Source organism: Nicotiana tabacum, chromosome 20, assembly GCF_000715075.1.
Source record: "Nicotiana tabacum cultivar K326 chromosome 20, ASM71507v2, whole genome shotgun sequence".
Taxonomy (NCBI): domain Eukaryota; kingdom Viridiplantae; phylum Streptophyta; class Magnoliopsida; order Solanales; family Solanaceae; genus Nicotiana; species Nicotiana tabacum.
In genome coordinates this window covers 141,571,615-141,643,703 of record NC_134099.1, presented here as the reverse complement: position 1 = coordinate 141,643,703, position 72,089 = coordinate 141,571,615, and the positions used below count along the sequence as shown (strand labels likewise).

Sequence of the window (72,089 nt, the reverse complement as noted above, 5' to 3'; positions counted from 1 at the left end):
ATTAGACCTATTAAACCAACATGCTAATTTCCATAAACTATTTGAACTTGTTTTGTGACATAAACTATTTGAAACTATTTCACGACTACTAAAAAAAAATTAAATACAGTATATTTCATAACTAGTAATCACCAACTAAGATTAATTACAATTGATATCCCATGTTTGTAGAAATAGATTCAATCAGTCCATTTTATGCATTCCAAAGTCATTCCAATACATACTATGAAATATCAAGTGAACTACTGCTTATACATCAAATTAAACACAAAGAAACAGGGGAAATTCAGAAATCCATTCCAACAACTCTTTACTTCCTTTCCTTTAAATTTTGAGAGCTTTAGAACGTGTACCTGGATAACGGAAATACAAGAAGATGAAGGAGCAGTCAGCAACAGTAATAACACAGCAACATAGTGACAGAACAACCCAGTGACAGATTAAAAAGGAAAGAACCAATAGAGTTCCAGCAACACCCAATGAAAACGGTAGCCAATAACCAATAGCAAACTCAGGAAGAACCAATTGAAACTCCAGAAATACCAAACATCAACACCAATGAAATCAGCCACTGCACTAGCTCTGATATTCAGCAGTAAAAGAAAAGACTCACTTTTCAGTTTCTTAGCTCTCCAAACACTGAACCTTTTGGGATTAAAAACCAGCATGTTTTTTACTCTCAAATTACTGAACTTTTAAATGTTAAAAATCCAGCCTAAACTCTCTGGAAAAAAAAGATTGAAAAAGAACTGATTTTTTCCTCTAAAAAAAACAGCCTTTTTTCTCTCTTGAAATGACCCTATTTATAACCCAAAAACAGGTATGAGCAACATATTTTAATCAATCCTTTTTAAGCTTTTCATACCATTATGTATTGTTCCCCACACTTACATGCCTTGTTCCCCACACTTGCATGCCTTGTTCCTCACTAGCAAATGTCTTGTCTCCCACTAGCAAATGTCTTGTCCCCCACCATGTATTAAATAATGCCTTATTTTAATATTATTAGTGCTTAGTGGACAGAACACTCAAATTAATCATTTTTAAAACTTTAAATCCCAAAATACCCCTGAAACTATTGAAATTACCATTCTACCCCTATCAGCTATATCCAATCCTCCTAATCAATTAACCAAACTATAGCAGCTATAACCAATCTTAATTGAGAAATCCTAACAATTGACTAATTAGACACATGAAACTAACTCCCAATCAACGAACACTGTCAACGTACTGAATGAAAACAAACTGACTTCATATGCAAGAAATGATGAACAACGACAAGAAAAGAAACAACATAACATAACTAAGAAAAGATAGAAACTAGAACGAGGCAAGATAATTAAAACAAGCAAGAAGAACGACAGATTCATGAACTTGTACTGCTGCTCACTACGTTCGATCATGGAAACACGCAGCTCATTGATATCAGTTTAACCAAAAGACAAGATGAAAAAGAAAAAGGAAATGGACCTTCATTGTTGCCAAAAAATGGATTTCCCAAGTGATTGAATACAGAAAACTCTTTGAGCAGAGCTGTACAGCAAAGGCAAATAACGAACAAAAGCTTCAAGCTAATGTTCCAAGAAACTCGAGCAAATCTGGAACCAAGACCCCGTCCGAAACTTGAACTCGCCGACTGAAAATGGGTCGCTTTTTAATGGAGGGTTTTGAAGGCTTTGAGCCAGAGTTCCATGGCTGCTCGAGCATGATGACTGTGGAGCTGGAATGGCAGACTGGCTGGAGCTCGCGACTGGAGGGTCGTTGGGCTGTAGGTTGTCGACGGGTTGATGGTAGTAAGGCTGGCGTGAAGGGAGGTGGTCGTTCAGACGAAGCTGGTGGTCGGGAGGTGGTGGACGTGGGGCGGGCTGTTTCAGGTGGCCGACGAGTGACGACGTTAGGTCTGATGGAATTGGACGTCGATGGAGAAGGCTGGAGCTCGCGACTGGTGGACTGGCTGGAGAAGGTGAGGCGGGCTGTTTCAGGTGGTCGTTTGGCAGTGGGGTGGTCGTTGGTTCGAAGAAGAAGAAGGAGGGCAGCCATGGACGTGGGAGCTGGAGGGGTCTTTTGGAGAAGGAGAAGAAGAGGGGGCGGGTGGTTTAGGGTTTTTTGTTAGGGGTTTGGAAATGAAATGAAGAAAGGGGGGGGGTGGTTGTTTGGACTATGGGGAAGACCGGGTCGGGGATGGGGTATGGGCTAGGTATCCGGGTTTCAATTTCAAATGGGAAGAAAAATTGTTTGGACTTTAAATTGATTTGGCCCAAATATGACTTAACACTCTTTTATTTTGCCTTTCTTTTCTTAAACTAATAAAACAAAAAATTCCAAAAATCCTAAATTAACTTATAGGACTAGATTAATTTACAAAAGTACTACTAACTTTTAATAACACACACACAATCAAATAAAATCACATAACTTGGACATGAAATGCTAAACATGCAAAAATACATTATTTTGTGATTTTCTTTCTCTTAAAAGCAAAACATGGTTCGATTAATTCCTAAGTGCACAATTAAATCTTAAATGTGTATGCAATATATATTTTTGTATTTTTAATTAATTAAAACAAACTAAATATTCACAGACAAAAATAATTATCCAAAATGTCACGCAAAGTTCTCAAAATTGTACCTAAAGGTAATTTGTTTTATTTTTCGATTTCTTTGGGAGTAGTTTTCGTGAAGCAAAAAATCACGTGATCACAGCCCCTACCTCTTATGTGGTTTTGCCTTATTTATTTCACCAAAGTTTCTGATTCTTCACTTCTCCTACCAGTATCATGCTTAGCTTACTGATTCAGACTATGCTCTACATGAATCCCTGATTTTATGTGATTCTTGTCCTACTCGACCTCTTAGGGTTCTGATTTTTGCTTACCATGTGCTTGTTCTTATAGAGTGGTGCTAAATCGGTACTATTTTCTATTTTTGTTTCCTTGAATCTTTGTGATTGATTTTTAACTAATTCCGCATGATATACCTACTGAGTTTTACCTTGTAGAATATTTTCTGACCTTATTCTATGGTCAATTATGCTATTAATTGATTTCTTAAGACTTTCCTTGATTGAAATATGTTGAATCTAGCCTCTATTACCTATTGTGTACTTGTGCTATGCAGAAAATACTTCCGTATTTACCATGTTCAGCCTTATACGATTTCCTTCCTTACTTGTCATATGTCTATGACCGTTTGAAGTTAACTCCTCAATTAAAGGAGTACTTACCTTGATTTCCTAACTGATTGATTTTGAGTTCCTTATTTACTAGGGACTTTGATTTTTACCCTATTTACTACCTGCTTTCAAACTATAAATACCCTAGTCTTTCATTAGCACAACACATGAACTCTTGGTTCAAAAACTATCTCTCACACTCAAACTTTCTGCTCTCTCTTTTGTACTACTTCCTACTGCTCTAAGTTAGCCGGTTGCAAGCCAAGGCTTAATCATTGTGTTCTCTTGTTCTTTCACTCTACTTACTATCCTCTTTACTGGTATGTTTTAGTTTCATTTCAAAGTCCCAACAACAATATGATTTTCTTATTGCTTCAGTTTATTTTGTTTCTAGTTTGCTTTTATTTTTGGTTTTGTTGTGTAACTTGTAGTTGATGGTTGCATTATTAGCATGTTATTATGTCTTCCCCTTCCTTGAGATTAGTATATTCCCCCTTATGTGTGTTTCTGAGCATGTCTTACCAATCATCTCTTATTTGTTATGTGTTAACCACCATGAATCTCAAATCCCTATCACCCCCTGTAAGTGATCTTGTTCTTTGTGTCTGGTTTTGTGACTATGCCTGGTCAATTGTTTCTGAGCATGTCTATACCAACTCCTAGACCTTTGCTTGATTATGTGCTTGCAATCAAATGTTCTATGTATCCCAAACCCCTTGACTCCTATTTGTGACTACTGAATTTACTTTTGGTTCTATGACTACTAGCTGTGTATAAACCTGTCCTAAGGTGTTTGGACTTCTGTTCATTTCTTCAATCTCTTTCCAAACAGTCTTTGTTGTTTTACTACATTGCTTTCAAACAGACTTCCTCTTTTAATACATTTTTTACTGAAACCTCTCAACTTGTGTCAATTACTTTCACTCTACTCTTAGTCAATAAGTTCTGCCCCCTCCAGTATGTGTACTGCCTTGGGATCCTCTTGAGAACCCTTTGAACTCTGGCATGTTAAGGCTGGCCTTTCCATACTGCACTTGTTTAAATTTGGTTACTAAGTCTAGGTGTAAGAACTGCCCGGGATCCTTGAGTTCCTTAGGGAACTTTGATGCACCTAGACTCTGACATTGTCTATGGAATTGAGGCATTTGAGGCCATTGGAGGCTTTGGAAATCTGTGCCTAAATGAAGGCTCCCTATAGAATAGCTTCTTATTTTTCTTATTTACTTATGTAATTCATTCATCTAGTTTGTAATAATTTGTAAATGAATATTGTGGTATTTAGTGAAAGGGATGGGTAGATGCATATTTGTGGGGGGTAATATGGGTAGAAATTATGCTCCTAGGGCCTTATGTTTATATCTGATTGTTTTCCAGTAGAAATCATGCTCCTAGGACTTTATGTTTAAATTCGATTGCCTAACCAAGTAGAAATCATGTTTATAAGGCTTTACAGTTTGGTCATGTTTTAGAAACCATGCCTATAGATTCCAAATAATCATGCCTTCGATGTCCTAAAATCGGATTAACTAATAGATGTCATGCCTATAGGACTTAATTCAAATTCTGTTACAACGAGTGTTATGTATGTTTCCATGCCTGCAAGTCTTTAAAATCAGTATCAAACGTAGATATCATGCCTATAGGAAATCATACTCGAATTCCTGCCTTTTAATCTAAGCTAGTTTGAATAATTTAACTTAGTTCATGCTTAGTTCACTTCTGAATTGGTTTAACTAAGTATTCCATATTTCCTGAAATGAGTCTTTTAAAACTGCCTCAATCTCATTAGATATCATGCCTATGAGTATTACAGAAAATCTATTTCAAAACCTGCTTTGTTTTGTTAAACAAATATGCTAATCAATGCTCCACATATAGGCAAGCCCTTAGGGCGTTTTCAAAATTGCATTCCTGAAAACTGTTTCTATTGCTTAACGTTTTCCTGATCCTATCAGGCTTTTAATAATCCATAGACAACTGCTAGGATCACTACTCCTGAGTGTCTAAAAATAAGTTGCTTGTTTCTGCATATTCACCTAGATATACTGCCTTAGGATACCGTCTGATAAAAGACCTTAATTGTGCTTGAGTCGTGCTGTTATGTGCTTATTTGAGGAGGAAACTTAGAGCCTCTAATTGCTTCTTTCTATGTGCTGAAAGTCCTAAGTGTTTTGCTTGTCGCCTTAGAATTTTCACCTTTTAAAACCTTAGAGGTCCATCTAGAATCACCTATAGGTAGAGGTCCTAACTCCCTTTAGGACCATTAAGACGGGACGGGTAGCAGCACGCAATAGAGATTGCTTACCAAACACTTGCTTTGCATGACCAATAAGCGGATGGGAATGGTAGATATGAGATATGATGACTACGCGCTAATGTCACGTGTAGCCCCTCATTGAGGAGTGTTTACCGGATATTTTGTGGGGTGATCCTATAGGATAACCAACCTAGGACCCCTCCTTTACCAAAATTCCCTTTTTATTCAAATCTTTGTTTTACAACTTGTCTAAATCTTATTACTTGAGTTATCCAACGTGCTTTACTTGCAACCTATTTGATTCGATTATTTACTTGTAATGGACTAATTTGTGAATATAAGTTCGGTCGGGACCCACAGTCGTGGACCAAGAGGGGTGCCTAACACCTTCCCCTCGAGGTTACTTCGAGCCCTTACCATAATCTCTGGTAATTCAAACCAATCCAAAAGTTAATCAGTCTAAGTGCCCTAACGCACCGTAATTCGTTAGGTGGCGACTCTTTAAATACCCAATTCTCAAAAGAAAATGAGTCATTACACCCCATGGAATGTCGAAACCCGGACTTCCCCATCAAAAGGGAAAAAAGGGGGCGCGATAGCATGACGACTCTACTGGGGATTTTTTTCTAGGCTCTTACCATAATGAAATTGTCTTTTACAAAATTAGTCCAAGCATGCTTATCCTGTACCCTTCTCCCTTATTTGAATTTAATTGTCTATTTTTCAAGCATTTATGATTTCTTTATTGCCTTGAAACTGACTTGTCTCTTTGTTTTCTTTTTCCTGTAACTGTCTTTCAATTATTTAAATGCCGTATTTACTTTTCGTACGTGAAAATACTTGGCTACACATGTTATTTAATTGCTGCATAAATCATGCTCCGCATCATATTCCACTTATGCGTATCAAATCCTATAGCAACGCTTTAATGAGTGGTTGCGCTCTTCCTATTTACTACCTTTAAATTCGGAAAGGCTTATTGTGATAAAACTAGTCGATCAGCGGTGTAGTTGACGGTTCCGTGCCTTCCCCCTCGAGTTGTCCGCTTGAGGGTACAAGTCTAAAACACCATAGAAACCTTACTCTGATTAAAATTGTGCATGCATTATGGTCAAACCTAGCCGGATAAGTTATGTTGTCCACATAATGCTCATTTAAGATAAGCCTTATCCAAAGTCCACCGGATTTTCCATAATCCCAACGGATACAACCACGTTCTGTGCATTAATTTGGAGAACTATATTTCGATATGTTGATCATAAATGTATAAATAATCGAGTCCGGTGGGGGTAAGGTATAACCTTTTTGTTTTGCAGAAATTGAGGCACGAGGTCCCCAACTTCGGTATGGTTAGCATCCCTCACTCTTGCTGGACTGGTGGAGGAACACACCCTCACTCTTGCTGGACTAGTGGAGGAATCTTCCATCAAGTGACCAAATCAATGAATGGAAAGAGAGGGCCGTCAAATCTAGCAAAAAGCTGGAATATCTGGAATACAGTTTGTTGGAATTGGAAGGAAAAGTGAGAAAGAGAGTCACCGACTGCCAGAACGCCGAGAGAAACGAAGGAGGACATTTAGCAAAGGCATTCTTACTGATGAACCTACGCGAACTGGAGGATTTGATCAAAGAGAACATTCAACCTGAGGAAGGTCTTTCCGAGACCAAGTAGATTAGGTTTACTCGCTTTCCAAATGTAATAAGGCCAAGTGCCAGTAATGATTTATTTTTATTATCATCTTAGTGTCGTTTTGGGATTCATCTATTTTTATATTATAAAATGAAGCATTTATTGGCATTAAAAGTTCTCCAAATTTATTTGTCGCTAGGCCTACCTCGGGCACAATGAGGTTCCCAAAGTAGGACACAAATTTACATTTTCGTAATATGTGTTTAAATACTGCAAACATTTCAGAATCCTCACTAACTTGTTACCTTTTGTTTTTCTTTATTTTTGATTATTCTCATCCCCTTAGGTTGATTCACTCATACTGGCCTCATCATCGTATCATACTAGATCTAGGGACCCTCTACCTCCTCCTCCTCCAAGCAACACAAAGAGCAAAGGAATTACAAAGATGGACGACTTAAGTGGAATCCGAAAGGAAAGTGTTGAGAACACAAAGACTTCAGATGGCCGTAGTACTCCGGCCCCAAATGATCTAGTTTTGAGACTGGAACAAAAGATACTACAACTACAAGGAGAACTTGAGCAGGTTCGTAACTTGGCAAACCTGTCACTTACCCTCAATGTCCCCGATGTCCACCAAAAAACACAAAGAACCGACACCTCCTCAGAACGCACAAAACCAACAACCACAAAATCCTCCTGTGCCAAATCAATACGCAACTCCACCCCAAGTCATCAATCCACTACCAATACCAACTCCACCACCACCACATCATCATCAACCAATTCCGTACCCACCGACCACCACTTACCACACTCCCCAAAATACACCACCACTCATTCTCGATCCACAAAACTCCACCAATGACCATCACAATACCCAAGTTCCTGGCACCCATCAGAGCAACCCCATATATGTGGAAACGATGCCTCATTCTGCCCAACCAATCTCCTGTGCACCGGAATCCTCTGAGAAGGACCTGCTCATTAAGAACATGGCTGAAGAACTCAAGAAGTTGATAAGCCGAGTTCAAGGTGTTGAAGGCGACAGAGGAATAGAGGGTTTGAATTATGAGGATCTGTGCATACAGCCGGATGTCGAACTGCCAGAGGGGTACAAACCTCCTAAGTTCGAAATGTTCGATGGTACAGGTGATCCCAAGGTTCATCTGAGGACCTACTATGACAAGCTTGTCAGGGTCGGAAAAGATGAAAAGATCCGGATGAAGCTCTTTATGAGGAGCCTTACTGGGGATGCTTTGTCTTGGTATATCAGCCAGAATCCCAAGAAATGGGCTAATTGGGTAAGCATGGCATCGGAGTTCATGGACCGATTCAAGTTTAACACAGAGAATGCACCAGATGTCTTTTACATTCAGAATCTCAAAAAGAAACCTACTGAAACTTTTCGTGAGTATGCTACTCATTGGAGGTCGGAAGCAGCCAAGGTCAGACCATCTTTAGACGAGGAACAGATGAATAAATTCTTCGTCAGGGCACATGATCCACAATATTATGAGAGGTTGATGGTCATAAAAAATCACAAATTCTCTGATATCATCAAGCTCGGGGAAAGGATCGAGGAAGGAATCAAGATCAGGATGGTAACGAACTTCGAGGCCTTGCAAGCCACGAATAAGGCACTACAATCAGGTGGCATATCGAAGAAGAGAGATGTTGGGGCAGTATTAGTGGCCCAGGGCCCAAAATCTCCACTTACTTATCAGACACCTCCACCTACATATCAAACACATCCGCCTACATACCAAGCATCACCGCCTACATATCAACCTTCATCTCCTAGATATTCCCAACCAGCCACTGTCCATCACACTTATAACTCCCAACCATCCCACTTCCAATCACCACTAGCTCGCCAATATTATCCAAGACCAAGACCCAACTTCAACCGCAAGCCACCCAGACAATACACCGCAATTGCTGAGCCCATCGACCAATTGTAGGAAAGGTTGAAAGCCACCGACTATGTCACTCTTGTTTCTACTGTGGCATTGGAAAATCCATTCCAATGGGTCAATCCGAACAAAACCTATGCATACCGGTATGAAAGGGCACACCACCGCTGAGTGCCGAACATTAAAGGATAAGATCCAGACACTCATTGACAACAAGGTCATACAAGCAAAGGAAGTCGCACCTAATGTCCGCAACAATCCCCTCCCTGATCACAGATGTGATTGTGTACATGTGATAGAGACAAATGAAGAATGGGATCCTGAGGGGTCGATCGGGCTTATTCGAGAAGGCGATGACTTCAAGGTTGCAGTCACACTTACTCCTATTGTGGTTTAAACTCAGGCACCAATCGATGTTGAGGTAACCGCATCAGTTCCATTCGAAGTACAAGTGGCTCCGCCCGCAGCCACCCCCGCTCCATTTTAGGTAGAAGTGGTCACACCTTTCACTGTGACAGTATCAACCACACCCCCATTCAACTCAAAGGCAATACCTTGGGATTATGTTGCCAAGGCTCAGCGGAAAGGGAAGACCAGGGTAGGGGAATCTGACACTGCACATGGAATGACTAGAACCGGAAGAGTCTATACACTTGAACACTTGGGAGGTTCAAGTAAGGAGGCCACTACTAGGCAGCCTATCATTGAGATCGGGTCGGATGACCGGTGGAGGAAAGTGCAGGCAAAGGAGTACTCTGTTGTTGACCATCTGAACAAAGTTCCTACTCAGATATCTATCCTGTCACTATTGCAGAATTCAGAGGCACACAAGAACGCTTTAATGAAAGTGTTGAGTGAGGTTTATGTACCCAATAACATCACCGGTGGAGAAATGGCCAACATGATCGGTCAAGTGTTGGAGAGCCATAAGATTATCTTCCACGAAGATGAGCTACCATCTGAGGGGCCAAATCACAATCGAGCATTGCATATTACGGTGCAATTTGAAGACAAGTTCATTGTCAGGGTCTTGTTAGATGGAGTTTCAAGACTAAATATTTGTCCATTGGACACCCTGAAAAGGTTGGACAAAGGTTTCCATGAAATACGGACAGGAAGCATGAATGTGAAGGCTTTTAATGGGTCCCAGAGGGCCACGATCGGGGAATCAACCTTTGATTGCAGATGGGGCCAACTTGGTTCGACGTTGAATTCTAAGTGCTTGACATACCAGCCTCATATAATCTTTTGTTGGGCCGCCCATGGATCCATGCTGCTAGAGCCGTACCTTCCACACTACATCAAGCCGTGAAGTTTGAATGGAACCGCCATCTACACTAGCCAAATCATCTCAGCCATGGGACATAGAAGAAGGCTAGGAGGGGAAACCTATCATCACATCGAACGGGTCAATGCCGTCGAGAAGGATAAGTGGTGGAGTAACAAGATAGAAAGCATACTAGCATGGTCCGGATATGAACCCGGTAAAGGGTTGGAAAAGAACCTCCAAGGTATCACCAAGCCAATACAGCTGAAAAATCATAGTATCACCTTTGGGCTCAGATACCAATATACATAGCAAGAGTACAGGGATTGGTCGCCTCCATGGCGTGGACCATATTACCCTCTTGAGCAATCGGTGCCAAGTTTGGAACATGCTTTTCATCAGGCTGACACAATATGGGGAACTGCAGAAGAAGAAGTACTAGATGGGCTGAAGGATCTATTCTTGAAAGACGAGGACATGGATTGTTGTGCCATAATTGAGGAGGAGGAGGAAGAAGGTCTCACCATTCAGACCGTGACAAAGGGAGCTGTTCTCAGAAACAGGACCGCCACACCATCCCGAGCCCGCCGAGTCCTTGGGTAGCTAGGCAGAATTTATAGCCGTTCTAGGCATTTAAAATTTTCGGCAATTTTGTTTTAAGATTTCTTTGTTTCAAAATAAATGCTCGATTCATCGAGCCGTGCTTTGTCTGAACAATTTCTCAAAGTTTTAATCAAATGCATTTGCTCTTTATTATTCACTACTATCTTTACACTTTTTCTTTCCACAACACTATTATTACTTTTCCTGATGAACCAGTGACTGTGACATGTAATGAGGCAACGTAACATAAGAATAGTGATTCAGTGGAGGAAGATGAGATACCCGAGGAAATTGTCAGGGAGGTTGAGAATTTTGAGAACAAGCCTAAGTCCAATCTAGACGAAACCGAAGCAGTAAATTTGGGAGACACCGAGATCGTTAAGGAGACTCACATCAACATTCATTTGTCGCCAACAGAGAAGGAAGAACACATCATTTTTCTAAAGGAATATGAGGACATATTCGCACGGTCGTATGACGATATGACCGGTTTGAGCAAATCTATAGTGGCTCACAAGTTACCTACTAATCCCATGTATCCGCCAGTCAAGCAGAAACTCAGAAAATTCAAACGAGACATGAGTTTGAAAATCAAGGAGGAAGTTACCAAACAGATCAAAGCCAAAGTTCTTAGGGTGGTTGAGTACCCAACCTGGTTGGCTAACATTGTGCTAGTTCTGAAGAAAGACAGGAAGGTCAGGGTATATGTTGACTACCGGGATTTAAACAGAGCAAGTTCCAAGGACGACTTCTCACTACCAAATATACACATCCTGATCGATAATTATGCCAAGCATGAACTCCAATCCTTTGTAGATTGCTTCGTGGGTTATCATCAAATTTGGATGGGTGAAGAAGACGCAGAGAAGACAGCTTTTATTATACCATGGGGTGTATATTATTACAAGATGATGTCATTCGGTCTGAAGAATTCTAGGGCCACTTACATGAGAGCTATGACAACCATCTTCCATGATATGATACACAAAGAAATAGAGGTGTATGTGGATGATGTCATTATTAAATCCAAGAGTGTCGCAGATCACATAGCGGACCTGAGAAAGTTCTTCGACAGGGTAAGGAGGTACAATTTGAAGTTGAACCCCACAAAGTGTGTATTCGGGGTTCCCGCAGGAAAGTAGCTAGGATTCATCTTGGGGGATCGAGCTGGATCCGTCTAAAGTCAAAGCTATTCAGGAGTTACCACCACCTAAGAGCAAAAAGGATGTGATGAGCTTTCTAGGACGACTCAACTACATCAGTCGATTCATAGCACAGTCCACATTCATATGTGAACCCATCTTCAAGATGCTGAGGAAAGATGCCGAGACAAGTTGGACCGAGGATTGTCAGAAAGCTTTTGACAAGATCAAGGAGTACCTGTCCACACCACCAGTTCTGGTCCCACCAGAACCAGGACGACCTTTGCTACTCTATCTATCTGTATTGGATGGAGCTTTCGGATGTGTTTTGGGACAACATGATGAGACAGGATGAAAGGAGCAAGCCATATATTACTTGAGTAAGAAGTTTACGCCTTATGAAGCACGATATTCTCTGCTCGAACGCACTTGATGTGCTTTGACCTGGACAACCTAGAAGTTGAGGCATTACTTCTATGCCTACGATACATACCTCATATCCAAGATGGATCCTTTAAAGTACATATTTCAGAAACTCATGCCGACTGGAAAGTTGGCCAAATGGCTGATATTGCTAAGTGAGTTCGATATCATCTAAGTAACTCAGAAGGCAGTCAAGGGACAAGCATTGGTAGATCACCTTGCTGAAAATCCGGTGGGAGGAGAATATGAACCCTTGAAAACGTATTTTCTTGATGAAGAAGTATCATTTGTAGGAGAAGACATTATCGAAGCATATGAAGGTTGGAGGATGTTCTTTGACGGAGCCGCAAATTTCAAAGGAGTGGGCATTAGAGCAGTTTTGGTATCAGAAACGGGTCAGCATTATCCGGTATATGCTAAACTCAGATTTCCCTAAACCAACAACATGGCAGAATATGAAGCCTGCATACTAGGGCTCAACATGGCAGTCGACATGAACATTCAGGAGTTGTTGGTAATCCGTGATTCAGATTTGCTTGTGTACCAGGTACAAGGAGAGTGGGCCACCAAGAATTCCAAGATATTGCCATATCTGCACCACGTGCAGGAATTGAGAAAGAGGTTTGCAAAAATAGAATTCCGACATGTGCCTAGAGTTCAGAATGAGTTTGCCGACGCATTGGCCACTTTGTCATCTATGATACAACATCCAGACAAGAACTACATTGATCCCATTCCAGTAAGGATCCATAATCAGCCGGCATTGTGCCCATGTCTAGGAAGAAGTCGATGGAAGGCCTTGGTTCCATGACATCAAAGAGTACTTATCAAAAGAAGAATACCCAGAGCATGCAAACCATGCTCAGAAACGCACACTCCGGAGATTGTCCAATCACTTATTCCACAGTGGAGGAAACCTGTATAGAAGAACCCCCGATCTGGGATTGCTAAGATGTGTCAACGCGAAGGAAGCTTCTAAGCTACTTGAGGATGTGCATGCTGGGACCTGTGGTCCGCACATGAATGGTTTCGCCTTGGCAAAGAAGATACTCAAGGCAGGTTACTTTTGGATGAACATGGAGACGGATTGCATTCAGTATGTCCGCAAATGCTTTCAATGTCAAGTACACGCCGATATGATAAAAGTGCCGCCAAACGAGCTCAATGCAACAAGCTCACCTTGGCCATTCGCCGCTTGGGGAATGGATGTTATTGGTCCAATTGAGCCCAGTGCTTCAAACGGACACAGGTTCATCCTAGTAGCCATTGATTACTTCACAAAATGGGTAGAGGCTACATCTTACAAAGCTGCGACAAAGAAAGTCGTCACAGATTTTGTCAAGGATTGTATTGTTTGCCGATTTGGAGTTCCCGAGTCCATTATTACTGCTAATGCCGCCAATCTCAACAGTGATATGATAAAAGCTATGTGTGAAGCTTTCAAAATCAAGCACAAGAATTCCACAAACTACAGACCGCAGATAAATGGAGCCGTAGAAGCCGCCAACAAAAACATCAAGAAGATACTAAGGAAAATGGTAGAAAACCACAAACAATGGCATGAAAAGCTACCTTTTGCTCTATTGGGGTACCACACCACGGTTCGCATATCAACCGGGGCAATTCCCTACATGTTGTTTTATGGTACCGAGGCTGTCATTCCAGCCGAGGTAGAGATTCCTTCTTTAAGAGTCATACATGAATCTAAACTCAGCGATGCAGAGTGGATAAGGAGTCGCTATGAGCAATTGGCCCTTATCGATGGAAAGAGGATGAATGCAGTGTGTCACAGCCAACTTTATCAAAACAGGATGTCCAAAGCTTTCAATAAAAGGGTCAAACCAAGGCAATTTACACCAGGACAGCTGGTGTTGAAGAAGATCTTCCTGTATCAAGATTAAGCCAAAGGGAAATTCTATCCAAACTGGCAAGGTCCCTACATGGTTCACAGGGTGCTGACAGGAGGAGCACTCATACTTGTAGAGATGGATAGAGAATTCTGGCCAAAACCAATCAATTCAGACGCGGTCAAGAGATACTATGCTTAGACTATTTTACTCATCTGATTGTAACTGAACTATACTTGACCTGATTCCCATTTAAGAGGGGATACGTAGGCAGCCTTATGGGTTCGGTCATATCATAATAAAATTTCATTCCCCCCAAGATAAAAAACTAGGGCAGAATTTTGAGAAGGGTCCTCAAATATCCGAAGCAAGTCCGGCCAACGCCAACATGCGTCAGACGGTCAGTAATCAGTTAAGAAACTGGGGCAGAATTTTGAGAAGGATTCTCAAAATTCTGAAAAAGGTTCAGCAAGGCCTATTATCCGCAAACAGCCGAAGGCATCTACCAAACTGGGGCAGAATTTTGAGGAGGACTCTCAAAATTCCATAAGAGAATTGCAATGTCTTTGAGATGTGTTACAGTCACTCATTCATCAAAATTACTTGATATATCAATACATTTCTAAAACAACTCTATTTTTCAAATATTGCATATTTTCAAAAACTCTACTTCCATAATAGTCAAGTGTCACCCAGGGGAACTCGAAAGGCTTTCAGAATTAAGCAGAGCAAGGCCGGCAGACGAAGCAAGAACCAACCTCCCCTCACCAAACTTACAACTTTTCTTTGAACGCAAGTGCATTTGACATAACGATAGAACTCGCAAAACATGTATACACAAAGATAATTCACTATCAATCAGGCCATCAGACATCAGATACATCTCTAGATAAGACATACCCTACTCTTATTCACTGCTCGCTCTTTGCATGGGACTAATCCCTGTCCCCCTATCTGCATGAGTCTAAGCCTTGACTCCATCCTGCATGAGGCTAATCCTTGCCTCCCCATTTGCATGAGTCTAATCCCTGACTCCACATTTGCATGAGGCTAATCTTTGTCTCCCTACCTGCATGAGTCTAATCCCTGACTCCATGTAATTCCTGACTCTGCATTTGCATGGGGCCATTCCTTGCCTCCGTATTTGCATGAGTCTAATCCTTGACTCCATATTTTCATGAGGATAATCCTTGCCTCCATATTTGCATGAGGCTAATCCCTGCCTCCCCACTTGCATGAGGCTAATCCTTGCCTCCATATTTGCATGAGTCTAATCATTGACTCCATATTTGCATGAGTCTAATCCTTGACTCCATATTTGCATGAGGCTAATCCTTGCCTCCATATTTGCATGAGTCTAATCCTTGACTCCATACCTGCATGAGGCTAATCCTTACCTCCATACTTGCATGAGGGTAATCCTTGCCTCCATATTTGCATGAGGCTAATCCCCGCCTCCCCACTTGCATGAGGCTAATCCCCGCCTCCCCACTTGCATGAGGCTAATCCTTTCCTCCATATTTGCATGAGTCTAATCCTTGACTACATATTTGTATGAGTCTAATCCTTGACTCCATATTTGTATGAGGCTAATCCTTGCCTCCATATTTGCATGAGTCTAATCCTTGACTCCATACTTGCATGAGGCTAATCCTTGCCTCCATACTTGCATGAGGCTAATCCCTGCCTCCCTATTTGCATGAGTCTAATCCTTGACTCCATAAGGATAATCCTTGCTTTCCTGTTTGCATGAGGCTAATCCTTGCCTCCACATTCTCATGGGACTAAGCACTGTCCCTTTTGCACAAGATATTGCTCTATTTTTGCTATCTATTCGTTTTTCAATCGGGCGAAGCTCTGCCCTCCATTTCAGAAGACTAAGCCTTGTCTTGTTAACATCTTATTATTGCATCTCATGGGCTGAAATATCGCCAATTTATCCGAAGGCATCATAGTCTAAAGGCATCATCCTCATAGCCGGAAGACACCATGCCATGGCCTGAGGATCTCTCAAAATTGCATATCATTATTCAAAGGCGTCAAGGTTTGGAGGCACCATTGTCATAGCCCGAGAACATCATTTCATGGCCTGGGAATCCCTCACTAAATAATTCATGGCCCGGGACATCATGGTCTAAGGACATCATCTTTAACCGTCCAAAGACAACCTTCATGGTCCAAAGGGAATCTGCATCATGTTTAAATTTTCGCAAATACGTTTGTAGCATCTTTTATCTGCAGGTAACTAGTAAGCAACCACTATCCTAGTAGGAGCGATCTCGCTCCAGTTCTCCCAACCGCCCCGAGCTTCAACCGCTCACCGTAGCCGCTTCCGCATCGCGTGTCCGTTCTTGTAGTAATTTTGTCGGCATACTCCGCGGATATCCAGAACTACACATGGCCTGACTCCTATAAAACAAGGGATATGTAGGCAACTCGAAAATTGGAGTCCGACCTCCGTCATTCAAAACATCCCGTCTGGTCAAAATTGGCCATCATTTCTTTACCCGAAAACTCTTTCATCCTTCCCATGTAAAGAGGGGCGGCTGTTGATACCCAATTTTTCCCTATATATTTTAAACATGCGTAAATACCTTCAAAATAGCATATACAATATATATAAGCATGCACAAGGCTTTTATAATTTTTTCCATAATTTTAAGGATTTAAATTGATTTATTTCCTTCCCTTTTATTCATAAAATCTCCAGTAATTTTTTTCCAAATTATTGTTATGATGCTTTAGTCATTAACTTCTATACTTATGCCAAAATATGATTAATATATTTTTTATGTATTTTTATAATTACATTTGGTATTTTTAAGCTAAATTGCATATAATTGCAATATTAGCCCCTTTTAATGTATAATTACATTTTATATGTGTAAAATTTGTCCTTATATTTTTAAAATGATAAATATATATTTTAAATCATTTTGGTACATAAAATTATTTTCTAGAAATTGTGTATTATAAATTAAATATGGGAAAATTGGCTATTTAAATTATAGCCAGATTTGACTTTCAATTGTAGCCTAAATTGAACCCAACCCCAGCCCAATTTCCTACTAAATTACCTGACCCAAACCTTATATACACTTACCCAAACCTGAAACCCATCTACCCGATCCAACCTAAATCAAAATCCTGGTCGTTGATCTCCCAGATCAACGACCCATATGATTCCTTTCCTTTTTTAATCCCTAAGACCCCCTACCCTACCTCATTTCTAAAAGACCGCCGCCCTTAGATTCTCTCATCTCCTCTATTCTCTCAACCTAACCCTAAACCCCTTTCAACCGCCTCCCTTCTCCGGTCTTCTCCGGTGACCACCCTTCAACCCCAAGCCTCCAATGGCTCCTCCTTTGCCATGCTCATCTTCTCTGAGGCCTTCAAGGGCCCTGGGTCACACCGACTTGCATCTAGGGTTTGCCATCTGGTCCGTTCTTAGCTATTTCAGTATGATATCAAGTGAAATCCTGCTATACTTGTTGCGATCCTTGAGGTTTTGACAGGTTCTTTCATCTATACTTGGGTTTCTTCTGAAACCCTACTTTTTTTGCTTACATCTCTTAGATCTATACGACTTTTAAATGATTCAAGTCTTTTCTTTTGATGTTTTATACTGTTCTTGAATCTCTTTTATAAAAATCATCGATTTCAAGTCATTTTCATCTTCTTCTAAACCTAGGGTTTTCGGAACTTCTTCTACACTTTGTTTAAACTGATTCGTTATGATTGAAACTTCTATCTCATGCATATTTTGACTAATTCTATGATTTTACTCCTTTTTCAACTCGCCTATGTTGAAAACCCTAATTTCTTAGTTCCAATCTTGGATTTCTGGGTTTTGTTTGATAACGTGTTCAGTAAATATGTATGTTTCTATGATTCTGTGATTTTTGCTCTATGTTTGCTTGATTATGGTTCCTAATTGTGGTTGCCCCTACATATTGTGTGATTTTGCCTTTTTTGTTTCACCAACATTTCTGATTCTTCACTTCTCCTGCCAGTATCATGCTTAGCTTACTAATTCAGACTATGCTCTACATGAATCCCTGATTTTATATGTGATTCTTGTCCTACTCGACCTCTTAAGGTTCTGATTTTTGCTTACCATGTGCTTGTTCTTATATAGTGGTGCTAAATTGGTACTATCTTCTATTTTTGAATCCTTGAATCTTTGTGATTGATTTTTCACTAATTCCGCACGATATCCCTACGGAGTTTTACCTTGTAGAATGTTTTCTGACCTTATTCTATGGTCAATTATGCTATTAATTGATTTCTTAAAACTTTTCTTGATTGAAATATGTTGAATCTAGCCTATGTGTACTTGTACTATGTAGAAAATACTTCCTTATTTACCATGTTCAGCCTTATACGATTTTCTTCCTTGTCATATGTCTATGACTGTTTGAAGTTAACTCCCCAATTAAAGGGAGTACTTACCTTGATATCCAAACTGATTGATTCTGAGTTCCTTAATTACTAATTGACTTTGATTTTTACCCTATTTACTACCTGCTTTCAAACTATAAATACCCTAGACTTTCATTAGCACAACACACGAACTCTTGGTTCAAAAACTATCTCTCACACTCAAACTTTCTGCTCTCTCTTTTGTACTACTTCCTACTGCTCTAAGTTAGCCGGCTGCAAGCCAAGGCTCACCATTGTGTTCTCTTGTTCTTTCACTCTGCTTACTATCCTCTTTACTGGTATGTTCTAGTTTCAATTCAAAGTCCCAACAACAATATGATTTTCTTATTGCTTCAGTTCAATTTGTTTCTAGTTTGCTTCTATTTGTGGTTTTGTTGTGAAACTTGTGGTTGATGGTTACATTATTTGCATGTTATTATGTCTTCCCCTTCCCTGAGATCAGTATATTCCCCCTTATGTGTGTTTCTGAGCTTGTCTTACCAATATCTCTTACTTGTTATGTGTTTACCACCATGAATTCCCAAATCCCTATCACCCCTTGTAAGTGATCTAGTTCTTTGTGTCTGGTTTTGTGACTATGCCTGGTCAGCTGTTTCTGAGCATATGTATACCAACTCCTAGACCTTTGCTTGATTATGTGCTTGCAATCAAGTGTTCTATGTATCCCAAACCCCTTGACCCATGTTTGTGACTACTGAATTTACTTTGGTTTTGTGACTATTAGCTGTGTATAAACCTGTCCTAAGGTTTTTGGACATCTGTTCATTTCTTCAATCTCTTTCCAAATAGTCTCTGTTGTTTTACTACATTGCTTTCAAACAGACTTCCTCTTTTAATACAGTTTTTACTGAAACCTCTCAACTTGTGTCAATCACTTTCATTCTACTCTTAGTCAAAAAGTTCTGCCCCCTCCAGTATGTGTACTGCCTTGGGATCCTCTTGAGAACCCTTTGAACTCTGGCATACTGAGGCTGGCCTTTCCACACTACACTTGTTTAAATTTGGTTACTAAGTCTAGTGTAAGCACTGCCAGAGATCCTTGAGATCCTTAGGGAACTTTGATGCACCTAGACTCAAACATTGTCTATGGAATTGAAGCATTTGAGGTCATTGGAGGCTTTGGAAACCCGGGCCTAAATGAAGGCTCCCTATAGAATAGCTTCTTATTTTTCTTATTTACTTATGTAATTCATTCATCTAGTTTGTAATAATTTGTAAACGAATATTGTGGAATTTAGTGAAAGGGATGGGTATATGTATGTTTGTGGGGGTAATACGGGTAGAAATCATGCTCCTAGGGCCTTATGTTTAAATCAGATTGTTTTCCAGTAGAAATCATGCTCCTAGGACTTTATGTTTAAATTCGATTGCCTTACTAGGTAGAAATCATGTTTATAAGGCTTTACATTTTGGTCATGTTTTAGAAACCATGCCTATATAATCCAAATAATCATGCCTTCAATGTCCTAAAATCGGATTAACTATTAGATGCCATACCTATTTGAGGAGGAAACTTTGAGCCTCTAATTGCTTCTTTCTATGTGTTGAAAGTCCTAAGTGTTTTGCTTGTCGCCTTATAATTTTCACCTTTTAAAACCTTAGGGGTCCGTCTAGAACCACTTATAGGTAGATGCCCTAACTCCCTCTAGGACCATTAAGACGGGATGGGTAGCAGCACACAATAGAGATTGCTGACCAAACACTCGTTTTGCATGACTAATAAGGGAATGGGAAGGGTAGATATGGGATATGATGACTACGCACTAATGTCACGTGTAGCCCCTCATTGAGGAGTATTTACCGGACATTGTATGGGGTGATCCTATAGGATAACAAACCTAGGACCCCTCCTTTACCAAAACTCCCTTTTTATTCAAACCTTTGTTTTACAACTTGTCCAAATCTTATTACATGAGTTATCCAACGTGCTTTACTTGCAACCTATTTGATTCAATTGTTTACTTGTAATGGAATAATTTGTGAATATAAGTTCGGTCGGGACCCACAATTGTGGACCAAGAAGAGTGCCTAACACCTTCCATTTGAGGTTACTTCGAGCCCTTACCCTAATTTCTGGTAATGCAAACCAATCCAAGAGTTAATCAGTCTAGGTTCCCTAACGCACCGTAATCCGTTAGGTGGTGACTCTTCAAATACCCAATTCCCAAAAGGAAATGAGTTATTACACCCGATGGAATGTAGGAACCCGGACTTCCCCGTAAAAAGGGAAAAAAGGGGCGCGACAGTAGGCTGCAGATCTGGTAGGATACATTTGGATATAAGTGATTACACCTCCCTTAAGCACTGATAGCAACTAGGTCGGGAATCCAAACTATAGTAAGAATTTGAGAAGTAAATGTGGAAGCAATAACAACAAATTATTGAACAACTAGAATTAAAGAGATGAATATAAAGGATATGGGAAAATTAAAGGAAAGAATTTCCAAGAACTTCCAAGAACGCAAGTTCTATAGCCATAACAAGATTAAAGTAACAACGTCTTGATTTATGGAAGAAATCAAATGCCTTTACTTAAAAGCAAATCAAAACAATAGATTCGGATCTTGACCGCTTTACGAGTAACTTGAGACAACAATTTATAACTAGTATTAATCGCCTTCTAAGACTACCACAAAGGAGTTAAAGATATCACAAAAGAGAAGTAATCTTACTACCTTGAACTATGAACTAGTAAAGGTTGAAAGATAAATCTCAAAGCATAAGTAACAAAGGTTCAAAAGAACTCTCAAAGTATGATATACTTAATAAATAATGTAGTGTATTATGAATGAGAAGAACTCCCTATTTATAGGAGTACTAAGGCATAAAAGTCCTTAAAATTAGGTAGGGTGGTTGCTAAGGCATACAAAGTCATTACAATTAGGTAGGGTGGTTGCTAAAGAGTAAGAAAAGTCATTAAAATTAGGTGGGGGGCGGCCAAGACACTTTGGGGCAGATTTGGGCCTTAAAACAACTAGTTTGGGCCGTTGGTTTGGACTCCAATTGGGCTCCTTTTGAAACACCCCCTTTTGGACCTCTTTTAAACTTATTTTGAGCCCTTTTTGATGGACTTCAAGGGCTGATTTGGTGACCCAATCTTCCTCCTCTTGGACTTCAATTTGGACCACCATATAATTGTAAAATTTGGACAATTCTCTCCTTTGGTCTTGATCTCTTCATCTATAATTAAAAGCTTCTTTATTTGCCATTGAAGTCTAGCAACCTTAGTTTGCAACTCTTTAGCTTGAGATCTTGTATATGGCCTTGGAGCTTCCAATTCACATCCTTTATCCTTGAGCTCTTCCTCCCAATTAATAACTTCTTCATTTGCACTTGAAGTCTAATGATCTTGTTTTGTAATTCTTTAGCTTGACATCTTATTAAAGGCCATCTTTGAGATTAGAAAGCTTCATCCTTGTCCTTGAATAGAGTTGAGCTTCCTAGGATTCTATCATTCCCCTCTTCTTGAAGAAAATTCGTCCTCGAATTTCGACCTTGCAAGAAAAAGAAAACACGCACTAGTAAATGGTATCTATTAATCTGAAAAAATAGTAGGAATAAAATAAGATAGTGACAATGTGTCCATTTAACCCAATCAATCCTAATAGGTATAAATACTCCCTTATAAAGCATATGGACATCATCATCCCAATAAAATTTATGTCTACCTAGATTAATACAATAAAAACCTCTCTTAGATGCACCATGCAATGGAACTTGCAATTCGATCTTGTCGGTACGGCAATCCATGAGTAAACATGACAAAAAAATTATAAAAGAGTGACTACACATCCATTTAATATAAGTACCTTTACCACATGTATCAAACAAGATACATTCATGATATAGACTACTATCTACAATTACAAATCTCATGGATTCCTCTACATGAAAGAGTATTTGATCACCAGTGTTACAACAATCATGCATATCCTCTTTACTAGAAACAAATACTTTTACAAGCTTACAATGAACATGACTTGAAGAATGACTCCCCATCACACAACAAAGATCACATTCTAGCACTTTAGCACATGAAAACTCATTATCCACTTGAATAAGATAAGAAGAAATATTTAACTCATTCGCAAGCCTCTTCTCATAAATTCCATGCCTCTTTCCACCAAGTTGGAATAAGTAATCATCTATGTCATACACAATTTCAAAAGGAAGCGAATTACTCTTACACATTAACTTAGATATTATAGTTAATGACTTGATGTGCATCAAAATATCATCATCTACAAAAATTATAAAGTCACAAATATAAGAAATAAGAGTGTAATTCATTACCTCCAAAATACCTTAGGTGTTCTAGAAAGACCAAGAATGCAAATAAACTAATTATACATACCATACTTGGACTTATTTACCAATGAAACATCATCACCTTGTATTCTTTTATGCAATGGCTCCACCTTAGCAATGCTTTTAGGCAACTCCATGTCATAACCCTGTAAATAAGAATCGAAATAGTCAAAAGGTTTAATAACAAAGAATTTAATCAAGCTTTTGTCTTCCACCATCCAACAAGAATTGATATTGCTGAATTTATGTTGGAATCCAATTGGATCTTTTGCCACCATCTCTTGCGCCTCACCACTTCTTTCAAAAGGTATTTCATCACGTGGTTGTACAAAATCACAAGAACTAAATCAAGAAAGAGTTAATGGGTTAGGAAGTAAAAAAACTTTTTTCTTGCTTACACTCTCTTTGGCTTTTATCGCAAGACTAATGTTTTCCTCACCCTTAGCCTCTTTTCTCTCACTAAAGAGTTCTTTTCCTTCACTCAATCTCTCTTGTTTTTCTCTCTCTACCTCACAGACTTTGTTTCTCTTATTGCTTTCTCTCTTTTCTTTTTTCTCAAGATCATTGTTTACCTCACTTGACATCCCAGTCTTTTTACTCAAGACAACCTCTCCTTTTTCCTCTTTTGGAATGTCAACATGCATTCCCTTACTCCTCTCATTCTTTTTTCTCTCGTATTTTTCCATATTCTCTTTAACAATCTTTTCATCTGCACAAATTTGTGAGGGAGTCAAAGGCCCAAGACTGAGTTTCTTCCCATTAACCTCAAAAGAGTATCTATTTTTTCCGATACTATATGAAGCACTTCTATAGATATTCCATGGCCTTCCCAACAAGATATGAAAACGATTCATGGGAATGACATCACACCAAATCACATCCTCATACCTTCCAATAGAGAATGGTAATAACACTCTTTTATCTACCTTTACTCCTTTCAACATGTAGGGATCAATATGTTCAACACAAGGCAAGTTCAATTTCTCAACCATATAAGTGCTAATTAAGTTATAGTTAAATGTTTTGTCAATTCTAAGGGTATAAATTGTAGACATCACTTTAGCTCTTGTTTGAAAAATAACTTTACCATTGTCTTCTTTCCATTCGATATATTGTAATATCGACCTTTCAAGTTGTTGAGTCATAGATTTACTCCTTCCACTGCAACTACCTATTTGAGATATCTTGACATAGATTAAAGGAAATATGTATCTCTCAAATTTGGCTTCTTTGTTTTTTTTTCTCAATTGTTCTCTCACACACTTTATCCTTTTTTTCTCTCGAAATAACCTTTGAACAAAATACTTTGTAGATTTATAGTTAAACCCAACTCGTATGAAGTTCTTAGTAGTAAAATTCAGATTTTTGGGAAACTAATGAAAGAAAAACCAAATCCTAGAACTATTAGGCTCGGTTGAAACAAGACGCGAACAAAAAGGAAAGGATTATATATTTAGATTAGAAAGAGTAAGAAAATCTAGGATCCCCTCTTCTTGTTTCCTTTGTTAATTTTTGGAAACAAATTAGATACAAAAGAAATATCCCGGAGAGCACTCTCATTTTTTAGTTCTAAAAACTGATTTTTGTTTTTTTTTTGTTTTTTTTTATTTTTTTATTTTTTTTTAAATTTTATTCTTTTTTTTTTTTGCTTTTACTATTCAAGAAATCCCAAGACTTACCAAGAACGAAATCTTGATAGAACCGCTCTGATACCACTTGATAGCAACTAGGTCGGGAATCCAAACTATAGTAAGAATTTGAGAAGTAAATGTGGAAGCAATAACAACAAGGAATTGAACAAATAGAATTAAAGAGATGAAAATAAAGGATATGGGAAAATTCAAGGAAAGAATTTTCAAGAACTTCTAAGAACGCAAGTTCTACAGCCTTGACAAGATCAAAGTAACAACGTCTTGATTTATGGAAGAAATCAAACGCCTTTACTTAAAAGCAAATCAAAACAATAGATTCGGATCTTGACCGCTTTACGAGTAACTTGAGACAACAATTAATAACTAGTATTAATCGCCTTCTAAGAATACCACAAAGGAGTCAAAGATATCACAAAAGAGAAGTAATCTTACTACCTTGAACTATGAACTAGTAAAGGTTGAAAGATAAATCTCAAAGCACAAGTACAAGGGTTCAAAAGAACTCTCAAAGTATGATATACTTAATAAATAATGTAGTGTATTATGAATGAGAAGAACTCCCTATTTATAGGAGTACTAAGGCATAAAAGTCCTTAAAATTAGGTAGGGCGGTTGCTAAGGCATACAAAGTCATTACAATTAGGTATGGTGGTTGCTAAGGCATACAAAGTCATTACAATTAGGTAGGGTGGTTGCTAAAGAGTAAGAAAAGTCATTAAAATTAGGCGGGGGGCGGCCAAGATACTTTGCGGCAGATTTGGGTCTTAAAACAACTAGTTTGGGCTGTTGGTTTGGACTCCAATTGGGCTCCTTTTGAAACACCCCCTTTTGGACCTCTTTTAAACGTATTTTGAGCCCTTTTTGATGGACTTCAAGGGCTGATTTGGTGACCCAATCTTCCTCCTCTAAGAAGAGGGGAATGATAGCATCCTAGGAAGCTCAACTCTACTCAAGGACAAGGATGAAACTTTGGAATCTCAAAGAGGGCCTTTAACAAGATGTCAAGCTAAAGAGTTGCAAAAACAAGGTCGTTAGACTTCAAGTGCAAATAAAGAAGTTGTTAATTGGGAGAAAGAGCTCAAGGATAAAGGATATGAATTGTTTATTTTTAGACTTAGATTATTCAGATTATTATCAATAAAAATTGTGAGATTTTTCTTGCACTATTGTGTGTGGCTACTCTTGGATTTATTCTTCAATATTCAAGACTCAACTTAAGGTGGTATGATTAAACCCTTTTTGAAATCTTAGATCACTTCTAGGTATTCAAGAAAGGTGATAAGTTTAGGCTTATTGTTGTTCTTGTTATTCTAAAGGGTCGGGTTTCACAATCTATCTCTTGTTTTTAATTTTCTACCAAAGGCGATTAGTTCTTTATTAGCTAATTATTGTTGTTAGGATTCAATTTCAAGAATAGACTTCTTGAATTCAAGAAAGGTATCTTTAATTTTCCGTCCTTTTTCGTTTCTTTATTTTCTTTTAGCTTCCGCACGTTTCTTGATTTTCTTTTGTAATTCTTGAATCCCCTATCATGTTGTTATCAAGTGATATCAGAGCATAGGCTAATAAAGATTTCAATCTTGATAATCTTGGGAGGTTCTTGAGCAACAAAAAAAACCAAAAAAAAAGAAAGAAAAAAAATGAAAAATAAAAAGAAAAAAAATCAGCCCAAAAAAGGAAAGTGAATAGGTCATTATTATTTCAAAGTTCAAGAATTCTTTAGTTTTCAAGTCAAGAAGGAAAACAAGAAGAGGGGATCCTAGTTCGTAAAGATTAAGGTAACTTCTTTCCTTATTCTTATGGGTTTTGGATTTCTTAAATTCTTTCCTTTTTTTTCTACTAACCAATTCCTATTCTTTCTAGGTTTGATCTTCCACTTTCCTTTTCTTTTTCTAACTCTAAATTCTTATCACTAAGGGTTGTGATTAGTAAGGTTTATTAATAAATCTAAAGATTAACGAACAAGAGTTGCTTTGAGTGTAAAAAGAAAGAGAGGTGAGAACATTAGAGGGAAAAAGCCAAATTTGAAAGATACATATTTCTTCTAATCTTTGTTCGAGATGTCTCAAACAGGTAGTTATGGAGAAAGGAGATGAGCTATGACTCAACAATTTGAAAGGTCGAACTTTCAGTATGGCGAATGGAAGAAACGCGATGGTAAAGTTATTTTCTAAACTAGAGCTAAAGTGATGTCTACGATTTGTGCCCTTAGAATTGACAAAGAATTTGGCTATAACTCAATTAGCACTTATATGGTTGAGAAACTAAAGTTTCCTTGTGTTGAGCATATTGAACCCTACATGTTGAGAGGCGTAAAGGTAGATAGGAGAGTCTTATTACTATTCTCAATTGGAAGGTCTGAGGATGCGATCTGGTGTAATGTGATTCCCATGAATAATTATCATATCTTGTTGGGAAAACCATGGTATGTCTATAGAAGAACTTCATATAACATGGAAAAAATAGATACTCTTTTGAGGTTAACGAAAAGAAACTCATTCTTGGACCTTTGACTCCCTCACAAATTTATGAAGATGAAAAGACCGTTAAAGAGAATATGAAAAAATATGAGAGAGATCAGAATGAGAGGAGTAAGGGAGTGCATGTCGACATCCCAAGAGAGGAAAAAGGAAAGGTTGTATTAAGTGAAGAGAATGGGGTGTCAAGTGAGAAAAAAAGCGAACTTGAAGGAAAAGAAAAGAGGAAAGACAATGAGATAACAAAAGTATGTGACGTAGAGAGAGAAAAACATGAGGCTTTGAGTGAAGAAAAAGAAGAAAACTTTAGTGAGAGAAAAGAGGCTAAAGGTGAGGAAAAAGTTAGTCTTGAGATAAAAGCCAAAGAGAGTGAAAGTAAGAAAATATGTTCTTTACTTTCTAACCCGCTAAATCTTTCTTGTTTTAGTTCTTATGTTTTTGTGCAGCCACACGTTGAAAGACCTTCTAAAAGGATAGGTGAGGCGCAAGAGATGGTAGCAAAGGATCCAATTAGATTCCAACATGCATTTAGCAAAATCATTTTTTGTTGGATGGTGGATGATAAAAGCTTGGTTAATTTCTTTATTGTTGAACCTTTTGACTCTTTTGATCCTTATTTACAGGTTTATAACATAGAGTTCCCTAAAGGCATTGCCAAGTTAGAGCCATTGCATAAAAGAATAAAAGATGATGTTATTCCATTAGTAAATAAGTCCATGTATGGTATGTATAATTGGTTTATTTACATTCTTGGCCTTTATAGAACACCTAAGGTATTTTTGGAGGTAATGAACTATACTCTAATTTCTTATGTTGGTGACTTTATAATTTTTGTGGATGATGATATTTTAATGCATATCAAGTCACTAACTGTAATATCTAAGTTCAAGTGCAAGAGTAATTTGTTTCCTTTTGAAATTGAGTATGGCATAGATGATTATATGTTCGAACTTGGTGGAAAGAGGCATGAAATTTATGAGAAGAGGCTTGGAAATGAGTTTTCATGTTATAAATTGCTAGAATATGAGTTTTGTTGTGTGATAGGAAGTCATTCTTCTAGTCATGTTGATTGTGAGCATGTAAAAGTATTTGATACTAGTAAAGAGGCTATGCATGATTATTGTGACGTTAATGATCAAATACTCTTTCATGAGCTTATCTATGACTCTTTCTGTGACAGTTTGAGCAATTGCTTAGAATCCTTTGATGTTGAGAATATTATTTAGGAAAGTTATAATCATGAGCTTGAATGTATTGAAACTTTTATTTTGGGAATTATGGGTTCTTCTAACCTTCTTGAGGATTTATGTGCTTCTTTGAATAGCTTATATGTAGAAGAATCCATGAAATTTTTAATTGATACTTGGCTATATCATAAAAGTGTCTTATTTGATACATGTGCTAGAGATACTTGTTTTAAATGGCCGCGTGATCAATCTTTTGTAATTTCATTGTCATGCATATTTTTTGACTACCTTAAGAGAGGTTTTTATGGGACAAATCTAAGTAGGCATAAATTTTATTGAGATTATGATGTCCATATGCTTTATAAATGAGTATTTACACCTATTAGGCTTAATTGGGTTAAGTGGACACATGATCACTATCTTGTTTTATTTTTACCATTTTTTCAGATTAGTGGATGCCATTTACCAGTGTTTATCTTCGTTTTCTTGCAAGGTCGAAATTCAAGGACGAATTATCTTCAAGAAGAGGGGAATGATAGCATCCTAGGAAACTCAAATCTATTCAAGGACAAGGATAAAGCTTTGGAATCTTAAAGAGGGCCTTTAACAAGATCTCAAGCTAAAAAGCTACAAAACAAGGTCATTGGACTTTAGGAGCGATCAAAGAAGTTGTTAGTTGAGAGGAAGAGCTTAAGGATAAAGTATATGAGTTATCTAGGTGTTATATTTATTTTATGGCCCAAATTCATGTCCAAGAAGAGGTGGATTAGATCCCAAGAAACATCCTCTGAGGAAAGTCCAAATCAGGCCACTGTTGGACAATTTTGGCATCTAAAATGTGTCCAAACTTGCTGCCCATGAAGTCCTACAAAAATCACATTTTTAATAGCATAAAAAGGAATTACTTGATGTCCAAGAATGGTAAAATAGGCGTGCTCTGTTGAGTGCAAGTTGGTGCCAATTTGCTTGCAAATTTCCTTCAAGATTTCCAAGATTCTATCCAAGATTCGTTTGAGACTTATTCCCATATATTTTAGGACTATATTTATTGCTTTCCTAGTTAGTTAAGGTTATGTTTCCTTTTCCTAAGATTTTTGAAATCACTTTCCAAGAATGACTTGATTTTTGCTTCCTAGTATTTTTCTTTTCCTAAGGTAGTTGGACTTGTTGTTTAGGACTTTATTTTCTTATTTTTTTAGCCTTAATTTCGTGACCCCTCCTACCTATATAAGGGGTATCTTCTTTATTTTTAGACTTAGATTATTCAGATTATTGTCAATAAAAATTGTGAGATTTTTATTGCACTCTTGTGTGTGGCTACTCTTGGATTTATTCTTCAACCTTCAAGACTCAACTTAAGGTGGTAAGATTAAACCCTTTTTGAAATCTTAGATCACTTCTAGGTATTCAAGAAAGGTGATAAGTTTAGGCTTATTGTTGTTCTTGTTATTCTAAAGGGTCGGGTTTCACAATCTATCTCTTGTTTTTAATTTTCTACCAAAGGCGATTAGTTCTTTATTAGCTAATTATTATTGTTAGGATTCAATTTCAAGAATAGACTTCTTGAATTCAAGAAAGGTATCTTTAATTTTCCGTCCTTTTTCGTTTCTTTATTTTCTTTTAGCTTCCGCACGTTTCTTGATTTTCTTTAGTAATTCTTGAATCCCCTATCATGTTGTTATCAAGGGGTACGGAGTAATGTGGTTACCAAAGAAACAAGATTATAGGCTCAAAGGGGTTAACTACGATACATAACATTTAGGTGGGTACTTTATATAAATCTGGCTTATCAAAGAACTACATATATCACTTCTCAGACTGAACAATCCTACTATTTCGCTTTGCACATACACGAGGCATGTTCTAGACAACAAATGCAATGCACAGAATACATGCAAACCTCACACAGTCATGGCACATAACTCATTCAGAATTGGTTCTATCACGACACTCCAGTCAAAGCAGTTAAGCAAATTTAAGAATCCACGATTTATGGTATTTATTCTAGAGTCAAAAATTGAGCCTAAGTCTCTACCAGAGTACTGACTATTCTCAAAGCATCACCAAGCTCAGAGATATTGTTGCGATTAATTACTTAGCCATGTGATTTATACTCCTAAAAATTAAAACTACCTACATTCGGTTCAAGTAAAATCCCTTGGAAAAGAACTGCGGGCCAAAAAAAAATCAAGGGGAAATTACTACACTACCTAAAAAAAATCTTTTTGGTATTTTCTTTAGACTTGCTTCCCTCAAGAAAACTGTCTAGGAGATCCATCGTCGGGAAAAGTCCAACCTATTTCTATTTTTTTTTATTTTTTTTTAAATTTCCTCCTAAAAATAAAACAAGACAGATTCTAAAAAATAAAAACAATCTAACAACTACTAATATCTACCACTAACAAGAAAACAAAATCACAATAAAAACAAAACAAATGCTAACAACTAACAATAGTTACAAGTTCTCACCCCACACTTAAATCATGCAGTGTCCTCGGTGCATACAGAATTCGACACGACAAAAATAAAAAGAGTAGGATGCAAGAGACTCCCTGGTCAAACGTCGTCGTCATCCTCAGACATTTAAACCTTGCTCGACTCGCCCAAACTCACCTGCAAACTTGTTAGTGTCTAAAAATAAAAAGAAAAATTCTAACTACACTAAAAAAAATCAACTACGAATTGGGTTGCCTCCCAACAAGCGCTTTAGTTAACGTCGTGGCACGATGAATACAACAGATCAATGGGTTGCCTCCCATGAAGCGCCTGATTTAATGTCGCGGTACGATGCAGATAAGCGCATTTAAAGTACGCTCAACCTCGGAGGCTCGATCAAATGGGTCACTGACACTACCTTTGCTTCATCCATGCCCACATAATGTTTTAATCTGTGCCCATTGGCTCTGAACGTGCGAGAGTCATTACTCGCAACAATCTCTAATAACTAGGGATTATGGTTCATTTTACACTCCTTCTCATTTTAGTTTTGATTAAAAATGTATACAAAATAGTCCCAAAGGCTTACATGTTGTACTTGTTTGCAGGGTTTGATCAACACAAAATAGTCCGCAGGGGTATTTTTGTCCAAAAAATTTGACCTAGTATAAATACTTTTCCATTTTTAGGTCATCAGTTGTATTCTAACTTTCAGCTGCGCTCGTGAACATTAGTTCTTAACTATTTTGAGTAATTTTAAAGTAGTTTTATCATTGAATCTTCAAGTATTAGCTTGTAATTAAATCTTATGGGTTTTTCTTTATCTATTTATCAGTTTTCTTCTATTATTATGAGTAGCTAGACCCATTAGCTAGGGTTGTGGCTCAACCCTAGTGTGGGTATTTGATGGGTCTTGAGTTTTAGGGCTTGAATGTCTACGAATGTTTGATATTTGGACTAATTTGTATTTTCCATGTTGAATTAGTGGTTGCAAACACTAATTTGTGCCTTTTTGACTTGGGCTCTTCTTGAGAAAGAGATCTTGAGTCTAGGAAAATTAGTCCAACAAGGAATTGGGGCGTATTCAAGAGATTGATAGACCCAATTAAAGGGTTAAACCTAGAGATAGTAATACCCGACTTGAACCTCAATTGCTTGCACAAATTACATACCCAATTGGTCTTGAGAAAGTCAATTAGGGGAAAATCACTCAAACTATCGAGAGGTATAGAGTGAGAAGTTTTGTACATTGGTTATATCGTAATTCCCAACATGACAACCTAGCCTTAGACTCGAGAACCCATCAAGTATCCACCTAGGAGAAAATCATTTCCCTAGTGCCTCCTTAACTATTTAGACAACCATTTAAGTATTTTACTCTTAGCTTAGTTTAGCATCTTATTAGCATACTATTAGAAGTAATCAAAATACCAACTATGATTAGAAGTGCAATTAAGAGCAATTACGCATCTCTAATTTAGATAGGAACCCGATTCTCATTTCTAGCTCCCTGTGGAATTCGATCCCGACCATCTCGGGTAAAAGTTGCTTCGACCACTCTTGCTACTTTGTAGTGGTGCAGGGTTGGCTCCGATCACTTTTTGGCGCCGTTGTCGGGGAGCTAACGATTTTGACTATCTATCTAAATAGTTTTGTGTATTGTTCTTCTTTCCTTCTGCGTTACTAATTTGTCTGTGTCACAACTTCAGGTACAAAATGGTAGCAAACAACACACCTATTGGAGATCTTCCGCCGGGGGAGGAGGTAGATGACAACATTGATGATGAGGTTCCTCTTGTACCTCAAGGACAAAGGAGAGGCCGCCAGGTCAATGATAATATTCCAAACCTTCCCCCACCACCTCCAAGAGTGGTTGCTCGAGTGCTTCCTAACCAAGGATATGCTAGCGGAATTGTCCCACCCCGGATTCGGGCGGGCAATTTTCAAATTACTAATGTGATGCTGACATTGCTGGAGCAGCAAGGGTATTTCACGGGTGCTCCCAATCAGAATGCTTACAAACATCTCAAGGGTTTCGTGGATACCTGTTGGGGGAGCAAGCAAACTAATGTGTCGGAGGATGCACTTCGGTTGAGACTATTCCATTTCTCACATAGAGGGAATGCATCGGATTGGCTTGAGCGACTTCCCAACTATTCCATCACTACTTGGGATGAGTTGGCGGATAAGTTCATTGCAAAGTTTTTCTCGCCGGGGCATATGGCAGATCTTAGCTTTCAAGCAGGAGCCCACCGAACCATTACATAATATATGGGAGCGATATAGAACCATGGTAAAAGAATGTCCCAACAATGATATGACTGAGGCAATGATACAACAGACTTTCTACCGAGGCATTAATACAACAAATCAGTGTATAGTGAACCAACTTGTTGGGGGTAACTTCATGAAAATGTTTTATAATGAGGCTTGTGACATTCTTGACGAGATGGCTGACATGTCCTCCGCTTGGCAAAGTAGAGCCAATGTGCCACAGGGTGACCCCACGGTCACTCACTTGCACAAAGAGCTACATGATCATGGGCAGGCTATAGCAGAGCTGACAACAACAATGAACTAGCTAGCAAAGGCACAGTTGAAACAAGTAAATGCTATGGAGGATGTCAACTTGCTAGTGAACAAAAGAAGACAAAGAGGTCAACAGAACCAAGGGAATTCGGATCAATATGATAATGATTGTGGTGGATTCCAAGATGATGGTTATGATGGGCAGAATGAAGAAGTGTAATACGTGAACAATTATCAGGGCCAAAGGGGCAATTCTTCTAACCAACAACAATGGATACCCCAAGGCAATTGGGGCAATCAACAACAACAAGGGAATAGTAATTGGGGGAACAACAGCCAAAATTCTAATTGGAACAATCAGAACAATAATCGGAACAATTAGGGTAATTGGAATAGCAACAACAACAACTGGGGTGGTAACAACAATCAGGGTGGTTGGAACAATGGCAATCAAGAAAATCGGGGGCTAGACTTTCAAAAGCCCCCAATGTATCAACAACCGAACAATCCACCCCCATTTCCATCCCAAGGTCCTAGTTCTTCCAACAATGAAATGGGGAGAATTGAAATGATGTTTGACAGATGATGAAAAAGAATGCGGACTCTAATGCTCAGTTGGCTTCCCACAATACTTCAATCAGAAACTTGGAGGTTCAATTAGGCCAAATATCCCAATCCTTGAATATTGTGCCCTAAGGGGGCTCTACCAAGTGATACGGTAGTTAACTCGAAGGGTGGGAATAATCATGTTATGGCGGTAACTACAAGAAGTGGACGAAGCGGTGATGTGAATGCCTCTCCAAGCAAAAAAAAATTTTGAGTGATGAAATTGAGTTGCAAGAAGATGAGATTCCCTTTGTGGTCGAAAATGTGATTAATGAGAATGTGAATGCGGAAGTGAGGATTGATATTCAAGATGCCGAGGTGGAGACCCAGAATGACGTGAACCCGTCTAGGGAACACGTAATAGACATGCCGAAAACGGTTGTGCCTAAAGCCAAGGCTCCTTTGCCAAGTCCACCTCTACCTTATCCTCAAAGGCTCACGAAGCAGAAAAATTAGAATCAGTTTAAAAAATTTATTGACATGATGAAGAGCTTATCCATTAATGTGCCTTTGGTGGAGGCTCTAGAACAAATGTCGGGCTATGCTAAATTCATGAAGGACTTGGTGACAAAGAAAAGATCTATGGATTTCGAAACTATCAAGATGACCCACCAAGTTAGTGCAATAGCGCACTCGATGGCCCCGAAGCTAGAAGATCCCGGTGCTTTCACCATTCCTTGCACCATTAGGAGTGCGGACTTTGCTAAAGCTCTATGTGATTTGGGGGAAAGTATCAACTTGATGCCCTACTCAGTTTTCAAGACATTGGATATTGGGCAACCGAGGCCGACTTCCATGAGATTGCAAATGGCGGATAGAACTATGAAGAGACCATTGGGTATTATTGATGATGTTCTTGTCCGGGTGGACAAATTTATCTTGCTAGCTGATTTTGTGATCTTGGATTGTGAGGTAGATTATGAAGTTCCAATCATATTGGGAAGACCTTTCCTTGCCACTGGGAAGGCCTTAGTTGATGTGGAAGCAGGGAACTCACCTTTCGGGTGGGTGATGAGAAAGTGGTCTTTCATGTGTGCAAGTCAATGAAGCAGCCCAATAGTTCTGAGGTGTGCTCTTTTGTGGACCTTGTCACGGCAGTGATAGTTGATGATACCAGTGCAATGATCAATGTGGAGGACCCTCTAGAGGCAGTCTTGTTGTAAATGACGATGAAGGCCGAGTGGAGTGTGTGAATGCTTTACATGGAATGGGCTCTTACTCTTATGAGCCTAGGAAACTATCTTTAGATCTTGAAAATAGGAAGACTCCACCAACAAAACCTTCAATCGAGGAACCTCCGGTGTTGGAGTTGAAGTCGTTGCCTCCACACCTAAAGTATGAGTTCTTAGGCCCTAGTTCAACTGCGCCAGTTATTCTTTCATCTTGTCTTACTAACATGCGGGTTGATGCCACATTGGCGGTGTGCCAAAAGCGGAAAAAGGCAATTGGATGGACCTTAGTTGATATTTGGAGCCCCGCATTCTGTATGCACAAGATTATTCTGGAAGATGAAAGCCCTCCATGGAACATCAAAGGAGGTTGAACAAGGCAATGCAAGAAGTTGTATAAAAGGAGGTGATCAAGTTGTTGGATGTTGGGGTTGTGTACCCCATCTCTGATAGCTCTTGCATTTCGCCGGTGCAATGTGTACCGAAGAAGGGTGGCATGACCGTGGTTGCAAATTCGCAAAATGGGTTGATTCCTACCAGGATCGTCACCGGGTGGAAGGTATGCATGGATTACCGAAAGTTGAATAAAGTGACCCGCAAGGATCACTTTCCATTGCCTTTTCTTGATCAGATGTTAGATCGATTTGCTGGGCGTGCCTTCTACTGTTTCTTGGATGGGTATTCTGGATACAACCAAATCTTCATTACTCCGGAAGATCAGGAGAAGACAACATTCACTTGTCCATATGGCACCTTTGCTTTTTCTAGGATGCCTTTTGGGTTGTGTAATGCACCGACTACATTCTAGCGGTATATGATGGCCATTTTCACTGATATGGTGGAAGATATTTTGGAGGTGTTCATGGACGACTTTAGTGTTGTGGGTGATTCATTTGATGAATGTTTGAATAATCTTGATAGAGTGTTGGCCCATTGTAAAGAAACCAATCTTGTTCTTAATTGGGAGAAATGCCACTTCATGGTTGAGGAGGGCATAGTTCTTGGGCATAAAATTTTAAAGCATGGTATAGAGGTGGACAAAGCAAAAATTGATGTGATTTCAAGGCTCCCTCCCCCTACTTCTGTCAAGGGAGTGAGAAGTTTTCTTAGGCATGCGGGGTTCTACCGGAGATTTATCAAAGACTTTTCGAATGTAGTGAATCCCTTATGCAAGTTATTAGAAAAAGGTGCCAAGTTCGTGTTCGATGAGAGATGCAAGCCTTTGAACTTCTCAAGCACAAGTTGACCACCACTCCTATTATTACCGCACCCAATTGGAGCTTGCCTTTTGAGCTCATATGTGATACGAGCGATGTTGTGGTTGGGGCAGTTTTGGGTCAAAGAGTGAACAAAATGTTTCATCCGGTGTACTATGTGAGAAGACAATGAATGATGCTCAAGTGAACTACACGGTGACCGAGAAAGAGCTTTTGGCTATTGTGTTCATGATGGAGAAATTCCAACCGTATCTCATGGGTTCCAAGGTCATAGTTCATATCGATCATGCCGCACTCCGGTACTTGATGACGAAGAAGGATTCCAAAGCTAGACTGATGCGATGGGTTTTGTTACTTCAAGAGTTTGATTTGGAGATTGTAGACCGGAAGGGTAGTGAAAACCAAGTGGCGGACCACTTGTCCTGCTTGGAGGAGGAGGGGAGGCCTCGTGATGGCTTAGAGATCAATGATTCATTTTCCGATGAGCAACTCCTTTCGGTGTCAGTGAATGGTATGCCATGATTTGCGGACGTTGCTAATTTTCTTGTGACTGGTATAATCCTGTGTGAGCTCTCTTCTAACCAAAGAAAGAAGCTCAAATGGGATAGTTGGGATTTCTATTGAGATGAGTCGTACTTGTTCAAGATCTGCACGGATGGTGTGATCCCAAGGTGTGTCCCGGAGGAGGAGCAATTGAGTATCTTAGAGGCTTGTCATTCCTCTCCCTATGGTGGCCATCATGGCGGGGTGAGGACGGCTTTAAAAGTTCTTAGTTGTGGGTTTTATAGGCCAACTTTGTACAAAGATGCAAGTGAACTTGTGACGAATGTCAAAGAGCGGGTGGAATTTCGAAGAAAGATGAGATGCCTCTCAATACCATTCTTGAAGTTAATATTTTTTTATGTATGGGGCATTGATTTTATGGGCCCATTTGTTAGCTCGTGTGGGTACACATACATTCTTGTGGCGGTTGACTATGTTTCAAAGTGGGTTGAAGCCGTGGCTTTACCCAACAATGAGGCCCGGAGTGTTGTTGCATTTCTCAAAAAGAGCATTTTTACAAGGTTTGGCACTCCTCGTGCAATCATAAGTGATGGGGAGTCTCATTTTTGTAATAGAGCTTTTGACATTTTGCTTGCAAAGTATAGTGTCAATCACAAAGCTTCTACTCCTTATCATCCTCAAGAGAGTGGCCAAGTTGAAGTCTCAAACAGGGAAATCAAGAGTATATTGTCAAAGACCTACTGATTGGTCAAAGAAGCTGGATGATGCTCTATGGGCTTATAGGACTGCTTACAAGACTTCGATTGGTATGTCTCTGTATCTGTTAGTATTTGGGAAAGCTTGCCATCTACCGGTTGAGTTAGAGCACAAGGACATGTGGGCTTTGAGGAAGCTGAATCTTGAATGGGATGTGGCAGCAAATCTTCGTGAGGAGCAGCTTCATGAACTTGATGAATTCCGATTCCATGCCTACTCCAGTTCGTCCTTGTACAAGAAAAAGATGAAGTACCTTCATGATAAATATGTGCGTGGCAAAGAGTTCAAAGTGGGTGATTTGGTTCTCTTGTTCAACTCTCGGTTACGTCTGTTTCCGGGAAAGCTTAAGTCAAAATGGAGTGGACCTTTTGAAGTGGTGTTTGTGACTCCGTTTGGTGCACTTGACTTGAAGAACAAAAATGGGGAGGTTTTCAGAGTTAATGGGCACAGGGTCAAGCACTACCTGGGCAAGATTGATAATAGCCACGTGGTGGCACTACTCCATCTAAAGTGATTTGATGGTAACCTGCATCGTGCCGCGACGTTAAATCAGGCGCTTCTTGGGAGGCAACCCATGTATCATTCTTTTTGTTTTTCTATGATTTTCTTTGTAGTATAGGATTTACTTTTGGACTAACTGGTTGTGAGATGTTGTAGGATTGTTTTGATGCAGTGCAGGACCAAGTTGGAAAAATGCACACTCTCTGAAGTTTGCACTACGGCCTCAAGGCATTTTGTGCGGACCGCAGTGGCCTCTTTGTGGGGGCAACAATTCAATGCGGATCGCAGAATTATTTGGTCAAAAATGAGGAGTCTCTGAAGTTTGCCATCGCGGCCGCAATGCATTTTGTGCGGTCCGCGGTGGACCACTGCGGCCACATTGCATTTCTTGCGGTCTGCAGTGCACATCTCCCCAGTGCCACTTGTTTTTGAGTACCGCGGACCGCGGTCCCATTTTGTGCGATCCGCGGTGCGTAGGTGAGATGGGCCCCGGCTCCTTTTTCTATAAATAGGACATGAGGCCCTCATTTCAAACTTTTCGATCCTTTGCACTCAAAAGCTTAAAAAATCACTGTTCATCCCTCATACTTGCTTGAATTCAGCTGCTAAATCTCGTTAATCTACAGTGCATCTCACTTCTGGTAATTTTAATTTTGTCTTAGTTATTTAACTTTGTTATTTTCTTTTAACTTTTATTTTTCTTAGTTTTTCTTCTTTTTCTTCTCGTTTTCTTTCAATTATGTATCGTAGGTTGATTTAATCATGTTTAAATTAGGACTAAGTAGTTAAAAACACTGATTCAACACCTAGGGGATCAATAATAGGTGAAAAATTGGACTAAAAATGTGAAAAATTGAAATCCTAGGTTGGTGTTACTGGGCACCACTTACCGCAGACCACGGTGGATTTTGTGTGGTCCGCGGTGCTTCTGTGCGGTCCGCAATGCTATTTTGTGCGAACCGCGGTGGTGAAACTTCTGAAAGATGATAATTGAGGACCGCGGCTGCGATGGATTTTGTGTGGTCCCCGGTGCCTCAATGCGCATTTTGTGCGGTCTGCGGTGCCTAGAATCAGAGAGTGGGTAGTCTGATCCTCACCTCAGTGCGGACTGTGTGCATTTTGTGCGGTCCACGGTAGCTTCTTTGCTGCTGCACTTCATTTTGTGCGATCCGCAGTCTGCAATTCTGACTGTCTACAATATTATCCTGCAATGCTTCACTGATTCTGCTGATACTAACAAAGGTCAACTAAATGTGTTCTCTTTGCAAATAATGGTGAAATCACGAGGCAGAGGCGATAAACAATAGGGAAAAGGAGAGTCCTCCAGGGGTAGAGGAAAAGGCATTATTAGATTGACCCCGCAAGCTATCAAAATACCAGAAAGATCATAAGGGCTACTGATAGAGCTATTGACCAATTGGGGAGTGAGTATGTGCCTTCCGGGGAGGACTCAGACTCCGTGCCATAATATGTTCCTGACTGGCCGGAGAGGAATAGATTTAGGGATACACCTTCGGGCTCTCCTACTGCCCAAGCATCAGTGCACATATCTACTGAGTCATCTGAGGGCTCAGCTGCAGGCAGTGACAATGAATATTCCACCTCACCTACAAAATCACTATCCGGGGAGGATCTCGTAGAAGAAGAAGGAGAAGAAGTAGGAGGAGGTGAGCCCCAAGCAGGAGGAGTAGAGAGAACCAGGAACCTGTAGGCATGGCAAGACAAATTTGCGAGTGAAGTGGCCTACCACAAGTTCATAGAATGGTGGCCCGAGAGGAAGTTAATATCGGAGCAGAAATTCATCACACAGGATCTTTTACCTCACAACCCCAATGTGTTGAGGCAGTTCAAAGAGAGAGCAGGCTGGGACTACTTCATAGGCCATGTAGATGATGCCAATGAAAACTTAGTCAAGGAGTTCTACACCAATGTTGCCCACATCAAAAAGGGCACTAAAGTGACTAAGGTGAGAAATCTGAAAGTGAAATTTGATGGCAAGATGATAAATGACTACCTAGGCTTCCCGGAGGAGGATGAGACCCTGTACTTAGACAAGGTAGCTTTGGGGGAGGATGCCCGTCCATGGCTAGCTGAGTACTTGGCAATCCCAGGTACCACCCCAACATGGTTGACAACGGGGGTAAAAATTCTGAGGTGAACTCTTAACTTTGAAGCAAAGGGGTAGGAAATATTTGTTTGTAGCAGGCTAGACCCCACCACTCACGACAACTCACTTCCTATCTCCCGGGCTATATTGGTGGCATTGATCATGGCGGGGTACCCGATCAACATCGGGAATGTGATGTACAAGGTAATTACACGGGTGGTGAACGAAGGTGATAGATCCTACCCCTTCCCCAATTTCCTGACCATGTACTTTGAGGATCTACATGTGGAGAAGAGGAGATTTGATGTGAAAGTGAAAGCAAAGGCCCCGTTCTCCTTGTACAACACCAAGGGTCCTGACAACCCCAAGGACCCTAAGGGCAAAGCCACTACTTCAACTGGCCAGTCTGAAGAGCCAATAGTAGTAGTGGCTCCTATTCAGCCTCCTTCAGCCACACCAGACATGGCCCCAGGATCCTCCACTTCTACAGCTCCAGATATTCCATCATCCACAGCATATCCTTTAACTGCCCACCGCCTGAGCCATACCCTTGCTAGTATTAACAACTGGATGCAGACAGCCACTTCCAAGCTGTCTGTACTTTCTACTTTGGTGGCAGCCCATTCTGCACCTCCTCAGCTACAGTTCCCACAGTCCGTGGAGGACACTCTCAAGGAGATTTTGGACAACCAGAAGAAGCTCCTAGAGAACCAGAAATTGATCATGGATGCTGTTGATTCTCGTGGAAAGGCATTGAAGGAGCTTGCTAAGGAGGCAAAGAAAATGAGAAAGACTCGTGCTTCAAAGGAGTCAGTGAAAGAGTTAAGGGTGGAGGTAGAGAGGTTGAAGGCTGATCACTTGCTTCTGGATCTTTTATTGCATGACCCGGCTCCAGCAGCCCAGCCCCAACCAGAGCAGGAGACAGAGAGGCCACCCAAGAGGAAGAGCGTGCTTCCCCGTACTGATGATGCTATTATAGAGTTGGAGGACTCACAGGGAGGTTCCTCTAGCCAACCCCAGATTCCAGTACAAGCCCAAGACTCAGTACAGGCCCAGGCCCCAGTGGAGACACAGATTATAGGGAGCCGGTCACAGGTTCCCGAGCAGACTGAGGACCTAGGGACCCAGACTTAGGATCCTATGCAGATGGAGGGCCAATAGGGAGTTTCTTTTTCCTCTCTATCTTGTTTTGTGCTTATTTTGGTTGGTTAGCATTGAGGACAATGCTAGTTTTCATTTGAGGGGGTAGCCCTATTTGGATGACTGTATATATGACATTACCTTTTTCTTTATGCTTTCTTTTTACCTTTGGTAAGTACATAATTTTATCATTTTATTGCACTTTTCGTACTTTTTACTTTTGGTCTGTATATAAAGTTACGTTCTAATGTATATATTCATTCTCCCTTATGTGTATTTGACTTAATCCCCTCTTGTATATATTCATTTTACTTTCCGCATTTTTCCTTTCATAACTTCTTATTTTATTTTCGTAGCTTCTTGTTTGAGTTTTTCCGTGCAATAAGCCTTTGGTTTTCTTAATGCGACGGTTCTTTCCACAGGTGAAATTTGTGTGAACCGGGTGGCTCTTCCCGATGATGGATGGCATGACAACCTTCTTAAGGGTTTGAGTCTGTTTTCTTTTTGCTTTTTATGTACATAGTAGCTAGTGAGTAATGGAGCCTCAGTCAAAGCTTCGCTTGGGCCTAACACAAATTGCCTTTGAGTCTATGGTCAAAAACAAATTGTTGTGTATGGGATGGTGAAAGTTGTGACCTTGAGACTCTTGTGTTGGCCGATAATCATAAAGTGGTTTTTCGAGACCATTGTGTTGCTCAAATCTTAGCTAAGGTTGTTGTAGGCCCCCAACTCTATCTCTTTAGCAATCTCATAGCTTGTGTGGTGAGAAGTTGAATTGCAAGTCCAAGCACCGAGCCATTAGTCTAGAACTTACCCTAAATGTTTGTCTAGGCAAAATTTTTAGTGTAATTTGACTTGAGATGTGATTATAGGCTCTCCTTGATCCGAATGATATCTTGAACACTTCCATAGCCTACCAATGATAATATCCCTAGTCAACCCTTTAGAGCCATAGACCTTTTTTCTTTCAAAAACCACGATACAAGCCTTTATCTGTTCTAAAAATACCCTCTCTTGGCACCCGATCTTTCCTTAGCATAAAGCAAAACCATAAGTTTGGAGGGAGAGACGAGGAATGCAACAAAGTGGTAAAAGGTACAAAATAAAGAAAAGGAAAGGCAATGAAAAAGAAAGAAAATCAAAAAGACAAAGAGAATGATCAATGTAGAAAAAAATGAAGGGATTCAATAAAAGTAAAGAGATGAAAGGTGTGGAAAGTTGAGAAAGGAGAAAAAGGTTTGAAATGAACAAGAAAGAGTGACAGTGTATCTCTCTAACCCCTTAGAAAGAAGTTAAATGACTTAAAAAGTCAAGAGAATAGGTGCCAAAATAAAGCAAATGAAGTGCTAAAGGGAAGATGGAACCTACTTAGACCAAACATTTCCCACCCTGAACCAAAAGCCTTCATTATATCTCCACAAAAGCCCTATATGATCTTGAGTTGAATGAAGCTTACATTAGTGGTGACTCACATAAGGGGCAAGCTTATGCTACTTAGAGCCGGACTACAATCTAAAAGTGAGGTTTGCTTAGGGAGCGTTGAGAAGTATGAGTTTGGGTTCCAGAGATAGTAATTGGGGCGTATTCAAGAGATTGATAGCCCCAATTAAAGGGTTAAACCTAGAGATAGTAATACCGGACTTGAACCTCAATTGCTTGCATAAATTATCATACCCAATTGGTCTTGAGAAAGTCAATTAGGGCAAAATCACTCAAACTACCGAGAGGTATAGAGTGAGAAGTTTCGCGCATTGGTTATATCATAATCCCCAACATGACAACCTAGCCTTAGACTCGAGAACCCGTCAAGTATCCACCTAGGAGAAAGTCATTTTCCTAGTGCCTCCTTAACTATTTAGACAACCATTCAAGTAGATTACTCTGAGCTTACTTTAGCATCTTATTAGCATAATATTAGAAGTAATCAAAATACCAACTATGATTAGAAGTTCAATTAAGAGCAATTACGCATCTCTAATTTAGATAGGAACCCGATTCCCATTTCTAGCTCCCTGTGGAATTCGATCCCGACCATCTCGGGTAAAAGCTACTTCGACCACTCTCGCTACTTTGTAGTGGTGCAGGGTTGGATCTAATCAATCTCTACGACACCCGTGGGGTGAATTTCAACCACACGAAAAGGCCTTGACCATCGTGATTTCAATTTCCCCAGAAATAACCTTAGTCTTGAGTTGTAAAGCAATACCGTATCTACGGGTTTAAAATTCCGCTATATAATATTTCTATCATGCATCATCTTCATTCTCTCCTTGTATAATCTCGTGCTCTCAAAAGCGTGATATCTGAACTCATCAAGCTCGTGCAGCTCCATTACTCTACTTGTTCCCGCAGCTTCAATATCAAGATTCAACTGTCGCAACGCCCACCAGGCTCTATGCTCCAACTCTACCGGTAAATGACATGCAATCCCAAACACCAACTTATATGGCGACATGCCGATCGGAGTTTTGAAAGTGGTTCGATAAGCCCAAAGTGCATCATCTAACTTCCTCACCCAATCAGTTCTAGTAGCATTCACATTCTTAGTCAACACACTCTTTATTTCTCTGTTCGAGACTTCCATTTGCCCGCTTGTTTGTGGATGATATGGGGTGGCCACCTTGTGTCGTACATCATACTTCTCCAACAACTTCGCGAAGGCTCGATTACAAAAGTGAGTGCCTCCAACACTAATTATTGCCCTTGGGGTGCCAAATCGGGTGAATATGTTCTTTCTCAAAAAACCAATTACTCCCTTTGCATCATTTGTACGGAGTGCTGCAGCTTCCACCCATTTGGACATGTAGTCCACAGCAACGAGTATGTACTTGTTTCCATATGAGCTAACGAATGGCCCCATGAAATCAATCCCCCATACATCAAACACTTTAACCTCCTGAATTGTGTTCATAGGCATCTCATGTCGGCGGGAAATATTCCCGGTTCGTTGGCATTCATCACACTCCTTTATCCATAGATGTGCATCTTTGAACAATGTTGGCCAGTAAAAGCCCGACTCCAAGACTTTCACAGTTGTCCTTACTCCCCCATAGTGCCTACCATATGGTGACGCATGACATGCCTACAGAATAGAAGACTGGTCTATCTCGGGGATACATCTCCGAATCATGTTATCAACACAAATCCTGAACAGATAAGGCTCATCCCAATAATACATGCGACAATCACGAAAGAACTTTTTCTTTTGAACAGATGAAAGGTCACAAGGAAAAATACCACTCGCCAGGTAGTTTTCAATGTCTGCATACCATGGCGTTGCCTCGAGATTCATGGCTAGTAATTGTTCATTTGGAAAAGTTTCCAGAATCTCTTCCTCCTCAACCTTCTTTTCAGCTCCTACCAGCCGAGACAAATGATCAGCCACTTCTATTCCCTTTCGGTCACGGATCTCCAAATCAAATTCTTGCAGCAGTAGCACCCATCGAATCAGGCGTGGTTTTGACTCCTTCTTCTCAATCAAGTACCTGAGAGCAGCATGGTTAGTATAAACAATTACCTTCGAGCCTATCAGGTATGACCTAAACTTGTCAAATGCGAACACCACTGCTAGCATCTCCTTCTCGGTCACAGTGTAATTTAGATGGGCTCCACTCAACATTCTGCTTGCCTAGTATATTGGATGCATGCTTTTAGCTTTTTACTGCCTAAGAACTGCTCCCACAGCATAGTCACTCGCATCACACATCAGCTCAAACGATTGCTCCCAGTCAAGGGCAACTATAATAGGTGTTGTTACCAGCCTCTTCTTTAATTCCTCAAAAGCTACCCTGCAATCATTAGAAAACACAAAAGGGTGATCTTTTTCAAGCAATTTCCACAAGGGTAGCAATTTTGGAAAAATCTTTTATAAATCTCCTATAGAAACCGGCATGGCCAAGAAAATTTTTAATTGCTTTGATGGAGGTGGGTGGTGGAAGCTTTTATATCACATCAACCATTGCAATACCGTTACTTGACACCAGGTGCCCCAAGACTATACCTTCATATACCATGAGCTGGCACTTTTCCCAGTTGAGCACCAGATTAGTCTCGATACACCTTTGCAAAACTCTTCTGAAGTTCACAAGGCAATCATCGAATGAATTCTCCACCACTGAGAAATCATCCATGAAAACCTCTATTATCTCCTCTATCAGATCTGTGAAGATGGCCATCATGCACCTTTGAAATGTGGCGGGTGCGTTGCATAGGCCAAACGGCATTCTCCGAAAGGCATAGATACCATAAGGGTAGGTAAACAACGTTTTCTATCTATCCTCTAGGGCAATGGAAATCTAATTATACCTCGAGTACCCATCGAGGAAGCAAAAGTGAGACCTACCTACCAATCTATCTAGCATTTGATCAATGAATGGCAGTGGGAAATGGTCCTTCTGGTAGCCAAGTTCAACTTCCTATAATCCATACAGATTCACCAATGTGACTGTTCGTGTAAAGATCAATTCGTTCTTCTCATTTTTCACTACCATCAGCCTCCTTTTTTGGTACACACTGAACTGGCTAACCTAGTTGTTGTCAGAGATGGGGAATATGATTCCCGCATCTAATTATTTGATCACCTCTTTCTTCACCACTTTTTTCATGTTGGGGTTCAGCCTTCTTTGATGTTCTCTGGAAGGTTTGTGCCCATCTTCCAATAAAATCTTATGCATACAGAAGGCCAGGATGATCCCCTTTATGTCTAGAATGGTCCACCCAATTGCAGTCTTACACTCAGTCAGTACCTGCAAAAGCTGTTCTGCCTGCGCATCTAACAAACTGGATGAGATAATAACAGGTAGAGTTAAGTTAAGTCATAAGAATGCATACCTGAGATGAGATGGCAGTGGTTTTAGTTTCAACTTTGGTGGCTATTCTATTGATGGCTTAGCTGGAGGAGTTTTTCTTTTCTCTAAGTGAAAGGGCTCAAATTCGAGCTCCCTTCTCCAAAAACCTTGCCCTTCAAGAGCAAATACCCACTCTGCTAAGTCTTCACCATTAGCTTCATCTAAGTTCATGAGAAAGGTTGCTAGAGGGTCTTTAATGTTCAATGCCTCATCTTCCTCCTCCAAAACTACAGCCACCGCATCTATTAGTGAGCAAGTAGCAAATTCACTTGGCCTCCATATAGATTCTTGCACGTTGAATGTTATTTCTACATAGTTTAATCTCATCTTGAGCTCTCCAGTTTCACAATCAATTAAAGCTCTCCCAGTGGACAAGAATGGTCTTCCCAAAATTATGGGAATTTCTTCGTCAACCCGACAATCAAGGATGACAAAATCTGCTAGAAACACAAACTTCCCAACCTGAACCAATACATCATCTAGAATCCCAGATGACTTTTTCACTGTTCGGTCAACCAGCTGTAGTAACATAGATGTGGGTCTAGCTCTTCCAATGCCTAGCCTTTTGTAGATAGCTAGGGGCATAAGGTTTATGCTTGCTCCCAGATCATATAGTGCCTTAGCAAATGCAAAGTTACCTATTGTGCAAGGGATTATGAAACTCCCTCTCAAATAGCTTCTCAGCTATGGGCCTCGTCACAACAGCACTACAGGTCTGAGTTAGTGTAACCGTAGCCAAATCTTGAAAGTCGAACTTGGGGGACATCAAGTCCTTCATAATCTTCGCATAACAAGGCATCTCCTTTAAAGCATCAATGAATGGAATGTTTACCTGAATTTGCTTCAACATCTCCAAGAAATTCTTGTACTGCTCATCTTTCTGATAATTGGCCAATCTCTGTGGGAATGGTGATGGAGGTCACTTCTTCCTTGTGATTTGATTTTTCTCTTGTTTAGGCATTGCTTCTACTGTCGATTCCAGTGCAACCTCAGTCTCTTTCACAACCTCTTCTTCTTTGTTGGTGTTCTCTTGCACATGATGTACTGTCACCTCAGTTAACCCTGCTGAATCATCTATCTCATTGGGTACTGGAACCAGTATCTCAGTCGATCTGCTTTTGCGAGCAATTTCTTGCTCCAGATTTAGGTCTCTACCATTTCAGAGAATCACTGCCATCAACTGCTTCGGACCCCGCTCATTTGGATTGATTTGGGTATCTACAAGTAATATCCCGTGGGGACGATTATTTAGGGCCATAGAAATCTGTCCTAATTGGATATCAATATTCTTTATCGTTGATTCATGTGAGTCTACTCTGTCAGTTAGTTTTCTAGTAGACCCAATCACTTGTTGTATCATTCCCTTGAGTTTAGCAAACCCATCTTTGTGTCTCACAGTCTGTTGATGTTGATGTTGAGGTTGTTGATAAGCCTGCTACTGATTTTGCTAGTTGTAACCTTGTTGCCTTTGGTAAGGCACCATTTGACCCTGTGGTCGCATAGCCCCAAGGTTATTGTTGTTGTTGTACTGCTGCTGAGCCAGCCTATATTGTTGATTCTGCTGACCCCAATTCTGACCACCTGGTCTCGGTCCCCCATAGTTGGCCACATAATTCATGTTCTCCTGATATTATTGGTTATCACCTTCAGCACTCCACGAGTAGACATATGGTTGATTAATGCATGATGTAAATAAACCCCCATTAGTTGTATCAACTATGTGTACCTGCTACTTCTGGCCTGATTCATCAACCTTTTTGGTGAGGATACTCATTTGTGTCAGTAGAGTGGCCATATTTTCAGCTATGGAGTTAGTTGGGTCTAATGCCACTGAGTGAACTACAGGAGTGATTGGAGCATTTCTTGTTGTCCATCCAGAGTTTTGTGCCATCTTGTCAAGTAGGATCTTGCTTTCTCTAAAAGTTTTGCTCAAAAATGCTCCACCTGCTGAAGCATCAACATTTGCCTTCAAGCTATCTGCCAAACCCATGTAAAATCTCTACCCCAACTTCTGCTCCGGAATACCATGATGTGGACACGTAACCAACAGACCCTTGAATCTCTTCCACATTTCTTGTAACGTCTCTGTTGGTTTCTGTTTGAAGCTCAATATCTCATCAATTTGCTGAGCAGTCTTGTTGGGTGGGTGAAATTTGTTCACAAATTGCTTGACTAATTCCTCCCAAGTAGTGATGGAGTTTATGGGGAGTGAATTAATCCAAGTCTAAGCTTCTCTTGTCATAGAGAATGGAAACAACAACAGCTGTATTACTTCCGGTGTCACGTTATGTTGCCTCTGCGTGGCACAGATTAATAGGAAATTCTTCAGATACTACTGAGGATCTTCAACGTATGACCCGGAGAATAGTCCCTTGTTCTGCAACAAATGTAGTTGGTTGATCACACCCAACTATGCCTTATAAAAAGGACAAAGTGATCGCTGCAAATATATTCTGGTTAACAAGTCCGGAGTCGAATCTCACAGGGAATTAACCTATCAACCACAGCTATTGGACTCATAGAAATTCATGTATTCAATCTTCAAATATAATAAATAGGATACATTAACTAAATATTACGTAATAAAAATGCTGTAATTAAGCACTAACTATGAACAGTTTGTAAGCAAGAATGGGATGATCTAAGGTTCGGATTTCGCTTGTTGTCGGAATCCTTTTCACTATGTTTGCTGTAAATTTGCCTAAGTCTTCTCTATCGATCATGAGAACTCTAACTGTCGTAACTCTCTCCGGAGTAATTACAACAATATACTAGATATATTATCCCGAATTATGCTAGCTAGCTTTAAGTACAGCTTACTTAGATCGCACCCAAGGTTTCGTTATCCCTAATCCCACCTTTAAACCCTTCATATTGATCCATCATATACGTTAGGAGTGATGATGTTCAACAACTACCTAAATATGCACTCTCTCCTGAGTAATGCACACTAAATAGGAACAACTAATTGAGGGCCCTTCAATCATCAACAATAAGCATGTAGTAGAACAAATAGAGAAAATACTATGGCAAATCTATATTAACATAACGAGAAAATCACCCTTCAATAGGTTCCATCAAAACCCTAAATTATGAGTTTAGCTACTCATACTCAGAGTACAAATATCCAAAGTGATTTTCATAATTAAGAGTAAGGATTAAGAGATGTAGAAATCAATGTCTTCAACTCCCAATTGTGTTCCACGAGCTATTCTTGCCTCCGGTTGCAAAAATCATTCAAAATGGCATTTTTTGGTCTATTTATATGTTTGGGACAAGCCCTAAACATGTAGGTTAACTTCTAGTCAAACCGGGAAACACTTAAAACATTCAAAACTCGGACTTGGCATGGCCTTAGGCCTGGCGTCGCTTAGATAACGCCAGCCTAGGCCTAGCTTAAGCTGGCCTCACCTGGATAACGCCAACCTAGGCCTGGCTTTAAGATGGCCTCACCTGGATAAAGCCTGTTTAGGCCTGGCTTTAAGCTGGCCTCACCTGGATAAAGCCTGGTCGAGCTAGCTTTTGCCCGGCTTCTCCTTTTCACCCTTATCGAGCGCACTTTCGACGTTTATGCATCCCTTTAACTCTACTTTTATTTTCGATGCACCTACACATAAAATAGCCTCCATTACGCTCAAACAAAGTGTATTTTAACATTAAAGCATGTAAAACGCAAAGCATATAATGTGCAAAAATCATGAATTATAGCCACACATCATTGGTTTAAGAGGATAAGGGACGACAATTTTGGAATAAAATATAAAATTATTTTTTTGGTAAATTTTTGAGTTCGAGATTAGTACTTTTGGAATTGTTTATCATAGTTGTAGTAGTATTTCATACCCGCTTTATGTGGGAAAATAATTCCGAAATTAAATACCAAATTAAAATATTCGCCCTTCTTATAACTCTTTTTAAAGTTTTTTAAAAAACCTAAAGTTAAAATTGAAAATAAAGTATATCCCACTACGTTTAGTTTAAATCAAATACATAAGTTATATTATGCATCGTATATCTTATTTTTGTCCAATGAAATACTAATAGTATATTTATATATATATATATATATTAGTCTAATAAACTAAATATCTACCAATAAAAGTATATTCACTGAGCACTCCAATCATAATTTAATCCTTATTTTTTCTATTTATGCTCAAATGTTATTTTTTCAATAACAATAGTATTCGCCACTAGAAAATGTCAATTTTCCGACCACCATTTTCGTCAAAAATCACTTATTTCCTACGAAAATGAAGTGGTGATAATATAAATTGTCACAAATTTTTTTTGACCGAAATGGTCGAAAATTTACGACCAAAACAGTCACAAAGAGGAAAAAACTGGGAGATCGGCAAAATTTGACTTTTGCGACTGAATATGTCACATATTTAAAATAAATTATTAATAATTTCTTGACTTTTCTGACCATTTTGGATGGTAATTTTAATAATTAATTTAAATTAAATTCATAATTTCCAACCAAATCGGTCGGAAAATAAAAATTAAATTAAAAAATAATTATTTTTTCGACCACTTAAATCTGAAAATTCCTAGTGAAGTTTTTCGACCAGAGTAGTCAGAAATTGTAATGACCTGGTCGGTCGTTTTAAGAACTAACGCACTGATCTCCTATTAACTGCTTTCCCCGTGTTTATTTCTGCTATTTTGATTTGTCGGATGTTGGTTTTGAGTTTCGGAGAGTTTTGGGACACTTAGTCCCTAAATGAGAGTTTAAGTTTTAGAAATTGGACCGTAGTCGGAGTAGTATGAAGACGACCTCAGAATGGAATTTTGTTGGTTTCGTTAGCTCCGTTGGGTGATTTCGGGCTTAGGGGCGAGTTCAAATTGTGTTTTAGAGGTCCGTAGCTAAGTTAGGCTTGAAATGCCGAAAGTTGAATTTTTAAAGTTTCCGCTTCGGTAGTGAGATTTTGATATCGGAGTCGGAATGGAATTCCGAAAATTGGAGTAGCTCCGTAGTATTAAACGTGACGTGTGTGCAAAATTTCAGGTCATTCGGACGAGGTTTGATAGACTTTTTGATCGAAAGTGTAAATTGAGAGTTTTTGGAGTTCTTAGGCTTGGATCCGATGCTAAATTGGTGTTTTGATGTTGTTTTAAGCATTCCGAAGGTTGGAACAAGTTTGAATGATGTTATGGGATATGTTGGTAGGTTTGGTTGAGGTCCCGGGGCCTCGGGTGTATTTTGGATGCTCAAACGGGCACTTTTGGTTTTTGGGAGATTGCTAGTTTTCTGGTGTTTTAGCAGCAGTGGTTTGTTCATTGTGATCGCGTGAGTTCATCCGCGACCGCGTTGAGTAAGTTGAGGCCAGGCGAATTTTGTGAATCGCGATCGCGAAGGTAGGAGTGCGATCGCGTAGGGTGAGCAGTCTTGGTCACTGCATTCGCGTGGAGACTTTTGCGTTCGCATAGAAGGACTTGGAGTAGCAGTGAAGTGATGGATTGCTCTATGCAATCGCATAGAGCTGGTCGTGATCTCATTGTTGTTAGGAGTTGTCTTATGCAATCGCATAGGTGTTTCTGCAACCGAGTAGGGTTAAATAACTGGGCAGTATTTAAATAGCCAATCCGCGACCCTTCTTCATTTTTCCACCATTTTTAAACGGGATTGAAGCTTTTAGGGAGATTTTTTAGGAAACCAAAGGGGAATCACTTGGAGGTAATATTTTTGACTACATAACTCATTTATATGTGATTAAAGGTCTAATTAGTGGTGAAAATTAGGGAAAAATCAGTGCAAAATGGGTAATTAGGGTTTGAGATTAAGAGACCTTAAAATGGGTATTTGAGGGGCTAATTGAACTCCGATTTCAGTGTTCTTGATATGTATAGACTCGTGAGAGCATGAGAATTTTGAAAATATAAATTTTACCCGTTCTGAGATGTGGGCCTGAGGGGCATTTTTGTCATTTAACCTAATTTCGCGTATTAGCTTAGAATTTGTTTGTAGAATCAGTTATTTACATTATGCAATTGAATTGAATAGATTTGGGCCATTTGGAGTCGAGTACTCATGGCAAGAACGTGGTTTCGGGTTGATTTTGAGCCGGTTCGAGGTAAGTGGCTTGCCTAACCTTGTGTGGGGGACATTCCCCTTAGGATTGGTATTGTGATAATTGGAATTCCTTGTATGTGAGGTGACGAGTGCGTACTTATGCTAATTGTTGAAAATTCTATTTTCGCTAAAGTAGCTTTAATTGTGTTTTTCCTTTCCTGCTTACATTACTTGAAATTTAAGCCTGCTGCTAGCTTAGAAAAGCATGTCTAATTGATTTAACTTCTTTATTTGCTTAAACTGCCTTATTTGTATTATGTGAAGCATGTTAGGTTAGAATTACCCGTTTTACCTTGGTACGAAGTTGAGTTTAGTTGAGTATTATTTGTGTTATTGCTGTGTGTTTTACTTTGGGACTATGGAATGGCATCCCGGGAGATCCCCTGTACGTACTTTAATTGGAACTGAAGTGCGGGATACCAGTAGATCCCCAGCATGTATATTGAGGATACTAAGAGATCCTCGGGATACCAAGAGATCCTTAGCATAAATTGAGGATACCAAGAGATCCCTAGTATATATTAAGGATACCAAGAGATCCTCGGGATACCGAGAGATCCCCGGTTGTTATTTCCATGTGAGTTGTATTCCTTTCCATGATTATCTTTTCTCTGTTATAATTGATGTTGTTCTTCCTATCATGTGTTATTTCCTACTGTTGCACTTAATTAAACTGTCTCATTCTAAACTGTTATACCTTGTAGTTTATTTAACCTCAGTAGGGCCCTGACCTTCCTCGTCACTACCCAACCGAGGTTAGGCTTGGCACTTACTGAGTACCACTGTGGTGTACTCATGCCCTTTCTGCACATGTTTTTTTTTCATGTGTAGATCCAGGTACTTCCCTTCAGAGTTATCACGCTTGAGACGAGGCGCTTGTAGAGACTCCGAGGTATATCTACCACGTCCGTAGACCGAAGAGTCCCTATCTATTCTCCTTTTTAGTATTAGCCCTTTTGTATTTCTTTTCCTTGCTAGATATTCTGGAGTTAGACACTTGTAGACATTCAAAAGCTTATGTTTCATGAGATTCTGGGTTTTGGGTAATGTTGTGAGTTTCGAGAGTTGTTATTGTATATGACGAGCGGCATCTTAAACACTGTTTTACTTTATTATTTCGGTTTTTAATTATTTCTTCTGCAATTTTGTTTATTTTTCCGCATTGTTAGGCTTACCTAGTCGTAGAGAGTAGGTGTTGTCACGATGGTTCACGGAGGGTGAACCGGGATCGTGACAAGTTGGTATCAGAGCCCTAGGTTCATAGGAGTCATGAATCACAAGCCGGTTTATTAGACTCTCGCGGATTGGTACGAAGAAGTCTGTACTTATCTGCGAGAGGCTATGTAATTGTTAGGAAAATTCCACTTCATTTGATTTCCTTATCGTGCGAGATTTTTTATATCACAACTCTAAACTTCTGTCTTCTATTCTCTCAATGATGGTTAGGACACGTGTTACCCGAGATGATCAGGCATTCGCGCCCCTACTTTAGCCGTCTGAGGTCGCGACCGGGGTAGAGGTCAAGGACGCACACGCATTGCAACCAGAGCACCCGCGCGAGCTACCACCGAGGTACCACCAGCAGTTCCAGCCGGAGTCCAGGCACCTGATATGCCTACTGCTACTACTACTCTAGCTCTTCAAGAGACTCTTGCGCAGTTCATGAGCATGTACACCACTTTGGCTCAGGCAGGGTTGTTTCCCCTTGCTGCAGCCACATCTCAGGCCGGGAGAGGAGCACAGACTCCCGCCGCCTGCACTCCTAAGCAGTGAGTGCATGTTGATCAGGTCCTAGAGATTATTCCTGTACAGCCTGTAGTCCCAAGTCAGCCCGAGGACAGGGCAGCGACTTCAGAGGATGAGCAGCGAAGACTTGAGAGGTTCAAGAAGTATGATCCTCCTGTATTCAGTGGGTTAGCATCAGATAATGCCTTAGGATTTCTGGAGGAGTGTCACCGTATCCTCCGCACTATGGGTATATCAGGATCGAGAGGGGTTTCTTTCACTGCCTTCCATCTTCGAGGAGCCGCCTATGAGTGGTGGCGTACCTATGAGTTAAACAGTCCGGATGAGGCAGCTTCACTGACTTGGACTCGGTTTTCAGATATGTTCCTGAGGGAGTTTGTTCCTCAGAGCCTCAAGGACGGATGGCGCGCAGAATTTGAGCATTTGCGCCAGGGTACTATGACTGTCTCAGAGTATGCTGTCTATTACACTAGCTTGGCTAGACATGCCCCATCCTTGGTTTCTACTATTCGCGAGAGGGTTCACCGGTTTATTGAGGGGCTTATTCCCAGCATCAAATCTAGCATGGCTCGTGAGTTGGAGATGGATATTTCTTATCAGCGGGTGGTGAGCATTGCTAGGAGTATTGAGGGTATGCATGCTAGGGAAAGAGAGGAGAGGGAGGCCAAGAGTTCTCGAGAGTCGGGCCATTATTCTAGTGCCCGTGACCCAGCTGTAGGTTGTCATGGTAGGGGTTATATGAGTCGCCTCGTTCATTCAGATCTTCCAGCAGTCAGTGGTATTCCAGCTCCTCCTAGGCCTCAGGAGCCTTATTATGCACCTCCAGTATCCAGTGCGCCTCCTGCGTGGGGTGCTTTCAGAGGTCAGTCCAGCAGACCTGGCTCGAGCCAGTCACAACTGTCACGTCCTACCAGAGCTTGTTTTGAGTGTGGTGAAACATTCCATGTGGTGAGGGATTGCCCTAGACTTGGGAGGAGTGCACCTCCACAGACTTCTCAACCACAGCGTGCCCCGCAGAGTTCTCAGGCTATGATCACAGCACCAGTTGCTACCCCACCTACTCAACCAGCTAGAGGTGGAGGTCGGGGAGGTAGAGGTCGCCCTAGAGAGGGAGGCCAAACCAGATACTATGCCCTTCCTGCCCGTACCGAGGCTGTTGCCTCCGATTCTGTCATCACAGGTATTATACTGGTTTGTCAAAGAGATGCATCGGTTCTATTCGATCCAGGATCCACTTATTCTTATGTGTCTTCTTATTTTGCTCTATATTTTGGTGTATCTCGGGATTCTTTGAGTTCCCACGTTTATATTTCTGCTCCTGTGGGAGATTCTCTTGTTGTGGACCGCATTTATCGGTCGTGTTTGGTTGCTCTTAGTGGTTTTGAGACCAGAGCCGATTTATTGTTGCTCAGCATGGTTGATTTTGATATTATCTTGGGCATGGACTGGTTGTCGCCCCATTATGCTATTCTTGATTGTCACACCAAAACCGTGACGCTGGCTATGCCTGGTGTACCGCGTGTTGAGTGGAGGGGTGCTTTAGATCACACTCCCAGTAGAGTTATTTCTTTTTTAAGGCTCAGTGTATGGTTGAGAAGGGGTGTGACACGTATCTAGCTTATGTGAGAGATATCAGTATTGATACCCCTTCAATGGATTCAGTCCTAATAGTACGGGATTTTTCTGATGTTTTTCCAGCTGATCTTCCGGGCATGCCGCCTAATAGAGATATTGATTTTGGCATTGATCTGTTGCCGGGCACTCAGTCCATTTCTATTCCTCTGTATCATATGGCTCCTCCTGAGTTGAAGGAGTTGAAGGATCAGTTGCAGGAATTGCTTGATAAGGGTTTTATTCGGCCCACTGTATCACCTTGGGTGCTCCTGTCTTGTTTGTGAAGAAAAAGGATGGTAGGAGTATGTGTATTGATTATAGCCAGTTGAACAAAGTTACAGTGAAGAACTGTTATCCTTTTCCTCGTATTGATGATCTGTTTGACCAGCTTCAGGGTGCACGAGTGTTTTCTAAGATTGACTTGTGTTTAGGGTACCGTCAGTTGAAGATTCGGGAGCCAGATATCCCGAAGACTGCTTTCAGGACTCGGTATGGTCATTACGAGTTCCTTGTTATGTCATTTGGACTGACCAATGCCCTAGTAGCCTTTATGCGTTTGATGCACAATGTGTTCTGGCTGTATCTTGACTCGTTCGTCATTGTCTTTATTGACAATATTCTGGTGTATTCCCGGAGTCGAGAAGACCATGAGCAGCACCAGAGGATAGTGCTCTAGACTCTAAGGGAAAATAAGTTGTATGCTAAGTTCTCAAAATGTGAGTTTTGGTTGGATTACGTGGCATTCTTAATCCACGTGGTATCGAGTGAGGGTATTCAGGTGGATACGAAGAAAGTGGAAGTAGTACAGAGTTGGCCCAAACCATCTTCAACTACAGAGATCCGTAGTTTTCTTGGCCTGGCGGGTTTTTACCGTCGTTTTGTGGAGGGGTTTTCATCAATTGCATCCCCTATGACCAGGCTGACCTAGAAGGGTGCTCCGTTCTAGTGAATGGAAGAGTGTAAGGTGAGCTTTCAGAAGCTCAAGATAGCTTTGACTACAGCCCCAGTTTTGATATTGCCTACAGGTTCGGGGTCTTATACTGTCTATTATGATGCCTCGAGTATTGGCCTTGGAGCACTTTTGATGCAGGGCGGTAGGGTGATTGCCAACGTATCCAGACAGTTGAAGGTACATGAGAAGAATTATCCTGTCCATGATCTCGAGCTAGCTGCCATTGTTCACGCCCTGAAGATCTGGCATCATTATTTGTACGGTGTCCCTTGTGAGATTTATACTGATCATCGGAGCTTGCAATACCTGTTCAAGCAGAAGGATCTAAATTTGCACCAGAGGAGATGGTTAGAGTTACTGAAGGACTATGATATCATTATTTTGTATCACGCGGGCAAGGCCAATGTGGTGGCCGATGCTTTGAGTCGCCGGGCAAAGAGTTTGGGGAGTTTGGCTTATTTACCAGCATCAGAGAGACCTATGGCGACAGATGTTCAGGCCTTAGCCAGCCAGTTTGTGAGATTGGATCTTTAGGAGCCCAGTCGGGTTTCTCGGTCTTCCTTATTTGATCGTATTAGGGAGCGCCAGTATGATGACCCTCATTTGCTTGTCCTCAAGGACAAGGTTCGGCATGGTGATGCCAGAGATATGACTGTTGGTGATTAAGGGGTATTGAGGATGCAAGGTCGGATTTGTGTACCCAATGTTGATGGGCTTTGGGAGTTGATTCTAGAGTAGGCCCATAGTTCGCGGTATTCCATTCATACGGGTGCCGCAAAGATATATCAAGATTTGAGACAGCACTATTGGTGGAGGCGGATGAAGAAAGATATAGTCGGATTTGTAGCTAGGTGCCTCAACTGTCAGCAGTTGAAGTATGAGCACCAAAGACCGGGTGGGATGCTTCAATAGATAGAGATTCCGAAGTGGAAGTGGGAGCGGATCACCATGGACTTTGTAGTTGGGCTTGCACGGACTTTGAGAAAGTTCGATGCTATTTGGGTGATTGTGGATCGGCTGACCAAGTCTGCGCACTTCATTCCTGTGTGTACTACTTATTCTACGGAGCGGTTGGCGGAGATTTATATCCGGGAGATTATTCGACTGCATGGTATCCCAGTTTCCATCATTTCATATAGGGGTACTCAGTTTACATCACGGTTCTAGAGGGCCATTCAGCATGAGTTGGGTACTCGGGTAGAGTTGAATACAGCATTTCACCCTCAGATGGATGGACAGTCCGAGCACACTATTCAGATTCTTGAGGATATGCTCTGTGCGTGTGTGATTGCGTTTGGAGGGTCTTGGGATCAATTTTTGCCATTGACGGAGTTTGCCTTCAACAATAGCTATTAGTCAAGCATTTAGATGGCACCGTATAAGGCTTTATGTGGTGGGCGGTGTAGATCCCCAGTGGGTTGGTTTGAGTCGGGTGAGGCTAGATTACTGGGTACAGACTTGTTTTCGAATGCTTTGGAGAAGGTTAAGGTGATTTAGGATAGACTCCGCACAGCCCAGTCCAGACAGAAGAGTTACGCGGAATGGAAGGTTGGTGATGTTTCCTATATGGTTGGAGAGCGGGTTCTACTTCAGGTTTCACCTATGAAGGACGTTATGAGATTAAGGAAGAAGGGGAAGTTGAGTCCGAGGTTTATTGGCCCTTTTGAGATATGAGGTGTGTTGGGGAGGTTGCTTATGAGCTTGCCTTACCTCCCAGCTTGGTAGGAGTTCATCTGGTATTTCATGTTTCTATACTCCCGAGGTATCAAGGTGATCCGTCGCACGTGTAGGATTTTAGTTTAGTCCAGTTGGACAAGGATCTATCCTATGTTGAGGAGCCAGTGGCAATATGGGGCAGGCAGGTTCGAAAGCTGAGATCAAAGAACATTGCATCAGTGAAAGTTCAGTGGCGGGGTCAGCCGATCGAAGAGGCGACTTGGGAGACCGAGAAGGATATGCAAAGTCGTTACCCTCATCTTTTCACTACTTCAGGTATGTCTCTATGCTCATTTGAGGACGAACGAATGTTTAAGTATGGGAGGATGTAACGACCCGGCTGCTCATTTTATGAATTAACGCTCTGATCCCCTATTAACTGCTTTCCTCGTGTTTATTTCTGCTATTTTGATTTGCCGAGATGTTGGTTTTGAGTTTCGGAGAGTTTTGGGACACTTAGTCCCTAAATGAGAGTTTATGTTTTAGAAATTGGACCGTAGTCAGAGCAGTGTGAAGATGTCCTCGGAATGGAATTCTGTTGGATCCGTTAGCTCTGTTAGGTGATTTCGGGCTTAGGGACGCATTCGGATTGTGTTTTGGAGGTCTGTAGCTAAGTTAGGCTTGAAATGTAGTTGAATTTTTGAAGTTTCCGGTTCGGTAGAGATTTTGATATCGGGGTCAGAATGGAATTCCGGAAGTTGGAGTAGCTCCGTAGTATTGAACGTGACGTTTGTGCAAATTTTATGGTCATTCGGACGAGGTTTGATAGACTTTTTGATCGAAAGCGTAAATTGAGAGTTTTTGGAGTTCTTAGGCTTGGATCCGATGGTAAATTGGTGTTTTGATGTTGTTTTGAACGTTCCGAAAGTTGGGACAAATTTGAATGGTGTTATGGGATATGTTGGTAGGTTTGGTTGAGGTCCCGGGGACCTCGGGTGTATTTCGGATGCTCAAACGGGCACTTTTGGTCTTTAGGAGATTGCTGGTTTTCTGATGTTTTAGCAGTAGTGGTTTGTTCATTGTGATCATCCGCGATCGCGTAGAGTAAGTTGAGGCCAGGCGGATTTTGTGAATCGCGATCACGAAGGTAGGAGTGCGATCGCGTAGGGTGAGCAGTCTTGGTCACTGCGTTTGCGTGGAGACCTTTGCGTTCGCGTAGAAGGACTTGGAGTGGCAGTGAAGTGATGGAATTGCTCTATGCGATCGCATAGAGATGGTTGTGATCGCATTATATGTGATTAAAGGTCTAATTAGTGGTGAAAAATTATGTAAAAATCAGTGCAAAAATGGGTAATTAGGGCTTGAGATTAAGAGACCTTAAAATGGGTATTTGAGGGGTCAATTGAACTCTGATTTCAGTGTTCTTGATATGTATAGACTCGTGAGAGTATAAAGTTTCTGAAAATCATGAATAACTAAAAATCCTAAATTCAAGATTAAAATATTGACTCTAAATTCAATTTCAACTTTAGATAACAAATCTTGAATTTGCCATTTTTTTGCTTGTTCGATCCAAACCAAGACGAAAAATGGAACTCAAATATCAACCACAATCTTCACAAAAATAATTAAAACAAACCCTACAAATCAAATTTCCAAATTTGCCTCAAAAAATCAAGTCAAATAAATGAAATTCTAAACTTGCTAAAACTTCAAAGTCAAAGGAAGAAATCTAACAAATAAATTGCTTACCTAGTTGGAAAAATGTCGGAGAAGAGAAAGTAATAGCTTTGGAGAAGATGGAATCGCGGTTGATTCACTGAAAAATTGAAAGAAAAAATCACTATGTAAAAATATGATGGACGAAGGAAGGGGAGAGAGAGAGAGACGTACCGGAGGGACCGGTGGAGGCACGAGGGATAGAGGGACGGGGGTGGACGGGGTGGCTAAAGAAGAAAGAAAAGAGAAAGAGAAATGAAGAGAAAGAAAGGGGTCAAGCATAGGGTTTTTAAAACAGATTTTCGACCGCTTTGGTCTGAACATTAATAATTATTTTTTTATACATTTAAATTTTCTGGCCAATTCAGTCGCAAATTAAATTTTAAATTTGTTTTAATTTTTGCAACTGATTCGGTCGCAAATATGGTTAACAGTAAAATTTTGACTTTTAAATAGAGACGGATTCTGTCGAAAATTTGGTTTGCAGATTTTAGCGCCAAGCTGTGCGACCACTATTGTCGGAAACATAATCGAAGTCATATAATAAAAATGTAACTATTTTTTTATAAATTTTCCGACTGTTTCCATCGAAAATTTTCGAAAACCTTTTTCCGTCGGAAATTTTCGGTCGGAATTTAGCATTTTTCTAGCAGTGGTTCGAGTCAGCTTGCACGCAAGTTAACTTTTCTTGCAACTTCTTACCATTTCATCTATCGAATAATTTTATCCACCAAAACTTAAAAATATGAGAAGAAATCTCATACTCCCTCTGATCCATAATAAGTGACTTTTTGGCCTTTTTTATTTTGGTCCAAAATAAGTGTCTTTTCTATGTAACAATCCGACCGGTCGTTTTGAGCTCTAGCGCGTCGTTCAGCAGTTTGAGGCCATAAGCAGCTTCACTTTAAGTATTATGACTTGTGTGCACGGTCGGAATTGAATTCCGGGAAGTTCGGAGTTGATTTGGAAAGAGAATTCTCATTTCGGAAGCTTTAAGTTGAAAGAATTGACTAAGGTTGGATTTTTGAGTAAACGACCTCAGAATCAGGATTCGAAGGTTCCAACAGGTTCATATGATGATTTCGGACTTGGCGTATGTTCGGACTGGGTTTTGGAAGACCCGGGAACGTTTCGGCACCTATTGTGGAAGCTACCATTTTCGGAAGAATTCATAAATTTGGGTTGAGGTGCATTTCAGTGTTATCGATGTCCGTTTGGAATTCCAATTTGGGAATAGCTCTGTATGGTGATTCTGGTGCTGGGAGCGCGATCGGAAGTGAATTCGGAGGTCTGTGGGTCATTTTGGAGTTATATGGCTAAAGATAGAAATTTGAAGGTTTTTGAGAAGTTTGACTAGAAGTGGACCTTTTGATATCGGTGTCGGATTTTGATTCCGGAAGTTGGAGTAGGTCCGTAATGTCAAATATGACTTGTGCGCAAAATTTGAGGTCAATCGGATGTGATTTGATAGGATTAAACATCGAATATAGAAGTTTGAAATTCTAAAGTTCCTAAAGCTTGGATTGGGGGTCGATTCATGATTTTGGCGTTGTTTCATATGATTTGAGGCCTCGAGCAAGTCCGTAATGTGTTTTGGGACTGGTTGGTATGAATGATCGGGGTCCCGGGGGCCTCGGGTGATTTTCGGATGGTTAACGGATCAATTTTGGGAATTTAAAGAGAAGAGATCAGCTGCCTTTTGGTGTAACCGCACCTGCAAGGTTTGGGCCGCAGAAGCGGCCATTGGATCGCAGAAGCGAAAATGGGCCGGCCAGGATGGGACCGCTGATGCGGTCGATTTGTCGCAGATGTGTGACCGCACCTGCGGAAGGAGGAGCGTAGATGCGGAAGCTAAGGCTAGGAGGAGGACTGCAAAAGCGGAGGGTAGCCCGCACTTGCGGGACCGCAGAAGCGGTCAGGTTACCGTAGGTGCGGAAATGCTAGAATTAGTAAGGTTGTTTTAAACGGGGGTTTAGCTTATTTCAACCCCACTTTCTCCATGGGAGCCGATCTTTGGGCGATTTTGGAGCTCCATCTTTGTTATCCATGTCAAGGTAAGTGGTTTCTACTAGTTTTGAGATAAATACTTGGATTATATGTGGATTAGAGCATGAAAATTGTGGATTTTTGGTGGAAGACCTAGAAAATTATATTTTGGATTTTTACCACGATTTTGGACATGAAATTGAGAGTAAATTATATATTTGAGTTCGTGAGGCCATGGGTAAATTTTATCTTCGAAAAATTTCGGAATCCAGGTACGTAGTCCCGAGGGCATTTTTGTCAACTTTTCGATCGAGGTTAGGAATTGTTATAAATTGGATTATAATGAGTAATTGAACCAATATTAATATATTTGCATAATTATTGGCTAGTTTTGGAGCATGTAGCATCGATGCGGGTCTTCGGAAGGGCGTGAAATGCCGGTTATGAATCTTCGGAGCAAGGTGAGTCTTCCTTTCTAACCTTGTAAGAGGAAATTGTCCCCATAGGTGAATTAATTGGATTTGTGCTCCTATTTGTGGGGGCTACGTACGCGCGAGGTGACGAGAGCTAGTGCGTAGCTACTATTATGTTTAAGTCCGGGTAGTCTAGGACCCAAAAGCATGCTATACTTGGAATAATTGTAATCTTATTGACAGTTGAATTGCTTAAATCCTATATTGGTAAATGAATTTCTAAAAGGATTAAATTTCATTTATAAAATTGTTAAAGGAGAATTGGCTTTTCTTTGGATAATTGTTCCCTGATGACTTCTTGATTGACTTTCTGTATGTGTTTACCTGCTTTCCGGCTTTATGAGTTAAATTTTGATTTATGAAATCCATGAGTTCCTCACACTTTTACTATATTATCTATGGACCATTAGTAAGTGTTGAAGTTGACCTCTCGTGACTACTTCTTCGAGATTAAATGGGATACTCATTGGGTATACGTTGTTTTCGTACTCATACTACACTTGTTGTGCATTTTTGTTGTCTAGGTTCATATGTGGCTAGTTGCTTAGTGGCATAGCGGTATGGTTGATACGGAGACTTAGGTGAGCTGCATTTATCGAGACGACCCGCAACCAGCAGAGTCCCCTTTAGAGTATTGTACTGTATTTTCATTTCTGTCCACTTTGTATTCCGGATAGTTACTATATTTTATTCCATTCCCTAGTAAATGCTCATTCACTTGTGACACCGGGTTCTGGGATGATTATGGGGTATCTTATATTAACTTCTTAACATTCATATTTGATTTGCAACGATTATCTTTTACTGGTAAAACTGAAGGAAAATCATAGTTTTCAAAATTATTTAAATGAGAATTTAATTAAGTATTTTGGTTGGCTTGCCTGGCATCGGTGTCTGGCGCCATCACGACCCTTAGTGGATTTTGGGTCGTGACAACATGGTTCAGAGCACTAGGTTCCCTTAGGTCTCACAAGTCATGAGTAAGTCTAGTAGAGTCTCGCGGATCGATCGAAGATGTATGTACTTATCTTTGAGAGGCTACAGGACTGTTAAGAGCAATTTCCTTCTTTATTCCTCATCGTGCGGTTTGATTCCTTTGAGGCTTATGCCTTTGTTTCTTTCCTACTCAATCTTATGCGATGTGAAATGCTTATTATAAATGGGTAATTGAGAAAATGTAATGGTACTATAGATGTGGTGCGGGATGTTCCTCCCTGTGTATTTGATCGGGCTATTGTTGTCGCCTTGTAGAAGGTCGTTCTGTCGTTTCAGCTTAGTTTCAGTATTACCTAAGGTTTTGAGATTTGGCATTAATTGTTATGACGATTCGTGTGTTGTTATCGCACAATATTGGTGTAATAGTAGAGTGTTTGTCTATACGTTGAAGCAGTGAATGACTTGGAAGGATGTTTACTCGATGTAAGATTCAGAGATTCAAAATTTTATTTCCCGGCGGAAGAGAGTCAATCGGGCTATAAATGTTCAAGTTTGGTTTGATGGAGTAACAAGACTTGGTATTTTCGAGCGTGGTGGAATTTTCATCTGTAACGTGGTATCGTCGTCCTCGATTGAATATGTTGAGTTCGCCGGTATTATGGCTTCCTTCAATTCGCCTTTGGGGCAGGATATTGTGAAATAATATTGGAGAGGCAACTGTCAGAGATCGCGATGTGCGGTGGTTCAGGATTGAATCAGTATATCTAGTGTTGATGGCCCAAGAAAGATGACCTCGGGGAGATTTAAAGTTAGTAGCGGTTCGTGGGTTCAAGCGCTACGAAGATGGATTTTATCTAAGGCAACAGCTGAGCAGCAAAGGATGAGGAAGGACATGTGGGGAGTGCCAGGCAGTGGTTAAAACTTCTAGAAGGCCAGGTATAAGAATCAAAGGTCGAGTAGTCGATTAAAAGGGTGAGTTCCGCCAAAGTGGGAGAGTGGCGGAGTTGCATATTGGCTTTGCGGTAGGATGACTACGCACCTTAAGGAGAGTTTGGAATGATTTGGGAATTTTAGTGATTGGTGATCGGGGTCAACGGATTTAAATTGAAGTATGGGCTATTATGCGGCAGGAGATTTGATATAATGGAAAGGAGCTACTCGAAATGAAGAAGGATACAATATAACTTTGAATTGGACAGATGTTGCCGCACATTTAATTGATCATGAGGGGTGAATGGACTTGTGCAAGTAGAGAGTGAGCTCAAACTCAGGATGGGTTATTGATGTCGTAGTGATTGTACCCCGTGCAACAGTGTTGGAAGATGTCGGAAAGTGATTTCCACATGTGGGTTATTCCATGTGAGCAGGTTAGTAGTCGCGTGTGGCGAAGCTTCTGCGGAGGATTTTATTGGCCATTCTGGTAAGAGGTCTAATATGTGAATGTTGATGGAAATTTAGGGTGTTCATGTAGTGCTAATGGAAGGATTTGAAGGAATCTGGTGGTTTAATTATGTGAGGTCATGTCAATAAGAGATAGAGAATCCTGGTGAATCCCAAAGGTGCGTAATAGTGGCTTCAAGCTAAGTGGGAGAGTCCCACCGCCTATGATTGGGTTGCACGGTTAACTACTTACGAGGTTTCTGGTTAGTAGCATATTGATGGGTTATTTCAGCTATGGAAAAGTAACATAAGTGGTAATTTGAGCAAAGGGATTTTTAAAGGTGTGCTATGGTAGGCCTTATTGGCTTATATTCAGACTTGGGGAAGGATTCAGGATTTATACCTTGTATAGATGCGAGTTTCAAGGGAAGTGATTATGCCAGGTGCTTCGTTGAGAGGGTATTCATATGCTAGAAGATTCGTGGAGTTGATTATATTCGGGGCCAAGTCAGAGCGGGTGGCTCTCAACAACGGTCCTAGTGGATTCAAAGGGGTAAAGTGTGGTGCCTAATGATTTCTAGACTATAGGTACGGTTAAGAATCAAGCTTTTGTAGCAGCTTATGAGAAGAGGCCCAGAATGTTCTATGATGTTTTGATTTGCAGTGTAGCATTTGGGAGGTTTGAAATGGTTCGTGGGATTGGAGACAACATGGTCTCGTGATTCAAGGTCACTCGGGATGAGTGCGGATGGAATGTGTTATGTGTTGAATGGAGTTATTAATATTTCTAAGGCAATCAAGGATAAATTGGAAGAAGATAGATTGGTTAGACATAGTTAGGTTGGCATATTGGTGGTAGTGATCAGTTCCTTCAGCGTGGTCAAGATATGCAAGTGAATGGTGATGGTAGTGTGAGGCTTGTCGGCCGCCGTAATTGATGTGATTCAGAAGTATTCTACTGTTATGGCCTGTTATCTGTAGGCGGATCCCGAAAGGGCTATGGTGACTTAGACCACTACTTAGAGATTTGCATATTCTACGGTTATGAGAATTCACCTGTGTGTTGCTATGGTTCTCTTGAAGTGAGTTAAGTGGAAAGTTTTTATATGATAAAGTGTTAATCTGTTAGTGGTTCTGGAGTTATGATGAAAATCGTGTTCTATCGTATATTGGCATGTTGGGTGCAGTGAGTGGTATGGAATTTGAAGTGAGGATCAAGGTTGCAGTTCACGAGCTCGGATGAGCAGGAAAGGAGTTTTGATGTTTAAAGTAAGTAGGTATTGTCTTCACAATCACCTGAGATTGGTGTTTTGTGAAAAAAGGCTTTGCATCCTGGTTAGGATTCTTGATCGCTTTTCAGCGTTAGCGCGGCCGGTGGTTTGGATGTACAGACATGTTATCTGTTGAGGAAGGTCATGGGAGCATGCCCCACGGGAAGATTATATAAGTGTGGCATGTGGCCACTTGATTGATTGAAGAGTTAAACCAAGTATGAAGATTGTAGTGATGTCGTTAAATTGAGAATTGATGCCTAAAGGGCACACGGTTTATTGGGTTGTGGACTTGTGATGACCCAAAAATGTCATCTTTAAATTTAATAATCATCTCAGTATTTTAAGACCTTGTAAAGCAGTATCAATAATTCCTCGACTTGTGTGCATAGTCCGTATAATTTTCTGGAATGTTTTTATGTGAAAAATGGATTAAGTTGTGAACTAGAGCTTTAAAACTCAACTGAGTTGACGTCGATCAACATTTTTGACCAAACGAATACGGATAAAAGTTTTGACCATTCTGGTAATTCTGTATCGTGATTTGGGGCTTGGTCATATGCCCGAAATCGAATTCGGCGTCCCTAGATCAAATTATCGCCATTTAACGGAATCTAGAAATCTAAGGCTAAAGATTTCTTAAGTTTGACCGCAGATTAGACCTTTGAGAAAAAGACCCCGGAATGGAATTTTGATGATTCCAATAGTTTTGTATGGTGATTTTGGACTTAGGCACATGTTCGGATTTGGATTTGGAAGTCTGTAAGATAATTCGGCGCATTTTGGCGAAAGTTGGAAAATAGAAGATTTTTGAAAAGTTTGATAGGGGGGTTGACTTTTGATATCAAGGTCGGAATCCAGTTCTGAAAATTTTTCATGGCTTTGTTATGTCATTTATGACTTGTGTACAAAATTTAAAGTCAATCGGACTTGATTTGATAGGTTTTTGCATCGGATATAGAAGTTGGACGTTCTTAGTTTCATTAGGCTTGAATTGGGGTGTGAATCACGATTTTAGCATTATTTGATGCGATTTGAGGTTTCGACTAAGTTCGTATCATATTTTAGGACTGGTTGATGCATTTTGTTAAAGTTCCGAGGGCCTCGGGTGGATTTCAGAAGGTTGACGGATATAAAAAGACTGCTGAATTTTCTCTGTGAATAGCTGCTAATTTTTTACAACATGTGAACAGTGCCCATGAACAGTGTATGTGATCAGTACCCGCGCGTGAACAATACCCGAAATTTTCTGGACAGATTTAATTCCAGCAGTCTGGGTTTTGGGTCATTTTTTGACTTCAAAGCTCGGATTTTGGCAATTTTGAGCGAGAAATCATGGGAATTCTTGGGGTATGTGTTCTTGACTCCCTTATGATTATATTTCATAAATAAATCTTTATTTTTGGCATTAGATTATTGATATTTGAAGAGAAATGGCGGAATGTCGGATTTTGGTAAAATTTATATGGTTGGACTCGTGGTTGGATGAGGGTTCATATTCGTGACTTTTGTCGTATTCCGAGATGCGAGCCCCACGGGCAATATTTGGATTATTTTGTTGAAAAATTAGTATTTTCATATGGAATTAATTCCTATAATATGTATTGAATGAATTGAGTTAATTGTGACTAGATTCGGAACGTTTGGAGGCCGATTTAAGCGGCAAAGGCATTGCGGAGTAGGATTTTTGCTCAGATTAAGGTAAGTAACGGTTATAAATCTGGTCCTAAGGGTATGAAACCCCGGACATTGTGTCGTATGACTATTTTGGAGGTGGCGCACATGCTAGGTGACGGGCATGTGGGCGTGCACCGTAGGGATTGTGACTTGGTCCGTCCCGCGAGACTGTGGAATTAATTGGCCTATTGCTTAATACATGTTCCCTCTATTTTTATAGCAATTGACTGTACTTCGTGTTAGAAATCATGTTTAGACCTTATGTGATCACTGTTGAGACCTGCGAGGTCGTGTACTTACTGAATTAGCTGTTAATTGTTGTTTTGTACTCAGTCATAGTTTTTCTTGCTTATTATGCCTCCGTCTCTTGCTGTTCATTGTACTCAGTCATAGCTTTTTGGGCTGCACGTCGCAATATGTTGTTACTGATTTATGATTGAGTGAGGCCGAGGGCCTGAGTGATTTATGCCACGAGGTGGCTTGTTATAGCGCTTGGGCTGAAGGAGCCCCTCCAGAGTCTGTACACACCCCTAGTGAGTGCAGGTACCTACTGAGTGCGAGTGCCGAGTGTTGAGCGACTGGGAGGAATGAGTGAATGTGAGGAATGAGTGATTGTGAGGTTGGAGTGAATGGGAGGACAGAGTGACTGTTATTCTGAGAAAATACATTTACTTCATTACTGTTGCACTGCAGATGTAATATCACTATTTTGAAAATTATTGAAAGATATTATTTACTGCTCAGTCAAATTTGATATCTGTTTTATTGAGTATGTACTGGTGTGACTTAAACTGTTAAATTGAAAGTATGACTACTCTTATTTGAAAGTTATTGAGATAACTCTATTGTATAGCTCGTCACTACTTCTCAGTACCTTATTTATTTCTGTTACTTACTGAGTTGGTGTACTCACGTTACCCCATGTACCTCGTGTACAGATCTAGACACTTCTGGTCACGGCGGTTGCTGATTGAGGAGTCAGACTCAGGAGACTATTGAGGTAGCTGCATGGCGTTCGCTGACCTTGACTCTCCTTTCCTTTCATGTTGTATTGTTCTATATTTCTAGATAGTGTTTTATCAGTCGGATATTGTTATCATTTAGATGCTCATGAACTCAGTGACACCGGGTTTTGGAGATGTATTGTTTAGTAATTTTGGAGTTATATTCTGTTCTAAAAGGTTTTATTTAATATTAACTGCTTCCACCTTTATTTAAAAGTTCTACTGTGTTGAGATGTTGAGTTGAGGCTTGCCTTGTACCACGATAGGCGCCATCACGACAGGTCAGATTTTGGGTCGTGACAAGTTGGTATCAGAGGACTAGGTTACATAGGTCTTACGGTCATGAGCAGGTTTAGTAGAGTCTTGCGGATCGGTACGGAGACGTCTGTACTTATCTTCGAGAGGCTGCAGAACCCTTTAGGAAATTCCACATTCTTGAATTCTTATCGTGCGATATTGATTAAACTTGAAGCATAATTCCTTGAATTACTTTCATGGATTCGTGTGCACACATGAGCGCTAGGTATCTGTTGTGCATCGACAACTTGTGATTTCCTGGATGAGGTGCGAGATGTAATTTCTGTGTGTGATGTTAGGCAAGTCTGGAGGACTTGAGGCCGTGTTTTGTCTGTGGCTTGAGTACTGAGATTTCGATTGTGTGAGCACGTGCATTTGGGACTTATATGTCCGTTTGTGTCCTTACCGGTAGGATTTGTGACTGGATGACTAGGGGGTGAGTATGATTTGATTGCGAGATGTGTTCAAATTGTTCGAATGTGACGGGAAGAGTTTGCTAAGGATGTAGCAAGGATTATTGGGTGTTTGACTTCTGTCTTGAGTTGGCATATGGCCTCGAGCTATGGGTGTATTGAAGGACCTCTCATGTAGTTTAGTTGTTGAGCGAAGTAAATCTTCATGTTGTGTTATGAGTTCAAACTCAAAGGGAGGTTAACTGATTGTGTAATAGTTATGATTATTGAAGAGTATAGAGAGATACCCGTTTGAGGCTAAGCAAGTGGATTATCTCTTTCGGGATGTTCTGAAGTTTGTGTGATCCTTATGTTGTTGGTTGGCAGTCCTCTTTTACCAGTGAAATATACGTGTTGCAGTTTGAGTTTGGATCGTGTATGAGAGTTAGATTGATTGTTACAAGGGTGAATGTGAGATTTGTAAATGGTTTGAGGAATTAGATGGGTTGTGTTGCATGAGCTTATGAAGGATTTAGCTTAATCTCATCTAGTTGGGGCAGCTCAACCAGTTATTGCGGCACTGGCCGATGAGAGGCCTGCCTTGTCTTTTGAGGCTTTGCTGAGATTGGACAATTTACCAAGCTATTTCCAGTCCATTTCAGTGGTACACCTTCTGTGGACCCACATGATTTTCACAACCGCTGCTATGAAGTATCGTAGAATATGGGAATAGTTGAAAGCAATAGAGGCTGATTTTACTGTGTTTCAGATGACGGGTTCTGCCAAGAGATGGTGGAAAGATTAGGCATTTACTAGACCCGTTATAGTTCCGTCTGAAGATGCGGACGTATTGAGAAGATCACCCAGTGAATCATGTAGGGGTGCAATGGACCTTGACGTCTGGTTGATTTATATGAGTTACAAATGTCAACATTGTGGATTATCGGACGTTTTGACCCATGACTTCGCGCCAAATGGGGATGTTTACTATCAATGAATGGATCGAATGGTCATGTGTTATATCAGTTTTAACCTGAAATATATATATATATATATATATATATATATATATATATATATATATATATATATATATTGGGTGAGAATGAGACACATATTTAAGGCATGAGACATGGAGGGGATAAGGTTGGGACTTGCGGTATGTCTGCCTCTTTAATAATCCAATACTTCAGTTTCAAAGGAGTTAGAAAGAAAAGAAAAAAAACTTTACATTTACAGAAGGTTTGCTCAGTGTGGAAGTCAAGGTTGCAGATTTTGGGGTGCTTCAGAAAAAGTATAGTGGTTGATGATCTTCTAGACTATGTAGTTTGTGCCAAGATTTATCTTGATGGAGCTATACTTTTGTGATTATTGTGCATAATTAGAGGAAAGAGTTACCCCAAAGAAGAATCGAAGAGTATATGAATAAATAGGTTAGCTTAGCAGTGTTGAGTCAATATAGCAAAAGAAGAAATTAGTCGTCGGTGTTTGTGGCAAGCCTATGAAGAGGGTAGACTAGCCAATGCAACACCACCTACATGGCTTAGTTCTTAGGAATGTTATATATAACGCCCTTTTAAACTGGATTCTCTGTAATATGTAGTATATGGGGTATGAACGGTTGTGTCAGGTCACCATGATGGTGTCATAATAGGTCATCAGGTTCAATAAGTTAGTCGTCATACTCCTACTTTGGTTCCTAAGCTAGAGAGCGAGTCCACAGGCTCATTAAAGGACTCAATTATGATATTGAAATTTTGTACAACTCGGGAAGCTACAAGCTGATGCTTCATCTCGGCTAGTGGTAGAAATTGCCGAAATGTTAGAATGTGTTCTGGATGAGGAAAAGAGGTAGCTAAATAGACCAATAGGTCTCGAGGTTTTAAAGGATTCAGCGGATTCTACTCTACAACTACAAATCATTATGACAGGGGCTCGGGTAGCCGGCCAGCCCAGTCAATATATCTGATTACTTAGGGTGCTCCAGTAAGTTCTTTTAATGCACTACCATCACAAAGTTCATATAATGGTTATTCCCGTTATCTAGCATAGACTCAGTATGAGCAGTTGAACCCTCAAAGGGATTGTTATGAATGTGGTAGTACTACGCACATCATGGGAAAATTGTCCTAGACTTGGGAGAAACATAATTTTTAAAAGCACTCAGGCTACGTGCCTCATTGCAGTTACTACTCTACTTAAATGACCAGCCAGAGGTAGGGGTCAGGATGTTAGAGGTGGAGGTGAGACTCCTAGAAGTGGAGACCCAACCCGTTGATATATTTTCTATGGTATGGCTGAGGTCGCAACACCAGATGGTGTCATTACACGTACGGTCTTGCATTATTATAAAGCAACAATTTTCTTAACTTGATTCGGTTCTGAGTATTGAGGCAAGTCCTCCTATTGTGCTCCACTTATGAGTGAACTTCATAATTCTGAAATCTACTTATGTGAATACTCCTGTTGGGAGATTCGATGGAGATAGCTATGTCTATCATTATGTGTTGTGATTTTGTTAAACGGAAAATTATTCAAAAGAAATGGAATGTTCCAATTTGGCACGATGTGCATATTACTTGTGGTACAAAGTTGAGGATGAGATCCTTGTGTTTTATATAATGTAAAATATTTAAACCGGGCTACAAGCTGCGGTAGATGTTATATAAGGACGAGGTCCTTGTGGTAAAAAAATTGTGTTTAAATACTCCCTTTGTAATATTAAAATTTGTACTATAGTACTTATAGGGAGTCATGCCTATTAAACCT

General features: G+C 40.3%; 1 non-coding gene across 1 annotated transcript; it reads left to right on the top strand.

Moving 5' to 3' along the window:
* Positions 1–48,162: 48,162 nt before the first annotated feature.
* LOC142175001 (small nucleolar RNA R71) lies at positions 48,163–48,268 on the top strand. Its single transcript, XR_012704198.1, has one exon. It is a non-coding gene; the product is annotated as a small nucleolar RNA R71 (small nucleolar RNA).
* Positions 48,269–72,089: the final 23,821 nt, after the last annotated feature.